Below are 72,089 nucleotides of genomic sequence, written 5' to 3'. Positions count from 1 at the left end.
TGGCTCAATTCTTTTGAGTTAAATGAGATGCTTGTGCTGCTGCTCTGCTCTTCTGTGATTACTGACAACTCTGGGAAGGTTTTATAGACCGGGTTTGTCTTTGCAGTTAGCCTCTGTGCAAGAATCAGCATATAAAGCGCAGCATTTCCGCGGCAACCTTTTATACAGAAGCTCTTGAAAATTGCCTTTCCATTCTGTACTGCTTTATAGTAGCAGAGACTGAAAGCAGTTGTAGAAAAATGGGGCTGTTTGAATACTGGTTGCCATAACAACAGAGGCTGATACTGGTTTTGACCACAGCTGCAATCATCTGCTATTTCATTTACCAGATAAACAAAAAGTTAAAAGTTTAACTTAAATGAATAAATGACCATCAGGTTGTAAATGAAGAACATAGTTTATGTGGCAGATTGTTTCTTGTAAATCAGACTGCAAGAAAAGCATTTAATAAAATAGATTTATTTTGGCTTAAGAGCCCAAGAGTGATCATTTCGCTAATGCAGAATAAGAGTATATCAATATTTCTCTGTACTCTTATGCCTGTTACACTTGTTTGTTTATTAACAGGTTGGTTCCAAATCTAGTATGTTTAAGAAATAACTAGCTGCGATTCTAGCAGGTGATATTTTGAAGGAGATTAAATTTAATTACAGTTCAGAATTACAGTAAGAGTGAACAAACAGAGCACCTTCCTGAGTATATAGGTATTAAGTAATTCTATATTACACTTTCTAGATCTTGGATGTAATAACATGATACTAGCTAAAGGATGCCATTTTAATATTGTTTGGGGCTGTTAATTTTTTGACTCTTTAAACTGCCACTTGCCTCTGGAGGTCTATAGTGAAGAAACTCTCTAAAGCCACACAAAAAGAAGAGGAAGAAAGGAATAGATAGCGTGTGGGATGTTTTATAGACAAAGTAGGGAATTAGGGAAGAAAGCTTTTGTATCTAATTTTGGTCATCTAGCTTTCAGAAAACAGTCTTACGCGTCTGCTTAACGTTGTACACCAACCTCTTGAGCATGTGAATACCTACGTGGGTAGGTAATAGACAGGGGAGATGTATGCAGAACTCTCCTGCAGAGTGGATTTGTGTAGATGCTTACATGTGCCTTAGAGGAGGATTGGGTTCAGAGCACTTTGAAAATCAGTTTCTTAAAATACAGTTTGACAGGGCTGTTCTTGAAAGAGCTTCTTTCTAAATGGCACCTAGTTCTGTGCAATACTGCCCTGTACCCGTGGAAGAACACGTACATAAACCTCTCTGTCAGGACTAAGTACAAACGCAGTTCCAAATGTGAAGGTAAGCCAAAGCAATCAAAAAGCCAAGAGACTCTGCTGCTTCAGAAGAATTAATCATTCACACATACTTTAATGACTTCTGGTTAAACATCTCAAAGCATATCTGTGGGAGAGGGATGGCAAATGTCACTGGGGCAGAAGGGGAATAATACTAATACACAGCCCAGCCATGTTCCTCTCTCAAAATGGAGAAATGAATAATTTTTGCTAGGAACAAATCACATTTTCGCTTCAGTCTGTGAGTCAGAGAATTACAAAGAACATTAAATAGCAATAGAAAAAAATAATAGAATTAAATGGATAATCTGTGTAAAACAGTGGTAGCAAACCCGCTGAACTGAAGCAACTCAACGTTGCCATTCTTCACTCTACAAACATATTTCGCTCTGCCCAGAACTCAGTCAAGGATTCCAGTAATAACCACAACTGATATTTACTATGCAATGAGGCCACACTGAATTATTAGAAAAATTAGACTCAGCTGATAAATACGGTTATTACAACAATTTGTATTTTTCAGTCCAAATACTGCTGTTAATTCTATGGATTCATGCATTTCCATCTTTGCTATAGCTTGATAGTTTAATCCTTCTTAATATCCCATAGATATGGATGCCATTTTAGAACTGAAGCTGAAATATAGGTTGAGAGCAAAACAGTATTTTAATATACATGAACAAACTTAGGCATTGTCCTTTTGTGTTCCTGAGTCACCAGAGCGACCTCCCAAACTGAGCGTCTGCTTATTTTTAAGCGCAGAAAATGTTCTACTGATGCAGAGACCACATGTGCTTATGTTTTTTGCTGGACTGAGAGGATTTACAGAAGCAAATGTGGTTTGAGATAATATGCAGGGCAAGTAAGTAATTCAGAGAAGGTTTGTTGTTGCTGTTTTGCGGCGTGACTGTTCAGTATATTTGTGCTTTGTGAATTTTATTTTGTTTTGTTGACTCAGTAAAAAAGTCAGTGATACTTTGTATGTTCTGATGAGCCAAATAATACTTGCACAGGTGGTGGATGGAGGTTTTTAATTGAATTCTTTATTAATAAATATCAGAAGCCATATATAAAGGGTTCCTAATAAACAAAATTTTTCTCAAGAGTAGCTGTCATAATTGACAGATGAGAGAAACTCTTCAGTTATGAGACTTTGGGTTGTTACTTTGTGAAATCTTACAGGCTCAGTCATTGAAAAACTGCAGGCTGGTTTAATGGTAGGTGATGGCTCACATCCTGAGTCCCCGTGAAAGGTGCTGGTGACGTGGTGCATTAGTCTTGCTAAATTCCTCCTGCACTTTAAAGTAGACCTACTGGCACTGGCCACCCACAGTTTACCATGGTGCTCTCACTTAACTATGGATAAAATAAATTCACTAAAAATGTTATGTGCATGAATGCTTAAATTACTTTAAAGACTTTTCTAGCTGTCATAGTATCACAAAGATGAAAGGTTGTTAAGTGTCACTAGAGATGATTTGGAACCATCTGAATGATTTTCCAGTGGAAAAAAATGTCCTTTTTAGAACGCTGAAATCTTTCATGAAAAACATTCTTTGTTACTGCTTTCCCCCAAGGCTCTCGTTAGTTAAGCGAAGAGCAGCAGGCAGCGGGGAGGAGGCATAGTGGGAAAGTGCAAGTGTTTAAGGAGGGAGCTTGAATGGTATTTTCTCCTCTTCAGGTGTTTCCCTGTCTGCCCGCAGGACTCTCTCAGAATGAAACTGTTGTGAAAAAGACTTCCAGAGGTGCAGAGTCCTGCACCTAGGGAAAAATAACTGTAGGCACCAGGACAAGCTGGGGGCTGACCTGCTGGAGAGCCGCTCTGCAGAGAAGGACCTGGGAGTGCTGGTGGATGACAGATTGACCGTGAGCCAGCAATGTGCCCTTGTGGCCAAGAAGGCCAATGGTCTCCTGGGGTGCATTGGGAAGAGTGTTGCCATCAGGTGGAGGGAGGTGATCCTGCCCCTCTACTCAGCCCCGGTGAGGCCTCACCTCGAGTACTGTGTCCAGCTCTGGGCTCCCCAGTACAAGAGAGACATGGAGCTACTGGATGGAGTCCAGCATAGGGCTACAAAGATGATCAGAGGGCTGGAGCACCTGCCCTATGAGGAACGGCTGCGAGAGCTGGGCCTCTTCAGCCTGGGGAAGAGAAGACTGAGGGGGGGATCTTATCAATGTGTACAAGTACCTGAAGGGAGGGCGTCAAGGGGACGGGGACAAACTCTTTTCAGTTGTCCTGTGTGACAGGACAAGAGGCAATGGGCAGAAGTTGGAGCACAGGAAGTTCTGCCTGACCGTGAGGGGGAATTTCTTCCCTGTGAGAGTGACGGAGCACTGGAGCAGGTTGCCCAGAGAGGTTGTGGAGTCTCCTTCTCTGGAGATCTTCAAGGCCCGCCTGGATGCAACCCTGTCTAACATGCTCCAGGTGACCCTGCTGAGCAGGGAGGTTGGACTAGATGATCTCCAGAGGTCCCTTCCAACCTTACTGATTCTTTGATTCTTGTGGAAAAAATTCTTTCCCCTCCCCGTATGTCCTGATTGAGGATGTTTTCTGGCTAGTTCCAACCCTATATATTCTAGTGTAGGAATGTATGATTTCAAACTAACACCTACAGTTGGAGCTGGATTTAAGTGACGATTCTTTCCAATCTCAGAGCAGAGCTGTAATGTATTTCATACAGGAAACATGGCTTGGAATGCCGAATACTTCAATGGCTATTGACTCAAATTTTCAAAATTTCCACATTTAGCACGTATTGCAGTAATCCAGCATTTAAGTGACAGAAGTCTGGATAGCTGTAGTCATTTATAGAAATACATTTTTTAATAGAAACAGAATTGATATTGCTAGCATTGATACTGCTAGAACTGATATTGCCCCATTTTTTCTCAGATGTTTCTGCAGTTTAAAAATAAATTGTTTTCAGTTAAAAAAATTGAGATTTAAAGTTGGGGTTTTGTGTTAAACTCAAATGGAGTAATAGTTAAGACTGAAAAGCTCTGTGGTAGAAGCTCTGAGTTTATAATAAGTTTTTTTTTTTTTTTGTTTGGTTTACATAAAGCAGTACTCCTTTCTAGATTGTATGGGCAATATTTCAAAAGATGTGTGAAAATGTACATTATTCTGCAGTGGACTTGCATGAAAAAGTGTCTTGTCCCTTTATTGTACAGAAATAACTAATATGTTCCTATCCCAATTTTGTCTATGACTACATACATAATTATTTCCTTAGACTCTCACACTTGCCTTTTCTATTCTGTTGAGGGAAAAGGTTAAGAATAAAACAGGTAAATGGCAAGTACTGTATTACTGGTCAGTATTGGTAGCTGCAGACTGTACTGCAGGATTTTTCATTTTAAGTTTTTTTTTAATACACTGAGACCATCCAGATTGTTTCTGCATTGCTGCTCACTTGACTGAGCCTTGTGCTTTAAGTGTCTGATGCAACAGAAGTGATGTTGAGCCTCTCACTCCTTCTGGAAGGCCGTGGGTTTGGGATCGCCTATTTAGGTGGACGATATCCACTGAGGAGCAAAAATAATCGACCAGTCTCTCTATTGACTGATGGCTTTTTAGGCTTCCACTTTCCTAGCAATGCATATTGTGTGTTTCTGTTTCTATATGGAAATACAGAAACATATATATATGTTTCTAATATAGAAATGCAACTGGATATTGCACTCTCCTCCTTTGCTCTCACACTGCAATCATTGTCCTTGTAAACTGTTCGTATTTCCCACACGAGGACCATCAGAAGGATTTTAGCTAGCACTTGCAGTGCGGAAAGTATGATTTTCTCTTTTGATTTTTTCTGAGTGTTTAGCATGGTAAGAAAAAAGATGAAAAGCTGCTCGTAGATTATTTAGGAGGTTGTTAACAACTACAGCGTTAGGTTTTAATACCGCTACTACCCTCACTTTAGAATGAGCACTGAATGTAAGTGATAATTTTTTCACATGCACACAGATATCTTAATGCATTTTTAGGGTGTCAATCATATTATGAACCAGTCAAGTCAACAATATCCTTTCATACATTCATAGACTGTAAGGCCAGAAGGGATTGTTTGACCATAAAGCCCACTGATGTTCCCGAAATTAATTCCCAGGTAGAGTATATCTTTAGGGAAACGTTCAAACTTAATTTACAACTTTTCAATGATTGACAGCTTGTCTATGCCTTTGTAAACTATGCCAGCAGTTAGTCACTCACTGTTAAAATATACATCTAATGTCTTACCTGGAACCTTTAGCCTTAACTTCCAGCTGCTGAACTTTGATGAGCAAAAGTAAAGATCCATTTCATCTCAGTTTTCATGTAAATATAGATATTTTTAATAGATACTTGTTTAGTCTGCTTAAAGTTTTGTACTTTTCCTTGGTACAATTAATCACAATTATACTGTCTATCTTAAAATTCCTTGTTTGATTAGCTAGATAATGAGAATGATAACAACACTTTCATTTCTGTAGTGGAAATTTTTCTCAAAAACATTATGACTGATGTTGCATTACCACATCCCTAAGGAGAGACCATGTGAAGATCTGCAAATCCAAACTACTGTTCAGAGCCTTTCTTAAAACAAAGTAGGGACAATTGTGGTAAGGATGGTTGAAAGAGGAACAATCTGCTTGTTTCTAATTTAGCACAGTGCTTTCATATAATGGGAACTTCTTTTTTGTCTTTTAAGGAAAGGTTCAGACAAGAAATGAGCCAAAAGCAAGAACCTTTGGAAAACAGATTGATCTGACTTGTTTTGAATGCATGTGAAGTACAGTATTGTGCATAGGGTATGTTATTGTGTAAGGTGAATTTTTCACAGGCACCACTGAAACCTAAGCATATATTTTTGCATATGGAGATCTATGCACTACCTATACTTGTAAAATACAGTATCATGAAAAGTAATCCAGAGATTTGCTATTTGTATATTAGTTTTTGACTTCGAAGAACAAGTCATCTGCCTCTGGCACACAGTGTGGTATTGGTAAATCACTTAATCCATTCCATCTCATCATTTTCCCAGGCATAAAAAATAATAAGACTTCAACATCTTTGACCTTTCCCACTATATGAAGGCTGTTTCAAAATATTGCCAATCCTATGCCATAATATAGTGAAAATTCAATTCTTCATTCCAGTTCAAGTTATTAAAATATGTATCTTCATCTGTGAAACGCTGTCCTCACCTCGTTAACTTTCTCCTAGCCCCCTGATTACAATTCTTTCATATTTACACTTATCTTCAGATTTATTCCACCTCATTTACTTTTGGGTCTATTTTCCATGTGATGTCCTTTGGCTTGCTATAAGTCATAGCAGCCTTTCAGCCCTTTCACTTCCAGAGACAAGGTTGGCTTTGTGAAGGCCAACTGCCACTAAACCTTTTCAGACCTTCCCTACATATTACTCATCTGTGATTTTTCCCAAGTGATTTTCTCCTTCACAGGTTTCATTACTCTGGACTTCAAGTGAGGAAGACCAGAATTTTGGGTTCAAAGATGATGATAGCTTTTCAAATCTTGCAAACTTTCAAAGTAATAGAGCCTCTGACACCAGTTTAGTGGAATAGGGACAACATATTTGTGGGCAATAACTCAGAATCAAATGCATTTTCAGGTTCTGGAGCTGTAGGTACTGACAAGACAACGTGCTTGGCTTCTAAGGAGGTAGATCATTCAGCAGAGATTGCTGGGGAGTCCCCCTCACCCAGAATTAGCACGTAGGCAGCAGAACACATCCTTCTTGGTGAGATCCATAGTGGGATCCATGGTCCGATCTGTCACAGAAGATGGAAAGAAATGTATATTGTTAGGAAAAAAATGTGATATCTATTAGGATTCAGGATGGCGCTTTTACAACCCTGAAACTACCAGAAAATTTAAATTTTTAGACATTAAAATTAACCTGCCTTTCTGAGCAGGAAGTATTTGCCTGTTTTCTGCTTTTCAGCCAAATAAAATAAACTCTGTGAGTGGATCCACAGAGTGCAAAAGCAACATTTACTCAGGATTATAGGGTCATTACCATTGAGAAACTTTGATGTGGTGTAATGTAAAGCTCTGATATCTCTGATAATGTAAATATATTTTTCTGGTGACTAAATAATGAAAATGGACTCCTGTTTGCCTGCAAATAACCAATGCTTTATACAGGAGGGAGTTCTTGTGATGTATGGACTGCTGATTGAATTTCAGTCAGAATTTTATCTGTTCTTTTTTTTCCTAACACTTTTACAGCCAATAGTAAGAGAGAACCATTTCCAAAGTTGCAGGTAATTGTGTTAAATGTTGTAGAATACATGAAATATGCAGAATCCTTAGGACTTTTTTAACTCGTTTAAAAAATCACCATAGTAACCATTGCCATGCCAGATGGGATGTTCAGAAGCAAATGCTCTGTTTCAGATCACTGCATAATTTTTCTTAATCGTGACATACAGTATAGTGGAGCAATTTGTGTCGCTGTGTTCTAGGCTGTGAAATCGGTACTTCCTAAACTCTGGATGATGGAGAAATTCATACAGCTTAACAGTATCTACTTTTTGCTGCTCTGTCTCCTCCTATCCTTTGCCCTATTGAATCCTTTAACTTGCTTTCTGGGACACAGCCAAGAAGAGGAGGCTACAGAGCTGGGAGGAAATAGAGGCTTTTTGGGCCCTGGCTTCCTGAATATATAAGGCCATAAAAATGGGGAAGAGCAAATAAATAGACTATGGTATTGACTTCTCCGACTTGGAAAAAATTGATTCTTTCTCAAGAAAATGAGGGCTGTAATGTTTGCCAGCCTCATGGTAAGGAGCTAGTGTTTGAAAGGTTTCTCCCAGATGTGAAGCCCATGTATATTCTAAATATTACAATTTTACAAGCTAATTTAAGTACTGTCAAATTAACAGGTCATAGTTTAAACTTGAAGTATTTCTTTAACAATTTTACTACTGAGCCCTGGAAAATCCTCCAGCTCTTTGAAATGACTGCTGCATCTTAATAATGTTCAAATTTCTGTGCGCTTTTCATGGGGTACGTATATATATATATATATATATATATATATATATATATACAGACTTGTAGTGCATACAGTGTAATACTCACCCCATACTTGGGGTTCCAGCATTGTTAAGCTTGTTTGCAAGATAGTTGTACAATGATTGTGTTCTAATCTGAAATGAAAATATACCAATATGCAAACATTTAGCATCGAAGTGTACCTGGGAAATTGGGCCATCTAAGGAATATCAAGGTTTGCATCTTTAACACTATTCTTTTTGCATGTTACTTGTCTGGCTAGGATGCTTGAATACTCTCAAATCTCAATAATAAACCAGATCTGACTTTCAGAGCTATTTATCATGTGCTTATTTACATAGATGCATGTTAAATTCCAGTTTTAGCATCTTTAAAAAATTCTTTTAGTCTATCAAAGAGAACCATCTTGCCTCATTCATAACAGCCATCCTAAGAGAAGTTTTGAAATATGCAACTATATGGTAAGAGCCTCGTTTGTCTTATGCTCAGAAATGAAGTAACAGAAAGCAGGAAAATAAGGAAGCCTGCCAACCAAAAATGTCAGAAAATGTAGTTATTGGTCTCCCAGTTTTGTTAGGACTCCAGTATTTGTATAGTCATTTATCATGAGCCATTTCTTTCAATATTGAATTAGATGCTAAGACCTTCATCTTCCAGAAGAGCAGAATTCCACAAGTCTCCTGAACCTGACAGGACACAGAGGCGTATCTACAAGAGTCTAGTGGCAAGATCAGCATCTAAGAGTTTGATTTGTCTTCTGCTATTTATTAGCTATTATACAAGTTCTGTTGTCTTGTATACATACAGTCTGCTTCATATTGCTCTTGTCTATTAACTACTTGCTTCAGTGTTGAAAGTAAAGCAGATTCTTTCTAAACAGAAGATGAAGAGGCTGTTTGTGCTCCTAGAAGAAACTGAGTTCACATAAACATTCAATGGATGATAGCCCAGCTGGGTGCTGAACAGTCTCATCTAGGTATCACTTTCCATACATAAGTGAGGCACACGATTTCCTTTGCTCTCCTGAGGACTGTGGCACACCAGGAGCATTGCTGAGCACTACCTGGTTGAAGTCACTTCTGCCCAGTCATGCTTGGAGGACTTCAGGACAGGAAAGGAGGTTTCCTTTCCTGCACGGTGCCTTTTTCCCAGCAAGGCAGGAAGCACTTCTTTGGAGATCTCTTAAAAAGAAATTCCGCAGAATTTTGATAACCAGGGTAGAACATGCAGAAGATGCAAGTAAGTGGTTTGTTTTGCTTCACCATCTAAAATCTATATCATGCTAGAGTTCAGATAAATCATTCTGGATTCTTAAAATGGCTGAGCAATACAAGGATCCAGAAATATAAACACTTTGACGACATTTTCCTGCTGCAGCAGGTCCTCCCTCTGCAGATCTGCTGGCTCCTCTATCCTGGCTTACGAACTCACTCTTTGCTATGTCTGAAAAATCCAAAACTCTTTCTTGTTGGGAAAAAATCTATTGCAGCATTTTCCTGACCATCTGGCCTCTGCATGGAAGGAAATGACTTAGTTTCCTTTCTTCCTAACCTCTACTCCCCTTGTTTTTAACAGGATCCATTCTCTGTTTCATTTATGCAGTAGAAGAATTTGCCAGGGCTCAGCCCTGCAGGTGTGTGGTTTTCCCAAACACGACTAGCTTCAAATCAAGGAAGCAGATATGGAATACAGATATTTAAATGCTCTGTAAACTTACTATCAATCTGTAATGTTAAAAGCAAGAAATTCAGTGATGGTAACAAATATACATTTTCTCTGGAAGCAACTATGTGTTGTAATAGCATAGTTCGTTCTTCTTAGTGGATAATTTTCTCAGAGTTCATCTTTACAGTGCCACAGTATTTTGTTATGCAGACATTTGATAAAACATATGTTATTCATTATTCATGAGATAACAGCCATGATAAATAGAAAAGGTGGTTGCTGAACCAGAAAATAGAACCTTACTGGTTTGTCTGTGGTCATTTCCAAAGATATAATTAGGGCATACTAATCAACATTACTAACTTTAAACAAATATATGCCTGCTATTCAATACTGTCCCATGGCATAGTATGGATCTCACAGGATTCACAGTACTGGGTCAGATCTGTAGACTATTTGGGTCAGAATTCATGGCCAGTTTTGGCCACTATCTGATACTTTAATATCAGGTAAGAAAATATTGCGGCAAGCACATGTGGAGTAATTTTCTCCACAAAAGTCTGATTATTATGGCTAAGATTAACTTAACCTCTGTATTATGAGGCTCTGTTATTACTCCTTCCAAATTTCTTGATACCATTAATTATTGTAACATTTGTTATTTTTGTTAGGCACAAATTTTCAGTTCATCTTTGAACTTGCTAAGATCTTGTTTTTTCGACTATGTCTATGCATACAGATCCAGGCAGTCATACCTTCAGGCCATCTGCATTTTGAGAAGTTCCCTGAGTAGTCCTGATAACTAAGGGCAACCTGTAAGTGTTATCTCATTGTCTCCCTTCCTGGATCATTGCAAATATATTCTAAAGATCACTGGATCTATCAAAAATGCATCTTTATCTTTTGCCATACAGAAAATTAACCCTATAGTTCTCATTTTTCCTACCTCTGAGTCAGTTGTTGAACCACAGCACTATTTTGCTTTTACTCCAGTGTTTGTTTCGGAAATCTGAGTTAATTACATCAGACTTTCCACCCTGCTCATGTCATCCATATTCCATACTAAAATCTGATTAGAATAAAATTTTAAGCATAAAAATTTCCACTGGTATTTAGAAGATATTCTCATTAAGTGTCAATTGTGCATTAATTCTTAGGCATAACTAGGCTGTATGAAGAACCATAGCAAACTTTATTCATTGCTTATCCTTGATTTTGTTATCGCTAGTGTTGTCATTATAATAGAAAAAATCAGAAATGCATGTCTGAAATTTTCATTCCATGTTTTACATTGTTTTTGATTACTCTGTGATGAACACCCTGTTTACTAAAATGATTCTTTAAAAATCTTTCTTAGACTGTTTCCTCCCTGTTTAAATGGTTTTAAAGAGTTATCAGATATGATTTAAGCATACTTTACTTTGAGTAAACATTAGCTTGCAAATATATGAGCAACTTTTCAGAGTACAATTTTAAATATGTAACTCATAAAATATAAAATGCCTGAGGCATTGAGAACTTATTTACTTTAATAGTTTGAATAAATTACTTTTAAGTATATAATGCTTATTGAAAAGTAGTATTTCAGGAATGGCCTTAGTATTACATAATTCATTTTTTGATCATATGAAAATGAATCCTATCTGTACATTATATCTTATTTTCACTGATCACATTTGTGGGATGCTGTTGTCTGGGAATTTCTGAGAATTCATTCAGCTTTTAAAATTACTTAGAATTATAGACAAAAGAGGGCTCAGAGAACGTAACGGGAGCTGGGACTTGGTGAATATTATTCTTAGAGCAGTGAGGTCGAAAGGGAGAAGTTGGGAAGAAGAAGTTAGGACAGCTGTTTGGTACATCCAGCAGAGAAGGGGAGCATCATGGACAGATTTCCCCTCTAAATGCGTTGGTGAACTTGCATGGGATTTTCAAGATTCATTTGAGAAATTAAACATGTCTTTGAACAGTATTGTTTACTGAAGAACTTCATTATGAAAAACTCTTCTGTCCTTTGAAAAATTAAGTTAGTGTCCTACCAGTGATTAATATACTGCTTTATAGTCTGTAACACAAGGAATCTTGGCAATAGTAACCATGGTTAATTAATAAGGAGGTTTTAGAGCAGGGATAGAATTAAAGTAAGAGAATCATTGAAGTGTTCAGAATCTTCCTGCTAAAATCTAATTTTGATGTTTGCTTAGACACACTGGATTTTTCATTAAGGCTACAGTGAAGAGAGTAGGAGGCTATCCCAGAAAGACTGGAAAAACTTGGTGTCCTACTGGGAGTCTAAACATTCAACATTATGATAAACTATTAATTACGAGTAGTAGCTGTTCTTGGAAAGCTAGTATTATTCATACTGTTTTTGTGATCCATTTAAGAATACTGATGACCTTATTTTTGTATTAATAGTCAGAATTTTCACGTTCTGTTCACATTGTCCTCTTCCAGGAGTTTATATTACCTTTAATATACGTGTTGTTCTTTACATGTGATATGTATTCCAGACAGCTTTGTTGTATCTTGCTGGGTTTCATGCTTGCATTAAGATATCTTCTGTTTTAGGCAACTTTCTATTCATTGCATATTAATACAATTAGAAAACTGTCCTGAAATATACCTTTAAATTGTGGAACAGTTGAAACATACCCAGGTATCATATGGACAAATTTTAATTTTGAATAGTAAAGTTCAGTAAGCAGAATTGATTTTTGTCTGTGTTCCATTTCCCAGACTTTCATAGTTTGGGAAATTTGAACAAAAGACACTGATTTCATGCCAGTTTTTTAGCGGAAAAAAAAGTTGGGCAAATCTATTTTTATTTAGTCTGTCCAGGTCTTGAATTTGAAAATACACAACATGAAAGTTTATTTGAAACAAACACTAAAGTTTATTTGAGACTAAATCATCAGACTTCTGAGTGAAAGAGGTTTTAGAGAAAAATGTATTTGCATTTTGTCTTTGTAATCAGTGAGTCGCATCACATTGTAGCCTGGACCAGAAACTTCTTCAGAAATCTTTGGGACATTAATGTTAATTCTGAAAGGTGACAGGACTCTTTGGTGGATCTGTGGGAAAAGGATGAACAAATAATTGTCCCCTGGTGCAGGGGCAGCGGGAAGCAACGTGAAGGCCCCGCTGAAGGACTTAGATAGCTCAGCAGGTAACTCAGTGCGAAGAAAGAGCGAAGCTGGATGAGTGGGGGTTGGTTTTGTGTTGTTTTGCTTTGTTTTGGTAGTTGCCCCAGGCCAGGCTGCTTGTTCCCCTTCCTGGGCTACCTTCCGAGTTGTGCCAGTAAAACTGCTCGCGCCGTGGGATGATGGATAAAATCGAGGGACTGGTTTGAATTAAAAATAATTTAAAAATGTTTGCCAAGCTACAGGCTGAAGGATTTCTGCTGGGCTGGAAGGAGAGGCAGGAGCCACCGGTGCCGGTCAGCCTGGAAGGCCGGGGGCGAGGAAGAGGGCAGGCAGCGCCGCGCCGCGGAGGCCAGCTCCCGCGTCGCCTGTGCCGTTCTCACCGGAAAGGTAGACCGGATTTCTGAGCAACGGCGCTGCTCGTTGTTGTGTTTTCTTCCTGCGTCCGCTGGAAGAGAGCTCTCATACCTTCTTCACAAATAAACGCATTATAGGCAGGGAAACCCACCTGTCCCGCTAGTGGGAACAGGGTGGCAAGCCCTGAAACAGCGACCAGCCGCTCCTGGGAAAAGGACACTGCTGCCGCGGCGGAGCTTCGGTAGTCACTCAGGAAGTCACGTTTTGGGACCAGAGCTGCAAGAATACTTTAGGCTCGCGAGTTCGTTTAAAAATAGAATACACGAATTTGACGGAGCATTGTGGTGGGAGCTGCTATTTTTGCTCCTCAGGAGGCCCGCAGACCTTTGGCAGGGAGTTGTCCCTGCAGAGAGCAGGAAAGTGAGAAGGAAAGCCACATTACTGACCCCGTCTGTTTAAATTTCTGCTGAAGCTCTCGGCAACTTTGGACAGTGGAAGACAGAGGAGGGTAGTTACCGAACCCATGCTGTGAGGAGGACGACTTCACATCTAGGAAGACAGCTTGGTTTAAGTGCCAGGAGACGAGGTCGTGAGACAGCCGCCCTGTTAGCTTGCAGCTTCCAGGCCGTACACAGGAGAATCGACTATTCCATGTACGAGGGCAACTCCCAAGCGGCAAAGCAAAGTATTTGCCATCTAAAAAGGGGCAGATCTGTTCCTGGTGCGTTCTTTAGTATCACTTTGTTTCGTAATCAGCATTTTTGTTATGTATGTAGTACATAGATGTTTCACTTTATGAATTACTTGATGAATTTTCTGCTCTCATTTCTGCTGCTCATGCATTCTCCTGCAGTTTCTTCTCAGTGCTCGTATGTAAAGAGCAAATTACTGAAACCTGAACTGTTGCCTACCCTGTAAATAACCTATCTGCTAATGAAAAGGAATTCTAAAAGAGCTTCTTAGCTTCCAAATAGCAAACAAGATAATGCCAGAATTAAATAACAAAGCTTTTTGCATTACTAAGATACTCTACTGTTGCTGATCACGAAATCATCTGTAGAAAGATATACTGGGAGTGATACTGGAAGGCTCAGATGCTGCTATCTGCTTCATTTCTGACAAGCACTGGAGAGATCTCATTTCTGCAGTGAATGATGCTCCAGCTGCAAACTACAGAGGCCCCCCCCCAAAAAAATGAACCAAATATACCACTTTCTGGATTGAGGTTTTCCATCAGCTTGCAGAAATGTATTGATGTAAAGAAAATGGTTCTGTGAGAGACTGTAAGAGCAACACATTCGTCTGCTAAATGAACAACTGTGCTTTCTAACAAAGCTGCTCTTCAGCTGACATCTGTTTCACAAGATGCCTTAGTTTCGGGCCACATGGCCAAAGCGGTGCATGGTGGAAAGTAATTTAGGAGGATGACTCCACAGAAGGAAAATCTCATAAGTCATATAAGTTTAAAATGTCTACAATTCAATTAATGGAATTAATGTTTAATGCCTTGAGCATTTTGCCTGTTCAAAGCAGTTCTCAAACTTGCTCACATAGCTCCACTGCAAGGTGAATAAGTAGACTGCGCCGTGACTACGTGCTAGGCTTAGAGTTATTACTCATAACTGGTTACCTCTCCATCTCCCCTCCTGAAAATTGATTTTGTGTATGAGATCAGTCTGTAAAATCTATTGTTCTGCACCAAGTCACACTTTTGTGGCTCATCTTGCTCTGGGGAGTGGTAGGAACATAGAGGATCTAAAATACGAGCAGGTATGGACTTTCTGGAGATGCAGGAGAGGTGGGGTTTACTGCTGCCTTATAGGAAGTTACCTGTAGGTTTAGGCATGAGCATGTTAGTTTTATTATCTAGCAGAAACAGGTAGCGTCCAAAGACTGAGGTACTTCTGTAGATTTTTTTTAACTTAAAATATGGTACAATATTTTCAAGTTTCAAAACATTCTTGTTCTGTCAAGAAGTAGATACTTTTGTACTGGTTTTGGTGATCAGCGCTATCAGATAACTGGCTTATGGAAACTCTAACACCATCTTCTGACTGCTTAGGGAAATGCAGCGACAAATTTTATTTAGACTTTTTAAAATTCACACAATCTTACACATTTTCAGTAACAAAACCTTAAACATTTGGTTGATTCCTTTTACTCTAGCTGGACACGGCCTCTATTTTGACATGGCCTCCTACTGCTATTTCAATTAGCTTTATTGCTTTCAGTTCTTGTCTTTAGCAAAATGCTACTGATGTTTCTTTGTATTGATAAAGCAACTTTTCCTACAGATTCCTGGGACAGAATTCAGGACTTTTATTTTTTCATTTTTAATATTTGTAATACTGTATTTGATTTGCCACCTGACTTATGGCAAGGAGGTTCAATGATGCAATGTGCACTGCAAGTGGCAATAAATTGTTGTTGTTCTTCCTCATGCTTATTTTTCCTTTAGTATTGGCGAATGCTTGCATCTTCTAGTTTTGGTACTTGCACTGTCAATGTATTACTAAATCTATTTTTATTTTTTCTATTAGAACATAAAGTTCTTCATAAATGAGCTCTGCTAAAAAAAAAAAAAAAAAAAAAAAAAAGAAGGGGGGAGGAGCTACAGTGATGCACCCACTATCCACATTGGGATTTCAGATCTGGTGTTGCAATCAGATGTTTACTGTTCCAGGCTTGCCATAAATGATATCTGGTAGTAAGATGAGTAAATTCTTTTAGCCTGGCCAATATCATATTGTACTCCACATGCCTTATCCATGCAGCTAGAGCAGAAAGCAGATACTAATTAATAACTTATTTGATTATTGACAGCTAAACAGTATAAAATCTATTCTTTTCCAAATTTTTTTCCTCAACTTCCGATTTAAAAAGTGTGCAGGGCCATAAATAAAGCCATCTCTCTGTCGATACTGGTCTCACCTCAGATCTGCCCCCTACATTTAGTTTAATTGAAGCAGATTTAAGAGAAGTCCCCTTCTGTGCCTGCCTCCGAGTCCTTAGTTCAGCCCTCGCTCATGCGAGCGGCTCTGCGCGTGGAAGTCCGCAACCAGCAGCCAGCGGGGATCTGCAGTTCGACAAAGTGCTGCTACCCCGCCGCACTCACGTGCAACAGTTCTCCCCATCTTACGAGCCAGCGTGTCACAGCGCAGTGAACATAAAAGGAAGGACAAATAATGGAAAGCAGAAGGAGGAGGGTTACCAAGGGAGGCAGAATGCTTTCACTGCAGCACCGTCAAGCACAATCGTGGCTTTCATTACAAAAAAGTGATAAAACAGGAGGAAGCCGTAGCCACAGTTATAAGCTGCTCTGCAGTATTAATTACACAATTTCATTTATCCCCACTAGATATTTTAGAAGATGGAAAATCAACTCAGACAGGTGTAACTACCACATCAACCACACCTGGAATTCTGAACACAGAGAAAAAACCCAGCTCTGGTCCTCAGTGTGCAAACCCCACGGTTCCCACCTCTGGAGCTGCAGCGCAGAGGCCCAACAGCTTCAGAACAGCAGAGGTAAGACTAAGTATGTTCCATGATGCCCAGGACTAGCTTCAACCAGATCAAAATTATTTTTGTGACAATATTCCTTTCGGCAGTCAAACTCTATTAAATGCTTTGGGATAAGATAGAATAGTTGCAGCGCAGCCACAGCAGGATTAAGCCTAGCACCTCTGACAGGTCGTCATGCCTGAGTGGCCACAAAATTGATGTTTTATTCAGCAGTTGGAGTAACTCACATGCCTGTCACAGCAAAAAAAAAAAAAAAAAAAAAAAAAAAAAAAAAAGCCTTACGCTTTCTGTTTTTCAACTCAATCAAGCTATGTCATATATTGTATAAGCTGTTGAGATTAATAATGTGAAAGGGAATGTACTTTTACTTAATTACTGCTTTGCTTGAATTGTACTCACTGCATGAACCCTGACTCATTCAAGGCTGGCTGCAAAGCCTAAGAAAGTCAATGGGAGTCTTTTCAGTAACTTCACCAGGCCTGGATCAGATCATCTGTCCTCCTCCCTTTCACCTACTGAGTGCTTTGTAGAAAGATCATCCACTGTAAAAACAATGTATGAAAACATGAGGTTTTGGTGCCAGATTTCTGCTCTCCTATCTGCCTACCATGCCTGTTTCTCGTAAGTCTCCACTGCTACACTGTTTGTGCAGCAATTGCTCAACCGCTGCAGATTAAAGTAATCCAACTATCACAGCTGACTTACTGCTTCCTCAGTTTCTCCAGTGGCAAGAATTTCCCAGAATGGAGTGTCATGCATAGTGGGAGCAGGAACATCTACAACCATCCCATAATAAGTTGTGAGTCAGATCCTTGAGCAAGGGAAATTTAAGCCCAGAGGGACAGAGCAAGTGAAAAGGGAATGTGGATCAAATTTTACCTTGCATATGCTAACAGCAAACACATGGGTACCTGTGTGTTTATTTTAAACCTTCATTGTATCATATTTTCCCTTCAGTACTCCTGAAGTATGGAAATATTCTGCAGTGACATAGATTGTGCTATATCTTTTCACTCGATATTGCAGCTGCAGAAATACCACTCCACATTCTGCATCTACATGACATCTAGAGCCAAAAGAGGTTTGCTGTAAATGAAAACAAAAATGCCTGTTGTAACCATTAGCTTACAGAGAAAAATAAAGATTGATCAGATTTAATATGATTGAACGGAACTAACATATTTATTAATCCAATCTGAGAGAGCCCTGGCCACACTCGAAAATTTTATTGTACATTGGACATATTGTTGGATAATTCTTTTAATTTTGTAAGCAATTGAAAAGTTGCTTCTGCATTTATACTCACTAGGAAATATGGGCAAATTCCTGCAATATATTAATGAATGAATGTTGACTGCGGTGGGACTACCCAGTGAAGTATAAGTTACTGACTTGGGTCCTATGGCTTTGACTGTATCCACCAGTTGTCTCTACCTAAGATACATTCAATCGTATATTTGTACTGCCACAGCTAAGTGCGCAGAGAAAATTTCTGATGGTAAGCAGAGTATTTACATTATTTTGTGTATCTAAATGCAGATGTCTAAGAAAGCAGGGTTATTTGTCTAAATTTCTTACAGTCAAAAAAGAAATGTAGGTTCCTACAGTGGGTGAGCTGTAGTATCAAAGTCAAGTTCCAGCTCTGATTTACCATTCTTAATCTCTGTTTCTCCACTGACTATTTAGGGAAGCATAAGATGAATAAATTTCTAGTTTGGACACCTACAGTTTAGGTGCCTAGAGAAGAGAATGTGACTGTCTCCCCACAACTCAAAGTGTGCATGCTTTATTTATCTGAATATTCACGTTGACTAGTTTGTCTTTTATCTCTAGCCACTGTAGAGTACCACGCAAGCTAACACACACCATGCTCAGGAGACTTGGCTTCTGCCATTGGCCTATGGGGTGGTTTGAGGTAAATTGGTTTACCTCTCTGTGTCTCATTTTCTCAGGCTTCAAGCTCTGAAGCATCTTTCTTACCACAGCATCAGGTACCATCTGTGGTGTTAAATGGGAAAGGGTTTGACACGAAGCTGGGAAATCTGCCTCCTAGTATCCTTTCACGAGGACTTGGAGGCAAAAGATGTTGATGATAAAAACTAATATCAGCAAAGGCACTATAATAAAGAGCAAAAGTAGTATCCAGATTATTTATTGCAGTGAGTGACAATAACCTAGTTTGCTTTTCATGATGTACATAGTCTTTGGAGAAACACTGAGTGGGTATAAACACAGAAGGACAAGTTAGTAAGGGAGAAGATGTAATTCAGTTTGCAGAAATGTGAAGAAATATGCTGGCAAATGTGATTCCATCAGCTTCCACTGATGTCAGTAGACGCTTACCTGGCATTATTATACTTGGTGTTATTTATCAGGTAAATTATGCCTAATTTACCTGGCATTATTTACATTTACAAGTAGTCTCATGAACATTTGAGATGCAGTGATCAAAAACACCTAACCCAACTCTGTGTTTATATCAGCCCAGTTATAAGTGTGTGATAAGTGTATCCAATTTACTGCATATTATAATGTGTTGCTTATGGCAACAAGCAGAAAAACTGTGAGATAAAGAAGGATAACTTTAAATTAAGGTGCACTTTAATACCTCAGAGAGACTCACTATTTTGAATATTTGGAAATTCTGGAAGGTATATATTGTACTGAGGTCTTATATGCAAGCAGAACTGAGTGCTATTTTTAAATTATGTTTTCATTTAAAAAACCTACAAGAAAGCAGAGAAAATTCTATTTCAGGGTAGTCATACTCAGTTCCCAGTGACATCAAAGGAAACCATTAATTCTGGACTGAAAGCAGATTTATTTGCTTTGCTTTTGAAAGACGTGCAAAAATGTTAATGATAGCCAAAAGGGTTGATGCCAAGCCTGTCACGTCCATCGCCTTGAAAGCGCTCATAGAAGCTTGCACCCACGCTGCATGAGACAGCTGCTCCACATCACAGTGGTGTGTGGAGACTACTCAGGTCTTTGTGGTTGCTGAATAGAACCGTTTCCATAAATTCTGCAGTCACTGTTGATGACTCTGTGTCCCGTCAGAGTGCAACTCACTGTGCTGTGTAACGCTTTCACAGAGCAAACGGGACACCAGGAAAACGCCCCCAAAAGAAGTCACCATTAACGTTACAAAAAGCATCAGACAAAGCGACAGAAGGATAGTAAAGAGTTGCGTCAAATAACAGCATAAAGCAAAAGTGAGGATGGACCTACGGACACTTTGGTGCACTTTAAAAATCAGCCAGAAGATCACCGAATGCCCTGTGTTGAATACAGGAGGCAGCTGCTGCCGAGCGCCTTCGGAAACGTCCTGCAGAAAGGAGCTGCAAACCCCGTTCGAGGCTCCAACGTCACTTGCCTAATGCAGGGGCACTTCGCGGACATATGCCAAAATTTGTGCCATTTGTTTTTACGAAGGCCTATGTTCTGCATTGCTGTTAGGATGAGAGGTATCGTTCATCTTAATTTAAAGCAGCAAAGGGAAAAATGAATCAGCCTTTTTAGTCATAAGGAGTTTGAAGTATGTACACTCGGTTCTACAGAGTTCATTTAAAGAGCTCGTTTCTATAGAGCTCAAACCCAGATCTCTCAGAAATAAAGACACATGGATGGCTTCCATTACAACTCTTTTAAACTATATATATATATATATCAGTTATATACAATTATGTCATATATTATCCTTTTTATACATTCATGTTTTAAAGAGTTTTAATTTATTTTCTGTGCTGACAGAATTTATGTCTTAAAAACAATAACTTACATATTCCAGCCTTACTTGAAGTTCATTGTATTAGCTGGCTGGTAGAAGTCTGGCCAGTCTCCTTTTTAGACATACTCCCTTAATTATTTTGAGACACAAACTCTCCTCACTAGACTCTGGAAAATAGTGATCACTCACTTTATATGACAATAACCATACTTCTTAAAACAATATTCCACTGATGATAGCTCCAAAAATTAACTTTATTTGATTAGACATAGTTGATTTGATGGGCAGAACATGTATTTAATTGCATTGTATGTATCCTGTATCATAGCACTCTGTGATTATCATAAATACACAGCTAAAAGGAATATAAATGTTCAGTGTTGTAAAGTCCAGCAATGAGTTTAACATAGTACTTCTTAATACAGAAGTAGTAATATATATTCTCTGTAAGCTTATACTTTTATAAAAGAGGTAAATTTATTTGCCTCTCCCATCAGACATATATGAGCATCCTTTGAGGACCATTTAAAATACCTGCTCAAAAGTTGTTCATAACAAATGAGTTTGTGAAGAAAATCTGTAAATGAACTGCAAGAAGTCTTTTTTACCCTTATACAAGTAAGTATAAATAGAGTTGTGAAACTGAATCCTAATTTATTCCATATTAAGATCATTTTAGTAATTTGCTGCTAGCTGTATGAGTGCCTAATACTTGGCATACAGCGAGTTTATGCAGTCGGGAATTGTTTAGGTAAGTAATTGTTTTCTATTCTGACACAAAGAGAAAGGAAAGTCCAGAGAGAGATTTTTGCATATATTAGGATATGTATTTTTAACAAATCGTTATTTTTAGATGTCCGTCCTGAAAAAGGACAAAGATCCTGTGCTAAGCTCTCTTCAGTCCAATGTGTTATCTGGTAAGTGATCTTGTGCTGAACATTTATGTAGAAGTATTAAAACATACTGAAAATAATGTTGTACAGGTGAAACATGCTCTCTGTGTTTATCCTTCCAACTTGTGGCTCTCTGCCAACTTGCTTGCAACATTAGAGGACAGGAAGGGACTTGACTCACTCTAACAATAAACAGTAGCTGTGGCAGCTCTGCAATATTAATTTAGAAATGGATAGCCATTGGTTTTTACCATGCACTAATGTAATTGAAAGTGCACATTCAGGATTCTGCATTATTTGTGCATGCAGAGCAGATAGTGAACCATTTCAGATCGGTGCCAAACTTGCAACCCATTTCTGTTTCAAAGGATTTACTGGCAGAGGCAGTACCGTATAAGACAGTATGATACAGAAAACCTATGGAAAGCAATCAGTGATGCTAATTTGTGAAGGGTACAACAGATTTTGAAAGAAGGCAAAAGGGAGATTTCATTGCTTGCCATTACTTAAGAAGCTGTTCTCCAGATAGTTGTCTTGGATGGATAAGAAGTTAGGGTGAAGAGATGCAGAGAAAGGGACTTTAAGCAATGAGATTATTTACTAGGTAAGAAATTATTTCATGATGATGTGCTGACTAGATGCAGTTGATGTCTTAGCTCCCACAGCAGGAGGAAGACTGCAGAGCTGCATCGTACAAACGTATGAGAAATAGCCCTTATTGCATGTGGACGGTCAGCAGGGAATCAGACTTTTGAGTCTTATATTCAGAGCACGAGATGTGACAGGATGGTTATAGGGTGGCAGGTGTGTAATTATCTGTGCAATACTGTGGTATTGCCTTGGTCGTGCTGGCCACATCCTCATCAGGATAGCAGCTGCGGAGTCATGAAAGTTGCCTGCTCTGGTTGACACCTGTCTCTGCTCATGATAACTTGTTCGAGCTAGTCCAAGATCTCAGGAGCCAGTTTCTATCCTGAACCGTACCTCTAGGGCATTCAAAGACAGAGATCTAACTTCTGTGTTAAGAACCATGCCTAGTTACAAGCAACCTTGTAAAATCTTTTTATGTAACATTACTGTTTTTATTTGTTAAGAGGTAACTGAAAAGACATTACATTATGTCCTCAACAGCTTGTTAGTTCTTGAAGCACAAGTTCCCAATGACCTCCACAGAACTAAGACTGTATTGTGCAGACACGAGTTCTGCTTGTGTGCTTACATAGGGTTATATTTATATTTTCTTTATATGTTTCTACTAGAGACAACCAGTAGTAGAACCAGCCAGTTTGTTTATGTAATAATATACCACTCAGTATAATTAAGGGTAAGAGAGTCTGGTCTATACTGCTTAAGACAAACGAAAAGTACTAAAAATAGTTTCCTGTGCTGGTTTTAACACAGGAAGCAAGCTCAAAGAATCATCTGGACATCTTCACTCCAGGGGACCTTTCTAGGAGTGAAGAGTCTTAGCTACAGGATCTGTTCTTCAGTTAGGCTCTTTAAAATATGAATGGCTCAAGTGCAGGAAATAATACAACCCTGTTAGAAGACATATACTTTTAGATAAAAGACCTGCTGAAATCCTTGACTTCTTATATGACAGGATTTTGAAATGTAATTTTCCCACACAAGGTATTATGCCATATAATTTGTTCCCGTTCTTTGGCTGTACAGGAGAATTGGATCATTCACCGGAAAAGGGGGAACGTACAATTAGTGTGTAAGCAGTATGTAAGTACTGGGTTAAACATGCCTTCTTGTTATCTACGTGACTAAGGTCACATAAAAACCAGATTTTTTTGGTCTTCCTAGCATGTTCATGTACATACATATTCACATGTGTGTGTCTGTGTGTGGGTCCACTGTAATGTCTTTAATTGGTAATCATGTTCTGCAGTTCATGCTTGGTTTCTGATACACCAATGTAAAATATTTTAATGTTTGAATTGAAATCTATTTAACATGCCTTATGAAAAGAATGAGCTATTTGTGCACAGAAATGGTGTTTGAAAAAGCAGGCTTAGTTTTATTTGGAAATATGAATAATCTAACCAAGTAAGGATTCAAAGCAGAATGATAGGAGCATTTTTGTACTCTCATTTTCTTTGACCATTATTAAATATTGACCTTCAACTTGAAAAAAAAATAAAGCAAATCTTTTAGACTGATGTGACTGTTTATTACTCTGTGCATGTAATATTCCTGTGTTTGCTGTTGATTTATCTTTAAAAATTAGGACCAACAACTGAGAAGGTATAATGAATAGTTTCCACTTCCTCTCCTTATGGAATCAGAATATTTTTGTACCTGGCGGACTCAAACTGTGACTCATGGACTGCACAGTCACATTAAAAAGAGCTAAAATACATATTCTCACCACAAGAAACTACTATATTTGCCAAAGAGGGTTTATAAGATCAAAAATGGGAGGAATTACAGCTTTCATAATTATAAATGGGAAAATTCATGGTTGCTGTAACAGCAAAAAGGGAAGACATTGGGAACTTAAGACATTTTCTCAGTAAGATTAGATTATTATTTGGGGGGCCAGGAAAAAAGAACTCAGTGAGTTCTGAGTTCTCACGATATAAATAGGAATGTCAATACACACCTGAAGTAATCCTTCCCCCTTGTGTGGCCTTGATAAGGCCTCTGCTGAAGCACTTTGGCTGTTCCAGGCACCTCACTTTAAGAAAGTCCGGAAGAGAACAACAAAAGCAGTCAGCAGGCTGGAAGGCAGAGTCTGCCAGGACAGATTTACGGAAGTGTGTTTGCTTAGCATGGAGAAGAGAAAACTGATGGGAAACGTTCTTCTGTTCTTCTTTGTGATGACTAGGATGAAGACAAAAAGAAATGGACTTAAGGTGAAACTGGAAAGATTAATGTTAGAAAATAAAAAAACCTAACATAAGTGGTATATAACTATTTGACAGGTTGTGTAGGAAATTTTTGTAAGATCACACCAGACAAATACCCGTTGCATGGTGCAGGGACAGTTGATTCTGCATTTCATGTGACCGTTCTGTCCCAGCCTGTAGAAAACCCTACTCTGTTAAATTTTCTAGAAACCTGAAGTGGTCTTTTTCTAGTCTTCCAAATAGCTCTTCCTTGAGGCAAATGGTGAGTAAAAAAGGTATTGGACATCAGATTTGTACTGTTGAGGACTGATCCAATTATAATGTCTGTGGAGAAGAGGAGGTAAAATACTAAGCAGGCATGATATGGTCATGTAATTAAAGCCCTACTTCTCAGTGGGTGGTAATAACAGCTATCTGCCCTTCTTCTTCCTCTCCCTTCATATGGGGTGTAAGGTGGCATCCTGAAGATTCATTACTGAGATTACTGTATAAAAGCAAATGACACAGTCCCTGTCCCAAAGGGCACATAGCGTTCTCTGAGACAAGGCACAGGAATGAGCACGGTCAACAGCAGGAAAAGCTGGGTAAGGATGGCTCTGCAAGCTGGCCATGTGCACAGCATAGGCGTTCTGTTGGTGAGGAATGTTTTGAAATCTTGGAGAAAATTTGCATGGCATGACTTTAGGGAAGAACAGCACTGGAAGGTTCACTGGGAAAAGTACCAGAGAAAAGATTATATAAACTCAAACATACAAAAAAGGCACCATTTACTTCTGAATCACGGCAGTATTCAGTGCTCAGACAACATGCAGAGGAATGGCCATAGGACATGCTATGTTCATGAGAAAGGCATTATCAAAATGCTACCGTCAAAAACCAAGTGGGATGTACAGTCAGTGCTAGGTCAGGCTTTGGATATTGCTCTCGTCTTCTTGCAGAAGATTTTCATCATTTTGGATGTGTGTGAGACTCTCCTAGAATATGGTAAAATGACTGTGCCATGACTGAGTGCTACGAAGATAGCCAGATATGAGGGAGGGAGGAAAAACAGCATAAGAGATAGCAAGAAGTGAATTCTGCTTGCTGTTAATAATATGACACTTAAGGAACTTGCCACCATAGTGCAAAAAGCTTTTTTTGTATGTATCCTCAGTGACGTACCAGTAGGTGTTGGCATTAGTGAGGGCTGTGTGTTTGGGTCCACATTAGAGGCAACATGTCTGTGCTATTTAGAGCTTCCTGCAACACCAAATCAACCAAAACATGACTGACTAGTCAGTACAAGGCTGAAAAAAATACCCAGTGTTGTGGAAAGAACAGCAAAGTACAATACTGAAGAAAACAGGATAAAGCTTGGATGAAGTGGAACTGCATAGCCCAGGCTAGCAGCAAAGGTTGTAACGGCCTGTCACAAAGATCTGTGTTGTCTAAGACTCCACAAGCAAAGGATGAGCAACCTTATGAGCAGACTGGTTCATGTCCAGCACAGGAATCAGAGACTGCAGAGAGTAGCATGGATGGTCTATTGCTCGTGCATGTTTGGCGCAGGAGTTGTAAATGTATGAGGCAGAACACATCGCTAATAAAATACGCGTGGTCCTGGCTGCACTGGGAAGCACAGATTTGAGAAAATAGCCGCTGCATCGTTAAACAAGTGCTGTAGAAATTCATCCATGGCTTCTGCAGGTAGCACTTTGTCTAAAACCTTTCCAGTGACTCTTAAGATATTTTCTCCTAGTGCCAGAAAGCGTTACTCTCGCTGAAATACCACCTCTCTCCTACCTGCCTCTGCCTAGGGGGACTTTGACAAGCAGCTCGTTCTTTGACTCGTGGCCAAGACGCTGATGCAACAGCTAGTTTCTTTCCTGACAAAAAGGAAGACTAATACAAAGGAGCAGCTTTCAGAGGTGCCAAAGAAAAAAAAACTGGAGGGATACAAAGAAACCATGGTGCAGCAGTCAGACATGCAACAGCACACGGAGACCCACAGAACAGCATGCTCCGAGTCCAGGCGTTCGCCTGTTCCAACCTACCATCGTCCTTTCAAGCCCTCTGGCCTTATTTTCAGAATTTTCTTGGGTAGACTGTGCATATTATCCCAAGTTAAAAGCCATTCTCTTGCTTGTGGGTAAACTATCATTAATTATTAGTGTGGGATTAAAAGCAAACTGATTTTTTTTTCCTGATGCACAGGAAACAAAAATTGTTGATGCCACTTTAACAGGATAAAATTTCAGTTTATTTGGAACAGTTTCTAGCACATAAAAGCTCAGCAAACACTAAAATTCAAGAAATACTTTAATCTTTATGGTAGTATTAGGGTGTCCATAAGCAAGAAGGCAAAAAGGAGAATGTAATAACTTTTCTTTTATTTCTGCAGGCTTGAACATTGTTTAAGTCCTGAGGGAGAGAAGTGTTACTACTCTGTAAATCTCTCTCTATCAAGCTTGCTGGATTGTTTGAAACAAGCAGTTTTACATTGCTGTGAGTGACTGCTCAGGAAAAAAATAGAGTTGAAGGAAACAAAAGTGAGTGGTGTCACAGGTCAGGATTGAGCTGTGCTCCAGTTGTATTAATTAGCCTTGCTTGCACACTCTTGCATTATAATCAGTACTATTCAGCTTTAATTTAATTTCCATTAACCTCTGCAAAACACCCACGTTTGGATACGGCAAAGTACGTCTGGGGCATTACTGCATGGACAGAGCAATTTGCTCACAGTCAAAAAGCAGCTTAAGAAAAGGCACCAGAGCTAACAGCAGCCTATTATTTATCAGCGATGAGAAGCTATCAAATACAAAAAGTATGGAGAATATTTATGATGATTTGACTCTGCTCTTACCAGAAGAGAAAGCTATTGGATTTGTTCAGCAACACAAATAAAACTTTCTGGGTTTTAGTAAATTACTCGGTGTTCAGTTTGCCTGACTCAAGGGCTGATCTATTTGAAAATGCCAAGAGCTGAATCTTGCCCTAAACCAGCCCTTCTGCAAAACTTATTGACTGCAAATACAACGAATCTAAGGTTAATACTAACAGCTCCCACTCATTCATTGCTCAGAGGAAACGCTTCATACATCTTAAACACTGACTCATCCATACTGGTACTGTGCCTGCTGTCTCCCAGCTGTAGGGCTGACCATGTTACTTGCTCAGGCTTCTAGGTCTTCCTCATTTCCCTATGGGCACAGATGGTTTCACATATCATGAAGCCAGGTCCTATCACCTCCCGCTGTTGAGGTTCCTGGTCAATGCCATTTAGATAGCCCAACCACAGTCTAAGCCTTATCTTACAAGTCTCCAGCCCCCTCCTTCAGGCAGAATTCCTTGTTTCTTTCCTAGCTGACCTTCCTGGAGTCTTACATATACTCATGTATATTTTGTTGCAATACACCCTTCTTTCCACATTCATTTATCATACACCACATTTTGCACTCTTTTCTGTCCACCGATACATGCACGCTCAGCTCCCGGATTCTGTCCGTTCAGCTACATGACAAATGTGTTCATTATCAAGTTACAACTACTATCTTTCTGCTTTGGAAATTACAGTCTAGGTAAAATCAGCCGTTAACACTTACAGTGAGATATTTGCCAGGACCACAGGAATATGTGAGATGCATTCTGGCCCTGTGTGATTACTGTAGGCTTCTGCCTACGCAGGACTGTTCACAGAAGCACCACCGGGCTCTCAGAAGGGTGGCCTGCACTCTCCATCGGTGGCTGCACTGCATCTTAGCAGCCAGCCCTCAAGGGCAGGGAATCAGACCAAACGTTCAGTGCAATCTCTACAGGCTAAAGAAACACATCTTACATGCACAGTTAAGAATTTATTGTTAGTCTATTGAAAGTGTTAACAGTGTTAATAATAAAAAAAAAATTAGTCCAGTTACAATGATACTATGCAGATAGTTCCAATTGTCCAGTTATTACAGTTCATTCCCAATAATGATACAGCTCATGCTCATTCTTCCTTGCCCCTCCGGGTCCTATGGCCAGTGGCCCCTCTACTAAGGAAGGGGGCTGTTACAGCAAGTCATCCATATGCTAAGTTAGAGAAGTATGACATTGATCTCACTCTGGGTCTGTTCAGAGTCACTTTTATATATTTTCTAACACAAATTGCTTACTTACTCCTTCCTCATTGTTTTAACAATTCTATATTATATCTACATTTGCTATATCTAGTATATTTTACTTATTTTGGAGGCTTGTTCTTTCTTCTCTTTAGCAATTCATAGGTTTATTTTTCTGTAGTGACTAGTACTGACCATCTGTAATTTGCACCTCTAATATGATTCTGTGCTTGCACCTTTCAAGGCCTCTACTATCATTCTGTGCTACATCTCTGCTACAACCTCCTATTTTTCTTCAACCACCTTAAAGCTGTAGCTTAGCTTACTGATAATTGAATTACTATTTTATTAGAACAATTTTCACATATACATCCTTGTTTTATAGTCATTATTAAATTCTGTCACTTTGCAAAAATAATAATCCATTGGAAGACAGATTCATTCAGACACCTACAAAAACAGACACAATACTCCATACCCACTAGTTATGGCAATATTAAATTATCAAAATTATCAAAATTAAGTTATCAAAATTACTTTCCACTAGTCTAATGTTTATAATTTATAAACACACCTGGTGCAGTCAAGGATAAACAGTCTGGATGATGGCTTCAGAAATTTCCACCATGATCGTTCTCACTGTAGACATAAATTGTCAGCCTGTTAATCAGCACTCTTACAAATGGTGAGGTTTCAGCGCTCACAGGCAAGCTGCCATGGGCTTCTGCCAGCTGCCTCCATCAACGCTTGTAGATAGTATACGTGTATGTATACATGCTTGCATGTATACAAAACCTCTGTACCTACCAGGTCATCCCGGGTGGTTGGCACGTCCTGGTCCCACCAGCAACACTGCTATCCTGGGTTACAGATCTCATCTGGATGATGATGAGATTGGCAAAGATGATTCCCCCTGGAGACTTCCCCTGTGAAGATTCATCAACTTGAACTGGCAGTTCGTATCTCTGGCAACAGCCTGCCCATATGCTGCCTTCCCTAGGATGGCTGCTCCACTTGTCAGGATCGATGTCCCCAGCTCTCTTGAGGAGACCCTGTTCAAGGGTAGGTGTAGGACAGACAACAGATGGCACTGAAGTTTCTTTGACATTAACGTGAGCAGTAACCACTGCAGTGGCGGAGACACTAAAAAGCAGTAGCAATGGCAAGTGCGACAGCAGAGTGGTGAGCGACACACTCTTGTGGCAAGTGGTTATCAGTGTGGGGTGTGCAGACAGTTTTTGTGGAGTCTGCTGAGGTAGTTACCTGCCATACGAGAGACATAAGTGCCGGTGGTCACTGGTGGTCAGTGAGCTGGTGATCAGCCTACCGGATACAGAGCAAGCCACATTTCATGGCTATGCAGTGTGATGCAGCTAGCTCACTTAGTTTGTGTTCAAAATGTCAGGGTTTGCACCTCCTATGATAGGGGAGATGCCTTCAGAAGTGTAGCTGTCAGTTCTCCATAGCTGAATTTGGAACTGGACTCAATTTGGACTAAGGAGAGTTCACATGATATTCCTCATATATTCCTCAATTTTTTCATTTCTCTCTGCTCTTACAAACGTGTGGAGTCTTGCACATCTGTGTTACTTTTAATAACACATCTAGGAAAACCCATAAATTAATCCTTCCAGAGCTGACCATGTGTTACCCCTTTTTGATCAAAGTGACTAGCATAATTCATTTTGTTTCATTTAGGAGGAGAATTTGATGACAGAGAGAGGTATCTCTGATGTAGTCCTCTTTTTTTATAAAGGCTATAGCAAGTCCTGTTGTCCTGGCCTCAGCAGCATACAAACAATGGGAGATAATTTCTGTGATAACTCCAAGCACTTCTGTGACCAATATCTACCGGAAAGTTTTCTCCCAGCTTTTTGTCCCAACTCTGTCAACATTGTTTCTCTGACTGAACGCTCAAGTCAAGCTCATCTCATGACACAAGCAAGTATTCCATGCTTACAGTCTCTATGCCTCCTTAGAAGACACTGCAGTGATTTAAAATTTGCCTTTTTCATATGTCAGAGAACCTTCCAGTGGTGACTTAAGCAAACCAGTAATTTTGCAGAGCAATGAGGAATTACCACACGGGTGGTCAAACACCAGCTCTCAGCTGCGAGGTCAGCCATTCAGAGCTGAGGAATGACAACTTCTTAAATTTCTTTGATTAGTTGTGATTATCTGCTTGTTAGATTAACCTAGGAGTCTTTCCTACAGTCTCAAGCACATTGTGTCCTGGAAGTCCACTGTCACAGATATGAATAACTGGAGGCTTTTATTTTGGATACTTTCAAGGTAGCTAGAAAGCTACTGTCTTAAGAGGAGATAATGATAGTTCTTATTTTTACATTTATGATCACTTTATAGAGCTCTTGAGTGGTGAATCTTTTCTTACTAACTCAGGATATTCTGATTTTTGTCTGGTCAGTTCTTTAAGCTGTTTCTCTTCAAATTCAAATGACATTTATTTCGCATGCTTCAATGGTCAGTGCTACTGAATATACTTCTGTTCTCTCAAAAACATATTGGAGATTTACTTGAGCAAACCCAAGTGACACTTTTTTAAAAATGAGCAGTACAATAAATACATGTATATTGACACTCCTCTTCAACTGCCTATTGGTCTCAGAAAAGTAATCGCATTTTACATGTCTGCTGGGTGTTTGAGTATCTTTGAGGTTAACAAGAGTAATTATTTCCTTCTACCTATGACTGACAAGGCTCATACTTTGCTTAGCCAGTACAACCCAGTATAAATTGCTTCTACTCTATAATTCTCTCCTATGTATCTAAAATATCAATTTAATATTCAGAGGTGATGGGCCTACAAGACATCTTTCTCCCTCCCCTGACTGACTGATATGTTGCATCTATCAAAGGGTAAGTTTTTATTCAAGTGACATTGATTTTCACTTATATTAAGGCCTCTGCATACCACACTGTCTACTTTACTACCTTTAAAGTAAAGCCTTTAAAATTAGTATACATTGCATATTCTCTTAAATCTCTTTATATTGCCAATGTGGTATAAGGTGACCTGTGGGTGAAAATCAGTGTTTGTGTATTTATCCCAAAGTTTTTGTTTATATAATTCTATACAATTTAAAAATAAATGCCCTTTCTACATATTCACAAGTGAAAGCCGCCTCTCCCATTACGCATGCAATATGTATTATGCTGCTGCTGTTCTCCTGAAATAGTCTGTAATCCAGAAGAAACCATGTTGTTTTACAGTGAATTAGTCCCAAAGTAGACAGCTACCTAAGGCAGATCTAAGTTTCTTCTTTCTTTTTGCTTTCAACTTCAGTAGCAAATTTAAACTAGCACTTGAACTGACTCAGCCAGAGTTTCTAAGCATAGAGTAGCTCTGGATTCTTCCATTTTGGTAGAAATTTAAGAACACTTTCATGATGTTTAGCAGTTTCACTCACATAATTTATGTAGAGGTAGACCAAAAGCTTAGTTGAACTTGTCTACTCCCAGGAGTGTAGAAAACTACTGGATTTTCTAGTGACTAAAGAAATAGCATAATGCTATTGGCAATGATGCAGAAACATGTATCTTGCCAAAATAGGTACAAAGAGGAGAATAGAAAGAGGAAAAATATTAATTATGAAAATATCAGTCCTTTGGGTTAAATGCCGTTGCTATTTACAGCAGCGTAAGTCATTCAATTAATTTTTTGATGACAGAATTTGTTGTCTTTTATTAAAAACACCAGTATCTGCTTTAGTGTAAGTTAGTCTGTCTATCTACTCTATCCATTTTGCTCTACTGATATTTTGTATAGGTCTTGGGGGCTGTCTTATGGCACTTTTTGCCACGAAATGTCTGTTCTCTTTTCAAAATCTGTACACAATACTACAGTCCGTGGATATCCTTGCTCCTCTTTATAAAGAGACTCAGACTGCTGGCTTGGCCTAGTCCCTTAAACGTGTGCTGGGCATGGGCTTCCCCTTAACTGTCATCAGTATCTCTAGGTCTGCATCAGCTACCAGCCATGATCAGCCCTTCCATCTAGATGCTCAGTAGATTAAGGTCTCCACTGCTAGACTAGGATTATTTTTCCCTTACTTTTGCTTTTCACTGTGAAAGTCACTGGTCCTACAGCAACCTCATCCCAAACTTATTTCTAACGAAATCATAAAAATCAATGTTCTAGAAGAATATGTATTTCTAGCATATCACAGTCCTGACTGAACCTCTCAGATGGTCCTAACAGGCATCAAAGTCTGAGTAAAGGATCAGCGCATGGGGTGACCACTGGTGACACATGAGTGAGGTGACTCACCTTGTAATTTGTGCTCAGATGGCACAGTGCAGCACAGTTATAAATGGCATTTAAAAGTAAGGATTAAATGCAAGATTGCAGGATTAAAACTAAGGCCCTGAAGCAGACTTGCAAGACAGCTAAAACCAGAAGTGACCACTTAATATTGTTAAGTTATTGTCCTCTACTACTGTGAGGATCTAAACTGTATTCTATTATGGGACAGGGACATCACACTTGCATGAGTACTTCCATGGAAGGAAACATGGGCACCTCTATATTGAAAGGGTGTTTGGGTCTTCTGAGGACAAAGACAACCATGATGAAGTTGATTGATAGACTGAAGTTGGCAAGGAGGGCCAGAGAAGTCTTTCATGAATCCTAAGTGTCTCTTTGCCTTGCAGAAGCTATTTGAGATCCAGAAGACAATAATATCCATGCCCTCCACTTTCCCTTTGTAAGAGGGAAAGCTTTATGGATACTTCTGAGCCATCTTTCCATTTTGGAAACCTAGGCCACAGACCTTCCTGAACCAAGAGAAGAGTAGATTTGGATTCCTGTGTCACAGGCACACATACATTTTACCTCTCCTCACAGAATTATTTTTTTCTTGTTGCTTATATGCCCTTTTTTGTTGTTGCTGTTGTTTTCCCATACTGGATGCATCAAAAGCTCCTCAGCAGTTGCCCAGAGTTGAGCTTCATATGTTTCAGCCACATCCAGCCTGTAAACCCTTGTCCAGCCTTCTGTCCCTGCCTTCATCATAGAAGCAAACAGCCCAGAGAGCTCCTGCTGCCCCTGGCCTTTCTCCTCTGCTTCTGGTCCCACTGTCTCAGACAAGCCTGATCCTTTGCCTTTCCCCCTTTTTTTCTGGCCTTCCTTCTTCTTTTGTTGGTTTGCTCTTTGGCTTTTGGCCTCCTTCTTCAACTTGAAGGCATGCATGGCAGAAAGCCTGAGAAAGAAAATGAAGATACAAACATGGAATCAAGCACTCTTTGTTACAAAAGTCACATTAAGATATAAAAATGGGTAGTGGTTAGCCCCCTTCCCTGACTTATCTTTTCCCAACCCCTCTGTCAGTTATAGCAGATAAACGTTATTGAACTACTGAAATTCTGCTATGTAAGAATTCGGATGTTAACTGTATATAATGAAATAAATATATTTTTGTGCTCAGAATCAATTCCTTGCCAGTGAAACATTTGTTTCTTTTTAAGATTTCCTGAGATTGCTACTGACACATCATAGAGCTTTTCCTTTCTCATTTATTATTGGCTTTATCTATCATTACATTTTGTGTAATGCTTCAGTTTTCCTTGTTCTGTCCTGATTTGTATACTGAAATGCTTTCACACTTGCAAAGTTAGCTCTGAAACCTTTTCTGTCTATAAATACTTGGGTGGAAAGATGGTGTCACCTGTAGAGCCTGATTAGTGATATAGTGGTTGATCCTAAACAACAAGGATAAAAAGAAACAGAAGGAGACTGAGAAAATGAGATTTATATAATTTATAAATGTTGACAGTGATCCGCACTATCTCCTAGGACATGGTATAACTGGTTCCATAAGCATATTTTGCAGATCCTAGTTTAAAATAGCAATGCTGACACAGATCCTGGAGTACAAAACATTTTATTAAACTAACAAATTAGTTTTTATGTGGCTACAGTTACCCTAAGATGCAAAATGTGACTCATTTTTATATTCTGCATTGATCTCCAGCAGAACTGTATGTCTCAGCTGAAAACACACTTAGTATTCTGCATGCTGTTTCAATTTTTAATAGCTCAGGAGCACCTGTTAAGAAGTTTAGGAAGAGCAAATCCACTTGTTATTTCTGCATATTAAAACAATAAGATTCAAATAACTTTGCTATCATAAATAGATCAAAAAAGTGACAAAGACCCTGACAGAAGACAACTTCTTGTTATATAGGTAAAGAGGATGGATAGAGTGACCATAATATTTTTTAATTAATTCTGATACATGCTACATTAACAACTTTACCCCATATAATTTCAAAGAAACTTTATGACAGATTAAAATAGGATTGTGAAGCAATGAAAAATAAAAATTTGTAATTCCTGTCTGAACTTCTTCCTTTGCAATTTGCTATATAGTGAATCAATTAGCCATTCCAGAAATCTGACCAGAAAGAGATTCCAGAGTGTATAGCTATAGACAGATTGGGTTTTTTTGTGTAAGATATTCTGCTACATAGTTCCCTACAACTTGAAAAGTCTCTGCAGAACTGTATCGTTATGTTGTGAAAACAATACTCATTATGGGATGGGTATAATTACCAGTACCCTGGAACTGTGCCATGGGCAGACACTAGTCTGCCTCAACCATGTTTGATTAACACCTTTGCAACTCATGGTAGTTAGTGTCTGAGCTTCAGACGCTATTATTTCCTTGTATCCCTGGCATTTGGACATTTCAAGAAATACATTAAACTGCTAATTTAAAAAGCAGCAATTGAAATATGTATAAATTCAAACCCACTCTGCTAACTGCATATCATATAGATAGGGACAGTTCAACTGAAGTTAATGCATTAGCATTTTGGAGGGAACAGCATACAATGTACCCTATTAACTCAGGATGTGTTATTTTGCTATCAGCGTCATCCGTACCTTGCTTGTCCACTGTAACACAACGCCTGGTTTGTATCAGTCCTTTGCATTGGAAATGACTCATGCTCTGTAGCACAGATTTCTTTTCCCCTCGGCCTTTGTGACATTGTCCAAAGGAAATACGGCGTGAGCCACAGGGAGAATGAGATAAGAGGAGCACCACCGGCACAAACACCCCACAGTTGCTGCTACTGTTAGCGTCACCCAAAAAGATAGGTTGCAGATTTACTGAAGCATGAAGAAGTCTACTATAAGTAGTCCACAAAGAATGAAATCTCCTTGATCGTTCCGAGGAAAGTTTACTCTTTTGTATTTCCTGTTTAGTTTATGTTGTGCTTAATATCCAAGGTAAGGTGAGGTAACCTCTTGGGAAAGGAGTAATATTAACATAATCACTATTTTATTAAAGCAACACTACAAAAACATAGTGTTGTTATCATTTAAAGACAAATGAAAGATGAGATCCTTATAGCATAAAGGAAATCAACATATTTTCATGTGTGACCTGTGCGGGTGACACAAACTACACAGCCGTAATGTTTTAATAGGACTAAAGCCCAACTAGTTCACACTTTGTTGAGTGAAGATGACACAGGTTCTGAGTACCCAATACTGTGGTTGCCATGTAGCAATGCATAAACTTTATGGCTTTCTCCAAATGCTGTTCTGGTTTTCATAGCTGTTGTGGGAGGTTACAGCTTACAGGCTTTATGGAAGAAATTTACTATAATGAAAGGTTTAAGCTGAAAGGGCTGCATGAGATTGGAGGGATGCTCAGAAGGCGCTAACTCATGAAAGACTAGATTTACTGAACAACTGCAAAATTACTGAGGAACATCTGTATGTTCTTACTAAGCCCTTCTCATGAGTCTGTGTGTTCAGTTAAACAGGAAAATACATTCAGTTTATAAACTGAAATATTTTCCTTGACTATTACTGTAAACTAATTAAATTACCTTAATAATACTGTTTTGTCTACTTCTCTCATTTTCAAAATGCATTTGAGAACAAGACAAGAATGACACTTTTCAATTTTAAGTCTCACAATAGGATTTATTGGTGCCATCTACTGGCTTTTCACTCCTTTTAAATTTCACCAAATTATGAATAATGTGTCTTAAATGCAGAATAATAAGAACATTATGAACCTTACAACTATATTAGCCAATATCAAACTACGCAACTGGCAAATTTTCAATAATTAAATTACAGTAAGTCAAACTTTGGTACAGTGTTTCAACAATATAATTCAATTATGTACTTTCTAGGTGTGCCAACAGGAGAAAGCTCTAGCCAGTGTAAAACAGTTGTGTGCAGAATCGAAGCACCAAATCCCTTGTATCTCAGAGGTACGCTGCTCCCTGATGACTGCTAACCATTTCAGATCCTTCTCCCCCAGTGCATGAGTGCATCAGGCACTAACATGATCATGCAGCTAGTAAATGTGGTCATGTTGCTTTCTGCGCTTCCAGGAGGGGTATCCAGCTGAGTGAGCAAAAGGTGCTTCAATTTGAAGCCCAGGGAAGCTGCTAACATTTCTGATGTGGATGGGTTAAAAGCAGATGGGCGGCATTTGGGCCTGGAAAGGCCCACATACATCCTCTTACATGGCTTCCCTCAGGCAGGTGCAACCACAAGCAGAGCTTGAAAGGGAGCTGCCATCACTGCTGCTCAAACTCCCACAGCTAAAACTGTTCAAAGACATCTGAGGAGACCCAGGACTTGAGCAAAGCTTTAAATCACTTAATATCTTCATATTAAAAATTGCTAGAATATAACTGTTCGAAGTAGTGCCAGAGAAAGGTCAGGAACTTATTATTCCATTAACGGAAATGTTAACAGTATCTCGGGTGCCAGGTGAGCAAAGTAGTTGTACATCTGAGTAGTCTCAGAATTTTGTCTCGTCATTCCAGCAAAATTTCACTTTAAGAAAGATTTTTCATTTTCTAAGAGAGGCTGTTTTTCCCATATCAAAATTATTACATAGGTTTGGTTGAGATTCCTTAGACCCTATATACCGGGAAGTAGAGACTTTTCATTTGGTATAGATTGTCTTAGATAAGCCTGTTGTCGTTCCCATGAAAATGCCTACAGATTTAGTCAATGTAACTACAGAAAAGGAAATCAGTAGAAACCTGTTGAAGTTTCAGTCTGCACTGAACACATACTATCACTTGCTATACAAAGCCTCTCTATAGTCTAGGAACCGATTGTGTCCCAGGAGCTGAACACTGTCCTACAGTTTCCTCTTCAAAAACTGAGTGGGGAGAGTGTCTCCTGCATGCTTTGGTGCTCTCTTTGCTAGAACCCCAGAGTGTGGAACCTCTCACAATTCATGAAAAAAGTAGTATTTCTAGAACAGAAAGGAGCTTCCGAGAGAGGCTAAGACAGAAGCCAGATGGAGGATGAGAACTGGAAAAATGATAGAAAATAATGTAGATAAGTGTCTTTGCACCACTAGAACACATTAACTGCCATATCCTGCAAATAACAAGATTAAATTAATGTCATCTACAAGACCTGCTGGCAAAATGTTAGTCACCTCCCCATTCAGTTGCTTGTTCACATAGCAAATTTAATTCCATTACAGCTATCAAGTTACTCCATTTGCTCAAATGGCAGAGCTATTTGGATCTGTGGCAGGTAGGTATAATCCTTGTAATGATTCATGAAGGTTCCAAAATGGTTTCATGTAAGGGAATCTGGAGGACTTTTCATATTTGTATGTATTTGCATAGGAAAATATCCCACAAAAAATCTGCATGGAGAGCTTTTAGATGTTTGTGATCTTCTGAATAACAATGAGCAAATTCACACTCACTCTCTGCTACCTACAGACGGATTATCTGGTTTAAGGTTAAATATGCCTGACTCTGCACAGACTAGCTTGGGGCATATTAGCAGAAATGTAGAGCTGCCTGAACATAGTCAGACTATTCCTACAGCTGGTTTGCATGTCTCGGCATCTGGTGTTTCCTGTTCCAGCACAGCCATGCAGAGCTAGTAAAGAGGCTGAACACGAGTCTGATGAGACCTCAGGTGGCTCTGTGCAGAGAAATTTGTCTCTGCCTAGTAATCTTCAGCATTTCTATAGTCAGATCTTACTAGCTCAGGCCTAGCTGCTTGTGAACATGGTTAAATGCTACCACATGTGCATTTGTATGGCCTGGTCTCAGTCAGGAGCAGAAGTGGGAGTGGACAGTACCCAGATCCTTGAGCTTGCTCTCTAGAAGACAACTAAAATCTGAAAGGTATTTCAGATACCTGAAATATCTGGTATTTCAGGTATCAGGTCTTTCTGAAGGTCAGGTCTTTCTTCTTTAACTGGAGGTTCATCACAGCACCCTTTGTCTTCATCAGAGCATCCCTTTCCTTAGCAAACACATCAAAAAAAGTTTTTTTTCCCTTCATTAAATTCAATTGTTCACACTGACTTCTAACGTCTAAGTCTTCCTCACCTAACTAGCATCTGCACTGATCCTGCTTTTTTTTGCATGAATATAGGATAGATGCCACACACTTCAATGGAAATGCCTTGCTGACTAATTATAGAGCACTTACAGGATCATCAACGCTGTAGTTTCTTGGATTTAACCTGCTGATTTGGCAACAAATTTCTGAATTGTGTTGATAGAAGGGATGCATTCATTTCTTGATATCTGAAATTCCATAGATCATCCTAATGTCTATATAGCATATTGCCCAGTTAATATTTAGTATTGTTATTAAAACTCGAGTGCTAGATATTTTTCGGAAGGATTTTTCTTCCCACTGGGATTTTCTGCGCCTTCACTCCCCGGGGACTCACTCGAGGGAAGCTTTTTGAAGCGGGGATGGAGCGGCGCAGCAGCGGCTCAGTCCGGCGAGGCCGGCAGGGCGGTGAAGCGCCGTCCGCCCCTCAGAGCGGCGGGCGGGAAAGGTGAGGGCACCACCCCCGCCCTCAACGGCCGCCCAAGTATCGCGCGAGCGCCCCCGCGGCGCGCGCCGGGATTCGCCAGCGCCCGTGGGTGGTGCCCGGCCGCGGCGGCCATTACAGGCGGGGCGGGGCGGGGCCGCGCCGCGTGAGGCGCCAGGTGCGGCGCGGCGCGGGGGCAGGTGGCCGCAGCGGCGGCGCGGGCGCAGGCGCGGGGCCGAACCCCTCGCCCGCCCCGCGCTGTCGCCGGGGGGGGGGAGGCGGGTCCCTGCGAGGGGGCGGTGGCGCCCAGCTCCTGGGCCAGGTCCCCGCCCGCCCCGGCGGGCGCCGCGGCGCGGGGCGGGGCTGGGAGCGCAGCGCCGGCGCGGGCCGTTGGGAGCAGCGGTAGCCGCGGGGCCGAAACGCGCCGCTCGCCTTGGGCTGGGCCGGGCGGGACCGGGCGCAGCGGCAGCGCCGCGGCCCTGCGGGGTGGGTGGGAGCCGGGGCGGCAGCGAGGCCCCGGCCGCCCCGTGGAGCTGCCCGCGGCGGCCGAGCCGGTAGGGCCGTTAGTGACGGGGCTCGTCTCTGCTCGCAGCTCGCGGCAGCCGGGGTCTCCTGAAAGCCGGGCGGGATGGGGGAGCAGCCGAAGCAGCCGCGAGGAGCCTGACCGCCTTCCTGCCTGCCTGCCCCTGGTTCCCGCCTCCCTGGAAGGAGAAGAGGAGGATGCGCGTTTCTGCCCTTGCGAGAAGCCGCTCTGTGTGGCCGCCGAGCAAAGCTATGTGCTGAAGCCGGAGATCGCGACGACATGGGAGTTCCCGTGTGCTTTGTGACTTGCGGTTTTCTCCTGGCCCTGGTGCAGGGGCATAGCTTATTCACCTGCGAACCAATTACTATTTCCAGATGTTCAGGAATGACTTACAATATGACTTTTTTCCCAAATATCATGGGACACTATGACCAGGACACTGCTGCTCTCCAAATGGAGGTGAGTTCTCCCTCCCCTAGCGTAGTATGAAAACAAATACAGTGAAACAGCGTGCATGTGTGTTGAGTTTTCTGTTTTGTCGTCGTGGAATAGCTTGTGGTGTTTGTTACACTGAAGGAACAGGCGGATAATCTGAAGTGACTAGATGCTGCTTTGAATACCTGTGGGCTGCACTGAGCTTCTTGGATGTGTAAGTGCTGTGTGAGGGAGCTATAGGATAACGCCCTCCTCCCCCCCTCCCAGCCTATACTGGGCTGCAGGAGGAATGGGTGTAGCGCAGAAGCGTGGCTGCTCGGAGCTCTCTGGCAGAGCTGGTCATACATACCCTGGGCACCTCACCATGTGGAGCAATTTCTGAAATGTGCTAGTGGCATAACTTAATGATATCCTGGCCCATCACACCTCGGGTAGTGCAAAAATACTTGTTTAAAAGTTAGTTTTTGTTAACTCTCAGCTTATGTGCAGTATACTAAGGAGGAATTGCTAAACTTACTCTTAGCCTCGGTCTCCACTGTGGTTCTTGCTTTCTGCTGTCTCCTTACTAGGTGTCTTTAAGAGAAACTTTTGTTTGCAATTAAAAAAAGATTCTCTTGCCTGAACTGACTTTTAGCGAGGGTCTCTTGAGAGTATGCCACCTTGTGGAAAGGCTTTGCCAAGAGTAATAGCTGTAGAGGGCGAGAGCCTCTCTGGGTGAGAGGCTTGCAAAACAAGTTTTAAACCTGTTTTAAAAATGGCTTTACAGTGGTAAGAGGAGGGGGAGCCTCTTAATACAAGCCTTGAAAAGCTCACAGTCTTGTGCTGTGGAAGAGTGAAATGGAAATGAGTTGAAAATTCAGAAATTTTGATTTTTAAAAAAGTTAAAGGCGACATTGGAATTACTTACTTTTTTTTAATTTTTTTTAACTGAACCTGGGAAATGTGGGTACCCTATGCTTGATTCAGTTGCTGAAAGATTTGTTTAGTGCTGTTTGGGATCCCCAGGGTTCTCTGCTTCTTCTCTAGCTGGAAGAGTACAGACTTTGGTCTCACGTGATATCTGCCATACCAGTGTATGGGAAACTGTAGTATTAAATGTCACAAGATGAGTATGTAAGCCTATTTGTGAGCAATTGAATTGAGCCACAGATGTCAGATAAATTACATGCTCTTTGAATTGGAAAGTAGGCTATAGACAGCTTATAAACTTTGTGCAGCCTTCTCCAGTCATCAGTTGTCTGAGATGTTTGCTGTAGCATCTACCATTTTATCTTGTCAGGCAAGCTGTTAGCTCTTCCTGGCATGGCTTAACTATAACTGTTGAGCTAGCCTTCGTCAGTATTCATGCCTTCCAGTCATGCTGCTGTCACAGCAGATAGGCCACAGAGCCATTTTGATTATTATTGTATTATTTTTCCAAGCAGTCACAAACTTGTGCCTACTGCTTTCTTCCTGTATGGAAGGAGTTCCTTCCTGAAGGGGTTCATGGTTTACCTGTGTTTACTCAGCATATCTTAAAAACTGTATGGTAGCAAGTTCTGTGGCTTAGTCTCTTTCTCTCTCTCTTCCCTCCCCCCCCATTCTGGCTCCCTTATAGCCACCTGTGACTTTCTGCAGCAGCTGATGGGCACTGCTCAGCCAGCTGAGTGGTTACTGTTTGTAGGTATTTCCAACAACAGTGTCTGTTAGAATTGGGGCTTTCCCTCCCCCATTCCATTTTCTTCTGGGTTTCCTGTCGTTGCTATAGTCTGGCTTCTAACTTTGTGTACTCACTACTGTAATGTTGTGTAGACGTTCCTCAGCTACTTACTGCATTTGTGTGCTAATCTGCCTCCCTTTATTTGTAATTGATCAGTGCTGATTGATTGGTTGGTTAGTCAAACTGGATTTTTCAGAGACATGCTGTGCTGGTGAAAGCATAAGGAAATTTTTCACCCATTTTATAGCTTGTGAATCTGTTGCTAGCCATTAAGTTGGAGGTGATAAGCTTAGCCCGGTTCGTTGCTGGGCCTTTGTTTCCTGAGGGAGACCAGTGCATACCAGCACATTTTGCACCTTTTAATGTAATTCTGCGTGGTAGTTAGTAATGGCACCAATACAGTGTGTCTGCCAATTGCAGGAATGAAGCTTACTGGGACTGTCAGAAGTTCTGCTGTTCAGGCCGCTTGGTTTCACAGCAGAGGCAGTAGAACTGTTGATTATTTTGGAATATTGTTTAATTCCCTTTTGTTGCCGTAAAGGGGCAGCAGGCTGGGAGGTAGAGGAGACATCTGTTGGTTTAAGAGCTTGAATTTTTCTGTAATTGGTAGTCCAAATTTTGCTCGTACCAATGAAAGAATTCTAATAGTATGTTGGTTAAAATTTCCTTTGTTTGATCTTCAGTAGGAATGCTGAAAGGCTTTGTTTTGTTTGGGATTTTTAGTTTGTTTATTTATTTAATTCCTCCTCTCTTTTCCCAATCCCCACAGCCTGTTTTCAAGACTGGGCATGGTCTTAAAATGTAGACATCGGGTTTTGAGTTTGAGCCTTGTAATATTTTTCTCGCTTTAGCTTAACTGATTTTGGGCAAGCTACTTAATCATACCGTCCCAGAGTGTGTGGAAGAAAGTTCTTCAAGAATCTATTTTGTGCAATAAAGGGGTTTCATCCTAGTCCCATTTTCTACTTCTGTCCCCTATAGAAACTTCTTCCCCACCCTTACTTACTTTGAATGTTAACTCTAACAAAAACCAAAGAATAATAGATAGTCAAGAGGATGAGACTCTATTGAGGAGGGTGTTCACTTTCCAGAACTGTCGTAATTATCTTGTGTATCCCACTTCCGAGGCTCTAGAGGTGTGTGCTGCAGTGGGGAGGCTTGTATAGCTTCCTCTGGCCAGTAGAGCTGTGCCTTGCCTCTTACTGGAGTACAAGGCTTCTGTACGACTTGTCTCTCCTTTCTTCAAAGATCTTACACTGGCATTTCTGGGATGATGTCTTCATAGTGATCCTCGCTGGAGAGGATGATACGGAGCCACTGTTTCAGGTGGTGGTTTTCATCCAGGAAGCCAGCTGGCTCTTCAGCTATTTTCTAGTCTTACATTTCTGCCTTTGTGAGCAACTCTTCATGATATGGTGTAAACCAGCGCACTGAAATGATTGAAGCAGGAAAAGAGCTTAATTTGGCTTCTGCTCTGGGTGGTCTGGCTAATAATGCTAGTGCATTTGGGCTCTTATTTTCTGCAACAGAAAATTCATAATTTTTAGTTGTGCTCCCCCCCTCCCCTCAGTTATATTATTTTGAGTCTTCAGCCTGGTGGACTGAGTTTAGGTTACTTAAGTTTTGTCTTATATTTGGGTTAGTTTTGCTAATACAAATGCAGATTTTAGTAAAATAAAACCACATGACTTAGTGGCATGAAGTTTGGGGGGATATGTTTAGCTAAACAGCTGCATGACAATGGAATCCAGTTATCCAAAGATCTCTACAGTGTCTGTGTCTAAGTGATTTAGCAGTGACACTGTCCATGTTATTACTAGCTCAAGTTGGGAAGCTGGAGATCAAGGATTTATTTACTGAAGAAAATGGATGGATGTAGCAGTAATGAAGAAACTATTTTGCTATAGTTAAGTAGGAACAACTCCCCCTTGTGGTTTTATAGACAAGGCACTTCTAATTCCAATGTAACTTTAACTTTTTGGATTAGGTTGTCAATATAAAGTATTATGCCAGCAAAGCAGAGAATATTACTCTATAATAACTTCTTTTGTTTTTATCTCTTAATCTGTTCTGCCAGAGTTCTGGAATGTGTAGGCAAGTGTTTAAGATTTCCTGATGGGTAAGATCCACTGGTCTGTAGAAGTACAAAGGGAAAAGACTGTTGCCAGTGATTTTTTTAAAGCAAGCTATACAAAGCACTGGAAAATATCCCATAGAGAACAATAAAGTACCTCTGAGGGTAATGGAAAAATTATTCAGTATTGAATTTTTCCATTCCCTTCTGAGTTCTTTGATCCTGTGACAAACTGTGTTTGTCCACTGAAAGTACAATGGAACTGGGTACAGCAGTGGGAGAAGTTAAACTGACTAGTTCTCATACAATCTACCAAAACCATTTTGAAATACCTTCAAAAGCTTTATACAGAAATCCTGTAATTTTCTACTTCTTCAAATCTAATCAGTTTAAATTATTATTTTATGTGATCGCTTAATTTGCTTCCGCTAACTATATTCACAATTAATTTGTTGTGAAGATTTTGTAAGTATAAAACCTGGAAACCTGATACCTGACAAGCTTAAAACCATATGTACATATGGGAGGAGATGGCAGCAGTGACTGAGAAGAAAGTCCACCTTCTGCAGAACATGCTGTGAACCTCTGCTCCTGTCCCCTTCAGCCTAGAGGATCATCACACCAATACTTTAAAGCCTAAATTCTTCTCTCAAATCTTTGGCAGCACAACTTTAATTAGGAAGGTAGTCAGTGATCTTTATCTGCCTGAAGTTGCTTTTTTTCCCCTGCTGCTACCATTTTGCAGCCTGAATTGGGAAAAGAGCACATGCATGGTGCTGGCCCATGTGGAACAAGCACAAGGAGCCCTTAAATTCATGTTTTGCTTGTAACAGGTGTGCTGTCCCATTGCTATATATAGTAGTGATTGTTAATGGAGAGAAGACTTGTTTAAGAAGTGGTAAATGTATCGTGTTGTACATGATATTCTTCAGAACAGATTAAAACAGGTAATTTTCTTCTAGCTTATCAGAACAAAGTGATGGTAGCAAAAGATTTCAATAGTTAAATAGCTGAACTGCTACTTTTAGATGAAAGGTGCCAAATACCAACTTTTCTTTTTTTAAGGCTTTTCCTATGCATGAAATGAAATAGAAACCAGTATGACTGACTTCTGTGCTGGGCAAGACTGTAAAATTACAGAATAGTTGATAAATGTGAATAATTATGATGTACTGAGCATCATCAAGTGTCTTGTAGAAAAGTTATGGCTAATGGGTCAAAAAAACCTGTGTAAATTACATCTGTGTCATTCTGTCATACAGATTGGGGCAGGGCAAGAAAATGTTTTGGGGGTTTTGCGTGTTCTTGCTCTCAGGTGTTTCAAAGAAACTGAACAATTACTTCTTACAATGGTGGGAGTTTTAGCAATATAGTCATATACCATCTCTGCTGACTCCTATGGGCAGGCTAAATTACTGCCACCAACAAAAAATGTTTATATGTAGTAGTACTGAGGCTCTTCATCAAGTGTGATCATGTCATGTTCCATTGTCTGAAATCAGCCGAGCTAATGTGTGTAATCTTATTACCCAGGCTTTAAGCATATCAGTCATCTACAACATCTAACGATGGCTTGTCAGAACAGCATTTCCCATCTGCTCAACAATGCAAACAGTAATGCCTTGCCCACTGTCCTGAAAATATGCTGCTTATACTAGAAAGGGATCCAAACTAATCCATACTGAAAGGAGAGCGGGTACTTACCCTGTATTAGCTTTTCATCATTAAGATGATGCTGACACTGTGATTTCCAGATCCTCGTCTTCATCCATGTTCAGACACTGTCTACATTAGCAAGTAAATGGTGTTACAGGAGTGGATCTCTAGATTAAGTTGTTAACATGCTCCCTGTCTCTGCAGTGCATGAGCTTGAGGAGTTGAATCTATATTTAGGTCAGTATCCTGGACTGAACATCCTGCTGAATGTGATATTTGAAGTTGGCCTAAGGAAGGCTATTTTGCAGATCTTTCTCTCAGCTGTGGACCTCTCTAGGAATGCTACACCATCCTGTTGTTGTCTCCTGCAGATGGTGACAGCACATTGCTGCCACCTTCATCATTGCCTGCATGATGCCTCATGTGTAGCTACAAGCCCTGGTGGTTTCTGAGGCTCATTGTGCTCCTCAAACCCCCTCTTCTCCACACACACGCATGCTCAGAGTGCGGTCACTGATTAAACTAAGGTACTGTATGTGTGGAGTGGTAGGTTTAGTCCTGTGGCTGCTGCCTACTTCTGGAGGACACCCATAAATAAATAGGTTCATGCTTGCCTTTCTAAAAGTCTTCAGAGGAGGAAAGCATGGGCAGAGCTAATAATGCATCTAGGACTTCTTTCTGTTGATAGGAGTGTCAGGGCTAGGAGCTGAGCTCAAACTGCTGGTGGGAACACATCAACATTGGAATGGGGGACAGCAGCCACAAAGCTTTCAGATACAGAAAAGTATATTTGAAGCTGGTGTTTGTCCTTATGCTTCACTATGCACACAATTTTAGGAGCATGTCTGTGCTTTTAAGGAAGTGGCTGTTGCCCTGTGGAACCTTGTGACCACAACTTTTGGTTAGCAGCAAAGTGGTTGAGGGAGGACAAGTTTACTGAGGGTAATGCAGTGATCAAGATCTTGAAGGTCATCCTCCAAGTCAGGCCTGTGCTGTCTGTGGGTTGTGAAACTGTGTGGGAACTGTTAACAAGGCGCTTATTCGCGTCTAGTGCATGGCTTGTTCCAGCTCTGACAACTACGTGCAAGCCTTGGTGAACTACCCAGGTAGATTCATGAACAGATGTTGCAAGGTTCATAATGCATAGATATTCTACAACTCTAGGCAAAGAATCAGAGGATTGTCACCTCATCTTTCTGAAGAGGCCATTGCGGAGGTAAAGTGCAACTGTGCAACTGTGAGATGCTGTTTGTCTGCTGTGCTTCATGGGTTGTGAGGCTGTATCCTGTGGAGCCCCTGCCCTTACTGCATGCGGTGGGAGAGCGGAGTGTGTCTGGTATGACAGTTGCAAGACGGTTGTGGGTGTTGAGGATGGCACTGGGGTACAGAATGCTTTCTGTGCGTTCAGTTGTGAAGCACCACAAATAACTGAATGTCCAGGAAAGGAGGGCATGGGATAGAGGATGTGGTCAAGTATCAATCCTTTCTTCTAGTGTGGCAAATGCAATGATTAAATATGATGTTTCCTAAAACTTTTCTTGTGTTATCTCTCTAACTCTCCACTGCATTCCAGAGAAGGAGGTAGGAGTGTCTGACCACAGAGCTTGCATTCTTGTTTATTTGTTGGCTGTTGATTCACCATCTCTTCTGGGCAGACATAACTGCTTTGTTTTCCCTTCCCCCTTGACTTTTTTGGACCTTTTCTGTGTATTGTATGTATCTGTGGTTGCTGCCTCCACAGCAGCAATTTATTTGCCTGAGAAAAAGATGCGGACAGATGTCTGTCCTCTTCTCCTCCACTGTATACTGGAGGTGAATGGAGATTGCTTGCTTTCAGTTTTTCTAGTAGATGACAGAAGAGTGATAGGCAAGGGAGCATGCTAAGGGCTGTGTAAGCAGCTATTGTAACTGAGGGGAGACAGAGTTGCTCAGCTGTAGAGGGACTTGCGGCAGGCCTGTATTTTTGGGCCTTGCAGGGCAGAAAAGATAGCCTCTCAACAAAGAAATCTTCTTTTCGCTCCCTGCAGTGAAACAAGAGCTTTCTGGGAAAAATCGCTCCTCTTCCTGTGCTTAGATTTTTGGTGGATGAATTTTATTCAGAGAATAACCACATCCTTTCTGCTTTGGCCCATGTTGTATTCCCTGCAGGATCTGCACAGCCAGATTTCTTCAGTCCCAGAAGCTACTGTCACTCTCCTGTTTACAAAGGACTTAGTGGCCAAACTCTCTACACTTTTATCCTGCACACAAAAGTTAAAAGCAGCTGTTCAGGGAGGGACTGCCCTCTGCCAACTTTATCATGGCTTTAGCAATACCCTACAACCCAGACTCCCTGTCCAGCTCCCTACTACTTCACATCAGGTAACATGCTTGCTAGGAAGGTGCAACTGTTTAAGCAAAGCTCCAAAAATTCAACTGGAGAGAAGCCTCCTGGAGCTACAGACAGAGCTTCATACTCTGAAGGTTAACATAGCTCACAACTCATAGGGAGGTTGGGAAGGTGAAAAGGTAATTTAGAGCTTTGGAACAGGAGAAATGGGAAAGTGAATGAGAGGGGGACACCATGACCAACAAAACAATTATTTCCCATGTTGGCTCACTGTGGACTAATTACAAGAAAAAAAATAGCGGAGGGCATTCAGAATTGGGGAGAACAGGAGAGACTAGAATGCTGCCTCACAGCCTTGCTTGGGTGCTTGGATAGGGAGTGCAGAGCAGATATTGAAGAGGGTGTAGGACCTATGGGCCTTCTGGCATCTGACCCACCAGTTGCTACTGCAGTGATTAGTCTGGCAGCTCTGGAGGGAAATGGAAGGTCTCCTGCAGGAGTTGCCACCTCTGCCATGTTTCTAAAGCCGCCTGCTCCTTTGCCAGTTTGGCAGCAAGATGGGCCAGGAGCTGGTTTGGTCCTTCTGCAGGTCCTTGGTGGGCTAGTCAAGGACTGTTTGCCTAATCTTGGTTTTCTGTATGCTGTCCTGTGGGCCACCACAGTTCTGAGATGCAGCAGCATCACCCCATGGGGTGACCTTCTAGGGCATAAGCTGCCTCTCACCTGCTACAGTCTAGGAATGGGATGCTGGGGGAAGGGGAAGAAAGAAGAGGTGGCCATTGCGTCTTCCTCTTCAGCAGGGCATCTGTGAAGGAGAGAGGAGCACGTGTGAGTCCTCAACCACCTGTGAGGTTACAATGCAGTTAGGATTAGTTTCTTACCTGGTGCCTGATTCATCCTTTAGGATTTTGATATTTTTTTGATATTATTTAAAATCTAGTTGTTGTTCTTGCTTTCTTGTCTCTACTCTGACACACAGGCCAACCTGAAATAAAAGCTAAATAAAAGTAACTTAAGGAAGATGCATATATATGTCTACAGAGCAAAGTCTATAACTACTCAGGTTAGAATTGCTTTAGACATTTTATCTCCATAAGAATAAAGTGATAACTGAACAAAAAACATTGGCAAATAGTTAAAGATACATTTCTGTGAAAGTTCAGAACTATTGTCCCACAAATTCTTAGAAATAAAATCACTTTTAAAAATATATTTAAAATTTAATTTTATATATCTTTTTTTTCCAAATCTTCCTTTTTTCTTGCTCTTCCTGTTACAATAATGTAACAATCTACTCTTTTGAATTAACCTTTTATTTTCAAAATGTAGCAAAGATAATAGTTGTAGTGAATTAAAAATGGAAGGCTTAGCTTTCTGTTTCGCACCCCCACTGGGTTTATAAATGATCTTCCCAGAAGTAGTGATTTTACAGAAGATTACTCTGGATGCCAATTTACAGCAGGTGGTGAATGCTAAGTGTATAAAAAAGTTCACTATGTGGTCAAAGCTTCCCAAACGAAAACAAAGCAAGGTTGCCGTGAAATTTTCCGTTGTTGTTTTCAGCTTTCTCTGGTTTGTGGCTCAGACGTTCAGATCATTCATTTTTAGTGTTCTGTATGACTTCTGGTCTATGCTCTTGTACTACTAAGAATTAATTCAGAACATCCAGTCCTGCCTGGTGCGCTGTGTGCATGACAGAAGTGACTTATACTGATTTTATAAGAGCTAAGTAGGTGAATCTATTGAAGTTTGAAGCATTTCATATACTGCTGCACCAAAATTATTAAAATTAACAACTTCTGTATACTTTCACTAAACATTCACTTTATTGTGTAACATTCTGTGTGACAGACAGCCAAAGTCAGGCATGCACAAGTCAGATGAGTTGACTGAGTTGTTAAATTTAAGCCCAACAGTTTGTGTGTGCCCGCCTCACCCCCATACAGTTCTTACCTCTGTCTTTTGATTTTAGTGTCTCCAGTTGGTGCTGATTAGCTGGCCGTACACTGAGGCACTGACGCGCTGCTTTGCTGGCCAGGAGACAAGTTCCTATTGAACCGTGTGGATTTTTGAGAGTTACGGGCAAGAAAATCCTCAAGTTTCAACTGATGTCAAAAATCTGATAATTCTGCAATGGTTAGGAGATGTTGAATGTACTGGTGTTGATCCAATATTAGCATGGCTTGGCTTTATTAGAACGGGAGAGGCGAACGTCTTATGGGGGAGAGGAAGAATTGTACCTTCTGGGCTAAGTTAGTAGTGACAGGAGAGTCTCTCCTAATCTTAGATTATATGATTTTCTGGCATAAGAATCACTCTTGATCTTCTGTGTTGATACTATTTTATTTAAAATACTTAAATATTCGGTGGAACAGGTTCCTCAGTTTCTCTCAGGTGAGCGTATCATTTACTAAGCTATGGATTCATGCTGTCTCTCTTTTTTTTAAGATTGTTGAAATTTTTGTTTTATAGACTGGCAAAGGAGGTAACTGACACTGGATCTCTGCGAATTCTGAGAAGAGGTCCATTGAGTAAACACTGTGGTGGAGCTTGGAGTTAGTTGCAGAATTCTTGGACATATGTGGGATTTGATTTCTGTTCCTCTTGGGCATTTTTTTCAATTGTGAGGTTATCTGCCAGGTTCCTGAATTCTATTAATGTCAGTCTCAGGTGCCTTTCTTTGTGGACTTTGCATAGAAAAACTGCCTTGGGGATTTTACTGAGTGTCTCGAAGTTAGCAACAAGCAACTACTGTTGCAATATCCAGTCCCTTTGGTGGATTTAGCGCTTGATTTCTTTAGCTGGTGTCCCCAAAGATTGAGAGAAAAGATTTGAGACAATCAATGCTGTAATGGCTGAGATTTTCCTGATTTAGTGAGTGCGAAGCAGGCATAGAAGAATGCATGCTGCAGGGTTAGTATTCTGTTGTCCTCCGTCTGGGCTGTGCTGTTCTGCTGGAATGGATCTCTGAACTCACAAAGTCGGGAAAAACATCAGTCTAGTCTGACTGTTTTGGACCCAGAACAGTAACTACTTCTGCTGTAATTCCTTCCAAATGGGGAGCTTTCATCTACATAACAGGTAGTCTACTAGCTGTATTAATAACATTCTTCTAGATTGTATTCTATGCAAAATGTTCAGTAATAAATGCATTTACTACTGTAATAAATGACAGACACCTGAAATATTTAAAATTGAAGATTCATGTGCTGCTACTGTCCAGATATAATGAAGCTCCCACATGAATAGTCTAGACTTCAGAGGTTTGAGGGCCCAGAGTATTTTTTTAGTTTTCTTACAAAAGACAGTTTAGTCTGTATTTTTTGCTCTGTATAATATACATAGAGATAAAACCATATAATTGAAAGCATTACATGAATATTTCAATTCTGTAATGCTCAGTAAAAATTATCTCTTTTTTTGAATAGAAAATTGTAGAGGCTGTAATATGATCTATAATTTAGATCGAGCTATAATTTAGGTTAGAACCACAAAATGCAATGAATTTTGCTAATAAGCCATTTTGGAAAGTATTGAAATGCTTATACTTTAGTTTGTTTCACTGAAACTTCTCTTACTGAGATGTAATATTTCTGTTTGTTTTGCTTCTATACTTATAGTTTAAAAATATGGATTATATATATTATTTTGTATTTAAGAAGTATGTAAAGGGGACACAGGACTGTGGGTTACTTTACTCTTAAATTCTGTAGTTTCTAGTATATGAAAAACGTTCCCGAGCCCATAGAAATACAAAGCAAAGTAGCTTGTTTTATCATTGTGTGTGTGTTTTTCTGTACTTTTGGTGCTAAAATGGTATGTTGAATGCCCAGCTGTTGATCCTTTTTTTCAAGTGAGTGCTTAGCAGCCCTACAGACTTTTGAAGACCTTCCCCCATGTGCCTTGGCTTTACCCTTTTTGAAGTTCTGATCAATTCTCTTGTGAGCTTGGAACAGCTAGTTTGAAGGTTTGCAACACACAATGCAGTAAAATGCATTGCACAGGTGGAGCAGTGACTGATGGAAACAGTTTGCAGATACCCTGATTGTTTAATTGCAGCTATATTGAATATTTAGATGATGAGTAATTCAGCTGATCGAACAGTTGCACAGACTAAGAGGTTTGAGCTGATGACCAACCAGTTTAGCTTAGGCCTGGTGACAAAGGTCTGGCCCCTGCTCGCACACCAGGAGCACCTGCCCTGCTCTCCAGCAGCTCCTGAACCACTGGAGTTTACAGCACAGTATTTCTAAGATTTGCTGACATCTGGCTTTGTAACCTTTTCCTTGTAGACTATGGTGCTTCAGGTGGTGACTGGCTGGTGGCTCCCACATCTGTACGGCAGTGGAAGGAGCTGACTGTGGGCCCAGTTAAGCTTTTCAGCCATTCCAAGTCAGACTGTCCCCACTCTTCCTTCAGAGCCCTACTTCACTAAAACAATGTTTTGTCTTTGAAGGTCCAGGTGCATGGTTTGCATTTGTCCTTCAGCTGAAGGACAAAGATCAAAGCTGATGTCTTTGTAAACTTTCATTGTGGAAGAACATTGTTTGATCCGCTTGCTTGTTTGCTACATTTTTCCTTTGTTTTTTCCTCAGCTCCTTGAACTCCAGATTGTCCTTGCATAGGAAACTTAAACTATTTGCCTTTTAAACTACTGGAGTAACTTTCTTGTCTGATAGAAGATTTTACTTCGTCTTTATAACCTTTGAAATGATTAAATTTTAGAAAAGGTTTAACAAGGTTTTAAATTAAGCGTGATTTATATTTTATCTTAATTTTATTTTACAATCTGCGGAAAGTAGTTCTGCTTTGTTTAAAAGCAGCTCATTAAAATAAATACCAAATTTTGGTGCTGTAAATGGTTTTCTCTTGGCACTATCAAATTAGCATGCACTAATAGTACTAGTACATATTAAATTCATTTATATTCATTTATATTCATATCTATATTATTCTCTTCCTGGCAATCAATTTTAGTCCTGGAAAACTTTTGTTTTATGGGAGTTACTATTATTGTTTTGACTGAAGTTAGAGAATAGAAGGTTATGATTGATATTTGCTGCTGCTGTCACTAAATACTGGTTATTACCCACAGCTCAGATAACTGACATGGAGTGTTGCCCCCTTCCTCCTCCCCCCCCCCCAAGTTGGTGCTGTTTACGAACCCTGTACGATACAGGGAACCTTTTCCAGATGGAATTTGGTGGGCGGCCCATCCGTCCGTCCAAGTCAAATCAGGTAAGCGCCATTTGGTAACGAGAGCAACATCTGCGCCAGGATGGAATTCGGAACCGGGGCGTGGTACAGCCGATGGTATTGGGGCTGCAACAGATTAGTTTATACCATCTTTAATGGTGGCTTAAAGAAGGATGGTTGACATTGCACTGAAGTTGATGAGTTGCTGCAAAACAGAAATGTGCCTGCTTTGCTGTGGAAGTAGTAATTTCTAGTAGATGTGTAGCAACAAGATACTGTCACATAAACTGCACCAGCCTTCTGCAAGATAAGTATTTTTCTAAATCCTTACATATCAACTTTAAAATGTCTTTATCTTGCCCTTAATCTAAATCATCCATATAACTGAGTCTTTTCTCAGCCCAGCTTTAAACTTGATCTAACTTGAAAACATCATTTAAATTTCAACCTTCATTTAGTGTCGAGTGTTAGTATATTTATTTATCATGACTTAATTTATTCTGCATGAATTACAAATCAGGGATTCTTGGCAGCTGATTCACTGTGTGGCCATGAGCAAATTATTACCCTTGCCAGCCTGTCGGGGAGTTGCATTAATCTTCCTGGGTAGGACACTAATCTCATTTGCATGGAGTCTGAAATAACTCTATTGAAACAATAGTGGGGGATTAAATCAACCATGCTCTACTTATTTTGCTTTTTTTTTAATTGAGACAGATAATCTTTATAAGGTGGCTAAGGATATCATGGAGATTAATTGTTGATGTAGCTCTGTGAGTAGAAAGAGCAACTATTGCCTATTCTTTTGACACCACAGCATTTATATACACAGTGGTTGAAGGTGGCTGTATTTCCCACGTATCAGATATGAAAGTGTGTATGTGACGTGTTTATGTGGGGAGGTGATACTATAATTCTAGAATGACATTACTGGACAATATTTATGTTTGCATCTGGCACAGCAACTTATTTAACAAAGACCTTTAGGTGAGGTCTTATATCCTTTAAAGTAAGTAAACAGTTTCATGAATAAGAATATGTATCTCTAATATAGATAGGAACCTGGGGTATACAATTCAGTGTAACTGTAGAAATTCAGATTTAATCCCATCTTTGCTTCCAAAATTGAAATATGCAATTATATAAAGTAACAAGGGTGCAATGTTGTTGCTTTAGGTCACAAGATTTGTATCAAACCATGAAGCACCATTGCTTAATACTAAAACAGTTAGTATCTCTCATTGTTTAACCTTGTTAGTTAGCGTAAACTAAGTTTTAAAGCTAAGTGTTTTAACTTAGTAGCGAAACCCGAGAGGTTAAGAGTTCACTCTTAACTGTTTTACATCACTGGCTTCCAAACAGCTGAACAAAGGCTCTTATACTCTGCATATCTCAGCAACTCAAAGTATTTACTGTTTTTTCTCAATTAAGATTTGCCATGGGTGAAAATATAGCAGTCTTTGCTACAATCAACCATCATTTTCTATATTATTTAAATGTTTCTATAGCATTAATAGAGTACAGAAGAACACTTTAAGCTTACTTGTTTTGAGATGTATTCTTTTTTAACCCTAGTGAAATCTAATTATCTTTGGTAATAATTTTTCCAGGGAAAAGCTGAGATGAGGGAAATGAAAGTCATCCATTCTCTCTCTCTCTCTCTCTCTCTCTCTCTCCCTCCCTCCCTCCTTCCCTCCCTCCCTCCCTCCAGTAGTGACCTTGTTTCTGTTGTGTCCTGAACTTCTAACCCTGCTAAGCAAAAAACAGAAGAAACTGGCTGATCATGAGATTCACGTGTAGCTCTACATTACAACTTATTTGCTGGCAAAGCAAGTTTAAGATTACGTTTGCACCTAGCCATTTATTTCCTACCCTGCACGAGTTTTTTTTTTTTTTTTTTCACTCCTCTTAGTTGTGTCATGGCAGTTGCTTGCAAGGCCACAACGTAAACTGCATCAGTGAAACAGTCTGGCTTTGCCTCTGGAGAGAGCACAACATGGAGCTGCTTCCTGAGAGAATCTAAGGCTTCTTAAGTCAGGCGTTGATGTTTTGTGCAGTGCTGCAGTATTTCTTGCTGGCCAGCGCTGCTGTTCTCCCCTGTGACTGTCCTTACTCGCAGTCCCCTGTGGGTAGGGTGCACTTCAGGGAAGAGGGTCAATTTGTCCTCTTTGGTGCTGGAAGAGGTTTCTGTACGGAGCTGATTATTTTAGGGCTTCCACTGGCTATGTGAGGCTCCATTCGTGGTTTTAAAGCAGCCTGGTTTTGCTCTGTTTTAGCACTGCCATCGCCAAGTGTGCAGACATCTGCATCTGTCCTTCCTATGCTAGTAATGCTTGCTAATGAGATATGCCAAGAGCCCTGCTTTCCTGGAAAAGCCTCCTGTTCTGTGCAGTTGTGCTGCCTGCAAGTCCTGAGCTTTCTCATTAGGAGAGGGCTGTGATTCTTGATTCTAGATTTACCAGTTTGATGAATCTGTGAGTCTAATCTCAGATTTGGATGCTCAAGACATACACATGTACATACATGCAAGTTCCTTAGAAAATGTTTAGTGGTTGGGACACCTGGGAAGCTCGCTTGAGAGGGTAAAGTCCACAGCTGAGACAGTCTGCTACACAAAACCTCAGACAGTACAGAAGGCTGGCATGTTTTTGTAACTGCTTGATGTGTTTGGAGTGAACAAAGCTGAAGGATTAGGCTGTAGGACCAGTTAAGCTCAGTGACAGCATACCTGATATTGCAGCCTTGAAGCAACTAATTCTTATTTTCAGCAAGCCTGTGGCCTCAGTTTTATGTTCTTTTTGCTCACATACTATCTAGCAGGAGGAGAGAATACTTTTCCTTTGTTTGGGGTATTTTTATTTTAGCTTTTACAGTCCAGCAGGAAATGCAGACCTATAATTTTCTATAATGAAACATTTCCAAGTTGTCTAACTGGAACTAAAGCCCACATTTAAAGGTGCATAATCATGAACAGTGTTCTGAGCACGATTCATGACCTCTGCTGATGCTTTTCAATGATAAAAGTAGACAGTTTCTGAAAACAAATTTATATTTTGCAAATTGTATTTGCCTGTACTTGAGGCAGAACTCTACATTTATAGAGGCTTTTTTTGGTTGAGGGAACTCATTGTTTATAAAAATCTATAGAAGCACTTTGAGGGACTCGATGCATTTGTTGAAAAGGATGATTCAGCCAATTTATTGTACTTCAGTTTTCAAAAGCATTTTGACATAGTCCATAGCCCAAGGTTTTTAAAGAAACTGTGCTGATACCCTAATGGGAGTTTTCTTTGCTAATACTTGCCTGGAAAAAAACAAGAAATAAAAATAGGAATAAATTACCCTTTCTCCTCCTCCCCCGCCCCCCAAATAATAGTATGAAATCATTAGTTCATAGTGTGGTGCTATAGCAAATAGGTGACTAGAGGGGTTTCCACAATCATCTGTGCTGACACCTGTGGTATACAGCTAATTCATAAATGACCTGGAAAAGAGATGGATAGTGAATTTGCTTAGAATACAAAATTGACTGAAGATTTGCAGAGAGGTCTCACGATAGATGCAACTGGACAATAAAATAATAGATGAGATTTAGTGTTTGTAAATGCAGGGTTATGAGCGTAGGAGAAAAATAACCTCAACTACTCCAATAATAGGTTGGCGTAGTATTAAATTAGCCACTGTCCTTCAGAAAAGAATTTTTGGAGTCCCTGTGGATAGTTCTGTGGAAATGTGAAGTCAGTGTTCAAATGTAGTCAACATAAATAGGATGATTGTGTACTATGAAAGGAGTAGGAAAAAATATTAGTATTATGCTAACATAAATTAAAAGCGTGCTTACATTTTTGTGTACACACGCATGTGTGCACACCCACACACAATTTGCATACAAGAGAATGAGAAAAATGACCAAAAGTATAGAACAGATCCTATATGAGGACAGATGAAACAGACTAAGGCTCCTAGATTAAAGAAGAGATAATTTGTGGGATATGAAAATAGTCAATAAAACTATGATGGCAGATTGGCAAAATGGCATAGGAAAAGTACTGAATAATCTGTTAACCGCTGGCAAAACATACGAACTCAGTTGCGATAACTAGGAATTACAATAAGCCAGTAAAATACAGTACGTTCTTGCAGAGTGCCTAGTTAAAATATACAGTAGAACTTTTTGCAGTAGTATTTTATAAGGGATTTAAGCATTACACCAAGGTTTAGAAAGAGATTAGACACGTTCTTGGGAAAAAGGTCTGTTGGTGTCCTTTAAACGCAATGGTCTGGTTCCAACCTGCAGCTCGGAAAGCTTCCTAAGCCGTTGATTGCTGCAAGCTAGGAGATGTCTGCTCGTCCTAGTCTTACAGTGCCCTGCTGCCAGCTATTATCAGAATAGCATACTTAGCTGCATAAACATTTGGTGTGACTCAGAAAGCCAGCTTGTGTGTTCAGAACACCAGATTTCCTGCTCTTAATTTTGGGCGTCAAAAAGTAAATATATTTTAGCATAAACTAAAAGAATGATGGTAGAACAATTATTCTTATAAGCCAAGCCCTTAGATTTCTACTATGGTTATGTTACAAGCTGAGCATAGCTTTCTTCTTCCTACCATTTTCTATTTCTGTGAAATACTTGTAAGTAGATACTTGATTTTAAATTATAAAATATATTCTGGAAACCACAGTAGTTATCTGCCTCTAACTTATGGCAGTATTATTGGTTGCATAGTGATTACTATTATATATTATCTTTTTAAGTATTTTTTTATGTAACAGAAATTGTTTGAATGCTTAAGGTTGGTCTTGAATCCTGAATTTCTTGGCTAGACAATTTCCTTTATCCTCTCCGTATCTCTTTCCTTTATACTTTCTGTATCAAGTATTACTTATGTAGCCTCATTTGTTACATTACACTGGATAATGCTATACAAAAATTTAGATGCTAGTCAAAACATCTAGTAAAAAAATTCTGTAGATAAAATTGATTTTATAAATATGAAAGTAATTTTTTAAAAATTACTACTTTCCAGAGAAAATGTTGCTGCTTTACTGAAGTCTGCAAAAGTTTGAGTAGCACTTTAAAATTTGCTATAGAGAATTAATTTTAATTTTTAAATTAGATGAATTGTGGGCAAAAAAAGGAAGAACTATTTCTACAGAACTTCAAAAATAAATTCAATTTCTATAGGAGTTCTATACAGCTATACAGGTTATTGTTTATTTTATCCTAAGTGCAAGAAGGAAAAGAGCTAACAGTAAATATTGGAGCAATCAAAATCTAATTGCATCATGATTACACAAAGGAAATTTAATTCATCTGCTAACTCCAGAACTCCAGCCTTTATTTTTTTGAAGTAGTGTTTAGCATTTAGAAAGTAATCCAGCCTGTGGAGTTCCAGAGCTATACTTCTCAGAAGAAAATATTCAGGCCTTGGGTTCCTGAGAAGGTAGATCCCCAGCAGACGTCCAAGGGAGGGACAGGCTTCTGTTCGCTTGCTGTGATGGAGTTCGCAGATAGAGCGCGCAGACAGAGTGCTCTGAAGAACAGCGCCAGCTAAACCTTTTTGTTGTTTTTCCTTAAAGGATTTTTCTGTTGTTCTCTCTCTCTCTCTCTCTCTCTCTCTCTCTCTCTCTCTCTCTCTCTCTCTCTCTCTCTCTCTATCTCACATACACATACACATACACATTCCGATGTTTATTGCTGAGGTTCCTTGAGGATTTGTAGCTATTCCATTTTTGAGTGAGGAAATGGTGTTATTTTATCAGTGTCTTTCCTTTTAAACTGCATGCTCAGTTATCAGACTTGCCCTTGCCACGTGTGTGTACCTAATTTGGGATATTTACAAAGTGACAAAATCAGGGGTTCTATTCTAGACTCAGAGATGTTAATCCTTTCTTTGCCATTCACTGGTTGATGAATTTAGAATAACTGAGGTGTGCAGCTGTTAACAGCAGATAAATAAATAAGAATTTTCACGTTGTTTTGTACTGAAAGCTCTGCCTACTTTAAAAATTTCAGCGTCTCTATCAGCACATTTCAAAAGTGTATTAAATGTTGTTTTAGCTTTCCTGATGCGTGAACTGAACCTTCAATGCAATATATGGAGTTTCCTTTTCTGAAGTAGAAGACAAACAGCTTTTTATGTCGACTGGTCAATTGTTCTGTCAAACAGCAGGGTTAAACAGGACTTCACCTGACATGATTTTGCAGACTCATTTCCATCCTCAGCCATGGGTTCATTCCCTTTGCCTTATAATGGGATTTAAATTCACTTGTTTTGCTGTAACGATCTAAAGTAGGAATGTTACCTGGTGTCAGGGGCAAAACAAAGTAAATAGCAACCCCCCCAGGGTGTTTGGATACATAGTAACTCACTGTCTAGCCTTCAGTAATAGAGGTAGAGAAATTCTCAATCATGCTGAGATTTTTTGAAATATGTTAAAAATGGGTAATAATGATATTTGGGCTGCATTAATCAAAAAAAGCTATAGTATCAGGGAAGATGATGAATGTGATACACCACTTAAGACTGAAAATATAATTTCTACAGGAACTACAGAGATAGACACATTTTCTGAAATCTCAGGCTGCTTATTTAGAAGTTGACTGGTGAACATAGGAGCCTAACCTTACATTCTGGATTTTAAAATCTTAGGCTTTGATGATACCTTTCAGATTTATATTTTGGTCAAATTAGGAAAATCAAACTTGAATAGTTAAGAGACGGGCCAAGATGGCAGAGCTGGGCATGTGCTAGACATGCTAGTAGGACTCGGGAGTCTGTTTTCTCCACGTTCAAACCACCAGGATCTGCTCCCTTTTACAGCTGTTGAACAGATGATATTCTCTCATTATCTCTTTAAACCTACAGGAGAACAAATGAGAGTCACAGTGATGAAAATTAGTTTTACTGCTTTGAATTATCTTTTTAAAATCACTAACCAAAGTCTTTTTCTTTCCCAAAGCCTTTTCTTACTCTTATGAATCTTCACTGTTCACCAGACATCCACACATTTCTGTGCAAAGCGTTTGTCCCTGCCTGCCTGGAGCAAGTTCACGTGATTCACCCTTGTCGAAGCCTCTGTGAGAAAGTATATTCTGACTGTAAACAATTGATTGACACTTTTGGTATCACATGGCCTGAAGAGCTGGAATGTAACAGGTATAGTATTTTTTGATATGGCAGATATTGGAGGTGGAATTTTCAAACATACCATATTTGATCTAGACTACATTGGAAATCTGAGACAAAATGTTAAAAAACATTGTGCTGTAGCCTCCGCATCAGTGAAGATACCAGTGTTGAGTGTATAGGAGTATTATTTTTATTAAGACTTTTTCATTATTAAAATGATCACCTGCATTTCCTTTTAGCACTTTTGATTCCAGCTGCAACAAGTGTTCTGCAGCTGCGAATACTCTTCACTATTCAGATCTCTGCAGAGGCTTTTTTCTACATACTCTTAACATTTAAATGAAACATTAAACGTTACAGCATAGATTTCACTCTGTTTTCTCATCTCTGAACTAGCAATAATAATACCTACTTCACAGGGGGTTTAAAAATAATTACTGGTATGAAACAATGAAACATAAAGCACTCAATGTTTACGTTATTAGTGCTTTGTAGGCATTCAGATAAAATCTTTTACTTTTCCTGTGTTGCATGCCAGAAATCTTTTCCACAAAGACTTCACCTTTTTTCAAAGTATTTCAGGTCTTTGTTCCAGAGAGAGGACAGAAAATACTGCATTTCAGGAAAAAAAATGGACCCTATATATTAAATGGAAACCACTAAAAACACTGTATTATATTCTTCTTAAGATTCTGACCTTCATCTGGAGATACTTATAAATGTTTAAGACCAGGTATTTTTTATTTAGCATATGGAAGGGCAAGAAGTAGAAGAAAGGAGTAAGGGCTAGAAACTTAACCATGTGTCTAACCTCCATACAGTTGCTAATTTGTGATGGGGCTACAGGAGAGCAAGAGTAGTAATCCTGCACAATGATGCTGCTAGAAATCCATATCCAAGTGACTGACAAGATGGCATTAACTCTATTGCCTTCGGTCTTGTGGAAAAACTTGAGTTATAGATTTTTAGAGGCTGGTGTCAGCTTTTCCATCTGGTGTGAGCTTCGGTGTAGCAGTGCCACTCAGTGCAGCAAATGTCTTCCAGAATTATTTTGAAAAATCAGGAAACTTACTAGTTAATCCAATTATTCAGTATATGTTCCAAATTATATTTTTGATTAAATTCCATTTTTACAGCAGTCTTTGCTTTGATTTATTCTGTTACTGCTAGTGTTTACTGAAAATTTACCTGTTTTGTTTATATGTGAAATGATCTCTGCCCCATACATCATACAGAATAGTCCATATAATGCAGAATATTCTGAAAACGGCAAAGATACAGCTGCGGGAATCCTCATAAGTTGGGCTGGCACAGGCTTGGGCTTCAACGGGCAGTAACTGTAATTGAGTTACGCGCTCTTATTCCTATAGAAGTACGCAAAGCCTGTTAAGACTTGGATGACTAAAGTTTGCACTGCTCCTATGCATGCTGGTCTGTCCCATGGCTAGTGAAAGAATCTGTTACCAAATCAGTTTTCTTATTTTTCATTCTGGCTTTATTTAGATTCACAATAATGCAGTGAAACAACTTAAGTGTTTTAGGTCAAACTGTGCTAAAAAATATTTACTTTTAAGGTCAGCACATTTATTGCAGACAGACCCCCATAGCACTTGACAAAGCATGTTTTGAGGTAAGAGAATCTAACTTTCAAAGCTATAATGCAATAAATGTTATTTTAAATATATGCTTAAACTCAAAATGCATATGAATAAGAATCCCATTCTGAGTAAACGCTTAGCTGTTTGACTTGTCCAGCAACAGGGCTAATCGTTGAAAAATCATAAAAAATAAAAAACCACTTATTTTGTTCAATTCAACCCTTAAGCAACTGAGTCTTGAGCAATTTTTAGATGAGCATTATAAAACTATAAAAAATTGCTAAAATACTGATCAGTTTCTGCTACACCTATTTCTTTGCTTGTCTTTTTCAGTTAGGTAGTTTTTGTGTTACTGTAATGTTACATTGCTGATGTCAGTATTACAAAAAGTCCTGATAATTCCATTGCATCATACACTAGTCATCAATAAATTCTAGATCCGTCAGCCTTCATTCTTTATTCTCGATGGAAACTTGTGTTTTGACTAGATCATTTGCAATGCATCTCCATTGGTATATTGTTATCCAGATAGAAAATCTACTGTAAAAAAAAAAAAAAAATGTGTATATATATATATATATATATATAAAATTAAATATATATATAAAATATATAAAATAAATATAAATAAATAAAATAAATACAAATAAAATAAATTTTATATATATATATAAAATAAAAATAAAAAATATATATATATACACACATATAAAATATATATGTAAAACTTTAGTGTGGACTGAAACTATAAAAGAACAATTGCAATTTAGGTAGGAAGTGCTTCATACCTAAAATCAACAGAGAGCAGTAGTTAAATAGCTGTATTTGAATGTTCTTTTAAACTGAAAATCTTAAGTATGCTATTTTTAACATGCCATCTGATTATATTCTCAAAGTCATATTTTGCATCATCTATAAAATTTAACAGTGCTTAAAAGCAATTCTTTTCATATTTATAAAGAATAATTGTAAATTATGGTTGATTATAAGGGTCATTAAGGTATTTTCTGTTTTGTTAATTTATGTAGACTGGTCAATTGTGACGAGACTGCTCCTGCTGCTGTAACCACAAATGTACATGGAACTCAGAAGACCCCAGGACAGACCCGAAGGGATTACGGATTCTGGTGTCCACGACACCTACACACTACCAATGGACAAGGCTACAAGTTTCTAGGAATTGATCAGTGTGCACCCCCATGTCCCAATATGTACTTCAAAAATTATGAATTGGATGTTGCAAAAAGCTTCATTGGAATAGTTTCAATTTTTTGTCTTTGTGCTACTCTTTTCACATTCCTGACTTTTCTGATTGATGTTAAAAGGTTCAGATACCCAGAGAGACCAATCATATATTATTCAGTCTGTTACAGCATAGTGTCTCTTATGTACTTTATTGGATTCTTACTTGGAAATAGAACTGCCTGTAACAAGGCAGATGATAAGTTAGAAATTGGTGAAACAGTGGTTCTTGGTTCTCAAAACAAAGCCTGTACTGTCCTCTTCATGGTTTTGTATTTTTTCACCATGGCAGGAACTATATGGTGGGTGATTCTTACAATCACGTGGTTCCTTGCTGCAGGAAGAAAATGGAGTTGTGAAGCTATTGCACAGAAGGCCATGTGGTTCCATGCAGTTGCATGGGGGATACCTGGTTTTCTAACCATTATGCTTCTTGCAATGAACAAAGTTGAAGGGGACAATATCAGTGGAGTTTGTTTTGTGGGTCTCTATGATCTGGATGCATCTCTGTACTTTGTGCTTTTGCCATTGTGCCTTTGTGTTTTTGTTGGTCTCTCTCTTCTTTTAGCTGGTATTATCTCTTTAAATCATGTGCGGCAAGTCATACAGCATGATGGCAGGAACCAAGAGAAACTAAAGAAATTTATGATTCGAATTGGAGTTTTTAGTGGGTTATACTTGGTGCCACTTGTTGCACTACTTGGATGTTATGTCTATGAACTGGTGAATCGGAAAATCTGGGAAACAACTTGGGTCTTCGACCACTGTAACCAGTACCATATTCCTTGTCCTTATCAGGCAAGTAGCACTTTTGTTTATAATTAATACTGCAATGTTAAATAAATAAAATCCTTATGCATCACTGTTTAGCAGTGCAGTTTATTAGGTTATTTTCAGGTTAAGTAATCAATTTAAAAACATGCAATGATGAATTCTTTTTAAGCCAAATTGGTGGTATCATACTTCTGCTTTGAAATTTTCCACTGATCAAGTTGATAATGCTCAGCAAATAAATTTCAACTCACAGTTCTAAAAAGATTATGTAATCCTTAAAATATTTGAACTTCATGAGAAAAGTGGTTATGTGTATCTTTCAATGCAGTATCTATTGCTAAAAACAGTTGCTCTGTACTTTCTTGCCTGGTTGTGTAGCTTGGTATCACAACACTTAAGGAGAATTTGCTTCAATTTCAGTTGAAATTGAAAAACAGATTCCTGAAAATTGAGTCTAAATTGGATTTAAAATGTGCTTATAACCATAGATTAAAATCATTCTTGACGCTTTTTTTCTTAAGTGCAGAAGTGCAAGACATTTGAAATTACAAAACAAATATCCAGGATATTTTTTGCATGATAGTTGTCATTTGCCAGCTGTTCTTCAATAATGTGAAGAAATCATCAAAAAAACCTTAAAGTAAACTTTAAATTGCCAAGATGTTCTTATTTAACAGGTGCTATTAAAAAAAAAAAAAAAAAAAAAAAAAAACACATTTCAGAAAGGCTTTTAAAGTAAAACTGTACATGTATTCTCTATGGATTAAATTTATTTTGTAAATAAATAAAACTCCCTGTAATCAGAAGTGATTTGTGCCTCCCACTTAAGCAGAAATATTAAAGAAAAAACTATCGCTAAGAAAACTGTAGGTTTCTTATGTCATCTTTCATTGCTTTACACTTATCTGTGTTTTTACTGCAGTAAACTACCATTAAAAAAGAGATCCTTCCACATCCTTAAACATCCTCTATATTCTCTATATTGAAATCAATATAAGCTAAGAATACCACATCTCTGTTCTTGGTTGTTTTTGCTTTCATTAATGTTCTTAACAAGTACACTGTCTTCAGTGGGTTTTGAACTGAGCTCCACACAACATAAACGGCCAAAATTAAACAAGGTTGAAAACAAGATTTTAATTTTTTACTTATTTTTTTAACTTGTCTTGTAGTGCTTAAATACAGCAGCTTAGGATAATAAGGCACAAAGAACATGTATTCTCATCCTTTAATTAACCTATTGGAAAGAGTAAATAGCAACAGGGAATGTTGCACAAAACATGCTTAATTGGATCTGTCCTTACAGAGTAGCTTAAGAGTAGCTTAAAATTGCGCTCTTAGCCTTGGCTCACTTGAACTGGCTTGTAGACTTTTTTTTTTTTTTTTTTTTTTTACATTGATCAGATCAAAATCAAATAAAAACAAACTTCCATTTAAGTAACTAATGTTACCTAGCTACCAAACATAGTGACTTTCATAGATGGAATTGGCAGATAAGCCAGGTAACATAAATTAAATTTGCAGCATGGGAGGAGAAGATAATAATCTCTTACAGAGCTAAATGTTTTAGCTCCTATGATCTTGTTCTGCAAAGAGGTGGATTAATTTTGCAATAAAGTGCAGAAAACAGCTATGTAGTTCCCTGTGGCTCCCTGAAGATGCTGTCTAATCTGATTAACTCCAATTCAATCCCTTATTGTTTCTTTTAAGTTGAAAGGATGAAGCTTCCACATATCAACTGTCACTGAAGAACATGCTTAGTAATACTATTGCCTCTAAAATTACTTTTCTTTCCAATTTAAAAGAAAAATACCTCCCTCTATCTAATCTCCTCTCTGTCTTCATTCAGCTGTAGCCTGCAAGCAGACATTTACTAGGCCTGACTTGACTCTACATGTCTTGCATTTGTATGCAGTACAAGCCTGAACAAAGAATACCTGCCATAAGGAGAAAGGACATCTTTCACATAATTTGTTTTCTGCACTTAAAGTATAAATGAATAAGTGTGTGTTCTTCTGTATATTTATTAAACTTTATTATCTTCTAGGCAAAGGCATTAGCAAGACCAGAAATATTTTTGTTTCTGATGAAATATCTACTGACATTAATTGTTGGCATATCTCCAGTCTTTTGGGTGGGAAGTAAAAAGACCTGTTCTGAATGGGCCAATTTCTTCAACAGAAACCGCAAAAGAGAGTAAGAACAATTTTTATTATTATTATTCCTGGCTTTTAAAGTATATACTTGAAAATATGTTAGTTGTAAGGCATTTTCCTTACATATAGCTCAGGTAATCAAAGTGTTTTCTTTGCAATCTTTCTTTTTTAGAGTTTAAATGCTGTATAGGAGCATAGGCAAAATTCCACTGGAGTCTATGGAAATTTTATATAGGCAATGACTTCTTGACTGCCTTCTCAGAAAATAGAAAATATTCTTGAAGTTGTCATTTTCTTCTTTATTCCTTGCTTATTTTTAGATTATTGCTTATAAATTATTTCTAGATCTTTTTATTTAAATTTCCTGAGCTTCCCAAGCCAGCATTCCTAATATCCTTTTGTTTTATATCTGCATTCCTTGATGATGAGCTTTTAGCTTCTTTCCCTCTCCCCTCTTTTCCATTTCCTGTATATTTTTTTCTTGTTCGGATGTTAACTTTTTCAGCTATATGATTTTAAAAATAATGACGTCAACTTTGCAATACCTACCATTTTTTCCACTTGAACAAGGTTTATGTTACATAAATTTAATTTAATAATACAGCTGCTTATGAGCTAATCTTACTTTCCTTTCTTAGATGATTAACTCACTGAAGTCTTTGGACCTGCTTGCTGAAGTAAGAAATGTAGAAATTGGCTTTAATTTTTGCACAGACATAATAACTTTGGAGCCATTACAATCAGATTCTTTCCCCCTCTGTTAACATATAATTGTTTTCCTCATGTTCATTACATTCAACTCAGATTACATCATTGATTGCTATTCTTACACATTTTTGGTATAAGAAACTATATTACATTATCTGAAATTATCCTCTTCACTTAGTTACACATTTGTGTTTTCTTTCAGTCCAATCAGTGAGAGCCGAAGAGTACTGCAAGAATCATGTGAATTTTTCTTGAGGCACAATTCCAAAGTTAAGCATAAAAAGAAGCACTACAAATCCAGTTCACACAGATTGAAAGTTATTTCTAAGTCAATGGGGACTAGTACAGGTGGCACAACAAATCATGGAACTTCTGCAGCAGCAATCACTAATCATGATTACTTAAGCCAGGAAACTATTACAGAGATTAAAACATCCCCAGAAACGTCTGAGAAAGAGGTGGAGGCAGATGGAACATCAACCCAGAAGGTCAAGGAAGGTGACGATTTGTATGGAGATCAAATGTTATCTAGTTCTAAACTGACTATCGATCAGGTGGAAAAAAGAGGCAAAGTAGGTAATACGTGTGATATGAGTAGCTTGTCTGAGAGTATGAAGAGACTAGGTGAAGGAAGGTAAGACTCCTTAATCTTTGTGCTGCTTACTTATATTATCAGTACTTTTCTATTTCTATGTATTTTCTATTTCTTTATTGGAAGAATCAGTATACAGTTAAGCCTTAGAAGCTGTCAAAAGAGAATACTGTAATTCTGCAATTTTCTGTAATTTTTGTAATTTTTTTTCTATATAGCCTCACAAATCATGTAGCTTTAGCATGTGGGCTTATTCTTTTATTATTATTATTATTATTTTTATATAATGTCAAGTGCTAGAGGTTTAGCTCTTAAGATGTTTTTATGTTCCTTGATTTTTAAGATAGATTTAAGGTACAGTGCTACAAAGCTCAGAAAAACATGTCATTCAGTGGCGTAGAGAAATCTATGGTTGTGATACAACCATTCTGGGATACAACCAGTCTGAAAAAGAACAGGGGTGATTCCTAAGCTTGAAAAGATCATACAGAACTGCATTGAAAAGAATATAGCTGCAGATATTTTATGATTTATAAATGTTTTATTTATGATTTTATAATTATAAAATGTATTTACAAATTTTATAAATACATTTATATTTTTTTTTTATTTCACTCTAATGCATTGTGCTTAAAATTGACTTCCTGTGTTTTAATTACTTACAGGATAACTCCTAAAAATGATTTTACTGAATCTCTTCCATTACAAAGCAGCAGTTCCCAAATACCTGATGTCTCACAGTCTGGTTCCATGTCACTACTTGTCTACTCAGCTTCAGACACTAGAAAAGAGTTGGATTCTGGAAACAGTTTAAACCCTTGAGTGAGAGAAATTTTTCATAAGAACATTTTCAGTTTATAAAACTGATAAGGATTCTGTGTTACACTGGAAATAATTGATATTCTGTGCCTTATTAAAAAAAAAAAACATGTACCTTGTTTTGCACTTATAGAAATGTAAGTTCTGTAGTGGGGACAACTAGCAATAACGTACTGTATTTAATCCCATCCAGGAATAATAGAAACTGAAATTATGTAAGACACAGCTGGACTGACTGGCAGTAATTTGAAAGAGATGTGAGTAACAAATATTATTCTCAATAATAAAAACACTTTGTAATAACTTGCATTAAAATAATGCATGGAAAGCAGTGTTACTTTTCAAGGCATAAAGTTCCATCTGCATCTTCGGTATTTTTCAGATCTTCTTAACAATTCTGTTTTTTAAAACTATATTTTAAAAGGCTGTATCACTTAAAATTGAGAGATAAAGGTATAAATACTTTTAAGGTATGTATCATGAGATCAATTGTAGCATTGTTTTTATGGTAGTTTCTACACTGAATATGAAAGGGAATCTGGAATTACAGTGATTTATTTTGTACATAGAAATATGTAAATAACTGACTGCGTAAGAACTACTGTTTTGTATGTATTGTAAAAACAAGGATAATGTGCTTCCAGCAGATATTACTAAAATCAACAGTCTTGTGGTATTCCAACAACATAATTTAGTTCAGAGGAGAACAGAAAATACCTTTATACATAATGTGCACCATACACTGCACATCCAGCAGTACTTCCAAAAATGCTTCAAGCGCATCCTGGTGTGGTATTTCCGGGGCACCATGCCAGACGAGAAACACAGCAGATACCTGAAGACATGAGGATAGAATTGGAAGTATACTTTATCTACTGAGCTGCAATGAAAGTGTATCTGTTTCCCTTTGTTTCTATGCAACTGACTTGAATTTTTAAAAATTCTGTGGAAAAATATCATGCAGAAAATAAATTTTTGAGTTAATATATAGGCTTTTCAACAATATTTTTACTTAAAACCTTAATGCTTTTTCTATAAAATTTAATTTTCTATATGCTATAGCAATATATTTTCTTTAAATCAAATAGACCTTAATACAGGTAGCCTTTTTATTGAGAAGGTTGTTTTCAAGAGCAAGTACTAATTACTTGACATGGATAAGAATTTCACGGTTTGAATTTTAAGAAATCCTAGCTCTAGTCAGTGTGATTGATTGAGTTAATTTGGAGCTAGGATTTTGCGGTTTGTCTAACACTAAAAGTCAATGAATTTTGTAAGACTGTTCAGCATCTTGCGTATTTGTTACTGATGATAATACAGCTCTTAAATTGATATATTCATTTTGATACTAGGCACAGAAATTACTCCTTCTAGTTTTACAGTTTTCGTGGTGATGCTTTGAACAGTCACGCAAAACTGCATAATATAAAGGTCATGTAAATGCTGATTCAATAGGAAACATAATTCTGGTAAACCAAAGTTTTATCAGTCATGTATTTAAAAATTGAATGTATTCAGCTTATATTGTCTTCTGCTTTTTAACATTTGTAACTTATTGCCTTAAATAGGATGTGCCATTTCGTTTATAGTTTGCCCTTTAAAAATATATATAGTATTCTTGCTGCTGAAAAGGACAATGGAAAAAAATCTGAAATGCCTTTTGTGAAAATGCACACTAAATACCCTTCACTCCTGTAGTCATATTTGTAAACAGAAAAATTTATACACACTTTCAATAGTTTTGTTATTATTGGTTTTGTTAGTAATAAAATATACTATTGTATAGTAAGCTTCTGAGTTGGTATTTCTTGTTAACTAGATTTAGAATGTTTATTCCTCTTCAATGCTTTTATCACTTTTGTATAAGTTGGGAAGTGAGACAGAAAAATGGTATTAATTGTCCAAACGCGCACACAGAGTTTATGAAATAGCAAGAAACTGGGCTAGTTCTTTCATCCTAACATTTAGAATATTCTTACATACCCTCTAGTTAGACCTCCTTTAGTTTATGGAGAATATGTTTTTCCACAATATGATCTTGTTAAACTTTCTTAAAATAAATACTGATATGTTTTGAAAATTTACTTATTTGCTTTTTTAGGTAATTCAGGAAAGGTTATGCTTTTTGTAACTGCTATAAAAAAAAAAAAAAGATGAGTATAAAGAGAATTTGAAGTTACAGAGATGATACTTAAAAATAACTGCTTTTTTGAAGAACTGTAAAATGTTAACAGTTGTCAAACATTGTTTTAAAATGGAATATGTCAATGCTAGAACTAGGTTGTAGCACTTGTGTTCCAGCACTGCTGTATCATAAATAGCTGACAGAATGTGAATTCTCAAAGTAAACATTATAGTTAAGTATAGATAAGATATAGTTAAGAGATTGTCTGTGATCTCTGGATGTTTTAATCTGGAAATACCAAGTAACAGTTAAAGTAGTTGCTGGAATGTCCACAAAAATGATTATGGGGAAAAAGAATTGGAAAGATTAAGAAAAGAGGTATAGGGATGAATCAGGGTCTGGAAGAATCATGCAGTGGTGGACTATAATTGTTCTTCTAACAAAAGGTGATTAGGGTGTTTGCTTTCATCTGTTATCTCACAAGTTGCTGTGATCCAGTAGTTAAAGCTGAAAATAAACATTCATATTAAATAGGATTTTTTAAAAAAAAAACTGTAAGCATATTGGAACACTTCCATCAACCTACATCATTTAATCAAGACTGATTATCTTTCTAAAAGATGTACTATAATTCCAACAATTTAAAATGTTCTTACAGCAATTGTTGGTCTAGTTCTCCACCTTTGCAAGCTAAAATAGAGGATACTAACAGCTTCTTCAAGCCTTAAAAGGTATGTGCCAAATGGTCTTTTACTTCTCTTCTTTCTCTTAATGCACCTCTGTTGTAAATCACTTCAAAATATATTTGGTTTTCAAGTGACACATAAAATGTTTCAGTGTACAAGATACAATATGCTATATTTGATCTGTGATTTAAACAGCTCCAGAAATTATCAATGCAGTGGTTTTATGGGATAGTTTGTGTATACTCTATTTTACTGTTCTATTTTGCTAATCTTTTTAGAGAAAATTGGGATAAAGTTTACCTAGAGTACAAAATAAAGCTATGCAAATATTTGGAAAAAAATAGTTCAAGATTGCAGAAACTAAACAAGGACATTGGAAAAGGATTTGTTGTTCTGTCTTTATTTGTAATATTTGAAAGGTAGTATTAGATTATAAGAAAAATATCTGCAATATTTAAAATCTCTAAATCCTTTTAACTTTTCATGCATCCAAAGAACCAGTTCCGATATGGAACATTAAAGAGCTAAAACTTTCTTTTGTTGTTTTTTTTTTCCTTTAGACAATTGTTCATCTGATTTACAGAGAACTGTAGGTACTTTTTCTTCACTGGATATAGCATGTGTATTTATACTAAATTTATGTTTTAAAGAGATTTCTTTTTAGTTTAATTTCAGAAGCTAAATCATAACATTATTTAAATTTAAATACGTCTTATTTAAGTTTAACATTCTAAACAGCACTGAAAAATGCAATAGCTGCATGGGAGGAAGAATCATGTTTCCCTTTGAAGTCTGACCACCCCTTCTCAATGCACAATTTCAGAAAGCTGCACATCAAAGGAGAACTGCTGCATCCCTCAGTTGATGCTGGCTGCTGTGTTGAATAGGTCATTGGAGATGTCTGACCACTTTCTGTTTGGTTGCGTTCACTGGTCAAGATCTTTGTCATTATTAATCTTTGGTATTTGGAA

The 72,089-nt window shown here is 38.7% G+C and overlaps 2 protein-coding genes across 2 annotated transcripts in view; both read left to right on the top strand.

Annotated features, from left to right (window-relative positions):
• The window catches only part of BAALC (BAALC binder of MAP3K1 and KLF4), a 25,215-nt gene extending 4,032 nt beyond the window's left edge, over positions 1-21,183 (top strand). Inside the window, exons 2-3 of the mRNA XM_062568313.1 lie at positions 16,854-17,023; positions 20,113-21,183. Of these exons, the coding sequence (XP_062424297.1) occupies positions 16,854-17,023; positions 20,113-20,217 (275 nt within the window). The 3' untranslated portion in view covers positions 20,218-21,183. The remainder of the gene's footprint in view (positions 1-16,853; positions 17,024-20,112) is intronic.
• An 18,338-nt stretch (positions 21,184-39,521) lies between these two features.
• On the top strand, positions 39,522-70,096 carry FZD6 (frizzled class receptor 6). Its single transcript, XM_062570442.1, has 7 exons — positions 39,522-39,551; positions 39,966-40,355; positions 60,249-60,445; positions 63,045-64,056; positions 66,080-66,228; positions 67,099-67,530; positions 68,154-70,096. The coding sequence occupies exons 2-7, from the start codon at positions 40,176-40,178 to the stop codon at positions 68,308-68,310; spliced, it is 2,127 nt and encodes a 708-aa protein (XP_062426426.1). The 5' UTR covers positions 39,522-39,551; positions 39,966-40,175; the 3' UTR covers positions 68,311-70,096.
• The last annotated feature ends 1,993 nt before the right edge of the window (positions 70,097-72,089 follow it).

Source organism: Rhea pennata, chromosome 2, assembly GCF_028389875.1.
Source record: "Rhea pennata isolate bPtePen1 chromosome 2, bPtePen1.pri, whole genome shotgun sequence".
NCBI classification, from domain to species: domain Eukaryota; kingdom Metazoa; phylum Chordata; class Aves; order Rheiformes; family Rheidae; genus Rhea; species Rhea pennata.
The sequence above is the reverse complement of the archived record's forward strand: the minus strand, read 5'-3'. Positions and strand labels throughout refer to the sequence as shown.

Excerpts from the sequence above, each read along its gene's own strand:
- FZD6 (XM_062570442.1), top strand. The coding sequence starts at position 40,176 with ATGGGAGTTCCCGTGTGCTTTGTGACTTGCGGTTTTCTCCTGGCCCTG. Across the intron at positions 60,446-63,044 it reads GAAGAGCTGGAATGTAACAG|ACTGGTCAATTGTGACGAGA; the intron begins GTATAGTATTTT and ends TAATTTATGTAG. Across the intron at positions 66,229-67,098 it reads AACAGAAACCGCAAAAGAGA|TCCAATCAGTGAGAGCCGAA; the intron begins GTAAGAACAATT and ends GTTTTCTTTCAG.